General features: G+C 41.7%; 1 protein-coding gene and 1 long non-coding RNA gene across 2 annotated transcripts; one reads left to right on the forward strand and one right to left on the reverse strand.

Moving 5' to 3' along the window:
- The first annotated feature begins 7,901 nt into the window (after positions 1-7,901).
- On the forward strand, positions 7,902-47,519 carry DKK2 (dickkopf WNT signaling pathway inhibitor 2). The gene is made up of 4 exons (XM_062574903.1): positions 7,902-8,159; positions 42,609-42,759; positions 44,031-44,180; positions 44,730-47,519. The coding sequence occupies exons 1-4, from the start codon at positions 7,902-7,904 to the stop codon at positions 44,978-44,980; spliced, it is 810 nt and encodes a 269-aa protein (XP_062430887.1). The 3' UTR covers positions 44,981-47,519.
- Positions 28,143-59,729, reverse strand: LOC134140053 (uncharacterized). The gene is made up of 7 exons (XR_009958322.1): positions 59,649-59,729; positions 52,836-52,969; positions 52,377-52,512; positions 49,583-49,615; positions 47,418-47,441; positions 35,375-35,460; positions 28,143-28,193 (listed from the first exon to the last, which is right to left on the reverse strand). It is a non-coding gene; the product is annotated as an uncharacterized LOC134140053 (long non-coding RNA).
- Between the last annotated feature and the right edge of the window lie 12,360 nt (positions 59,730-72,089).

Here is a 72,089-nt window from a genome sequence, read left to right on the forward strand (position 1 = left end):
GAGCTGTCGAAGGCCGCGTGCTGCGCGCGCCCAGCGCAGCGGGCGCCCGCCTTCCCCGCGCGCTTTCGGAGGGCTGCCGGGGTTTCGCCGCATGGCCGATCCCGCCCCCCTCGCTCCGCGCCGCTGGCTCGCGCACGTCTCTTCGTGTCGGGGAGGTGAGAGAGTTTGGCCCGCGGTGTCCCAAGCCCGAGGTGCACCTCTTCCCTGAGCTTTGCTGAAATCTTTCTGGTTGGGTCGTCTTTCTCTCTGGCTGATGCTCAGACGCTGTTTTGCAAGCGTGGTCAGACTTGGTTCTGTTCTGCTCTTATTTCAGTGACGCGGTGAAGATGTGGTTGACAAAATAATGGAGTAACTTGATTTAAATTAACTGGATATTATATTTTGCCTTTGAAGTGAAGTTTTCAATGACTATTGTCTTGTGTGGGATAGGAGTGCTTCCCTTCGCTTCACCTTTCTTCTAAGAAACCTGTGATTTCCCACTCTGAAGGGTTAATAGTTGTCAGGCAGACCGATGCAAATCTTGAACTGTGAACAGCCAAGCCAATTGCCCACTGGGTCATTTATTGTGACACTATTCTGAACTATTTTAATCAAGAAAAAGAGTGTGTGTATGCAAAATAACAATAACAGTGCTCATCTTTTTGGAAAAATCAGGAGAAAAATCATAAATACGGACTCCAAAACCATTGCGTCGCATCACTTGCCGTCTTGCTCACGAACAGTGTGGTAGTAGGAGCTGGACCCCAGAAATCAAAGGATGTGATCTATGCTCTTTCCCTGTGCCCGGGGTTGCCCGCTGTGCGTCTGCGTCTCTCGAGGCTGCGGTTACGCTTCCTGCTCCGGCCGCAGCCGGGGCCGCGCTGGGCCGTGCAGCGACGGCACCGGCGGCCGTGCCGACGGCTTTGGGGAGAGGAGTTTGCCACGGGTTGTGGTGGTGACCCAGCAGGCGCCACGCGAGGCGCAGAGCGGGCTGGTTTGCCCTAATCGCCGGGCACGCCGGCGGCCCTGAGGAGCGACGGCGCGGCTAAGCGCTGCAGCCGGGAGAGCGCCGTCCCGCTGCGCCGTCTCTACGCCGAGCTTGCGGCGTTCGCTGCGGCAGAGGTGATGCAGTGCAAGCAGAGTAACTGGGGATGAGGGTAAGAAGATGGTAGCTGTACACCACTTTCCGAGTCTTTGCAGAAGGTGATCCCTAGGATTTTCAAATTCACAAGTTTTCTTGCCCACCTTTCTGTGTGATTTTGTGGTAGTGCAAAGGAGGAAAAGGGGAGTGGGCCAGCTCTCGTGGCTGCAAATCGTGCGTGGGGACACAAAATGCTCCGGCAGCACAGCCCGGACGCTAACAAGCAGTTCCCCTGATGTTCACGTAGGAATATTACGTGTGGAGAAGAGGCAGCCGAGAGAAAGACAGCAGAGACTTCTGAGGGGGCCGCACACTTGTTGTGCTTTCAGCTGTCGTCTGCCTCCCGCCTTCCCCCAGGCTCAGCGGGGGCAATTCCAGGGCGAGGGGCTCTCCTCGTCGCACCCGGGGACGGCTCGCGCCTGCCCTCGTGCTGCTGTGCAACGCCTCTTCCGGCTGATGGTCCTGACTGCGTTCTTCAATAAGAAATTAAATAAAGCACAGAGTAGGTCCCAAAGGCAGTGCTGAGGGAGATCTGGCCGTATCCAAGTTGTGAGAGTTGCTCTAAGGGGTGATGGAAATTCAGTGCAGCTGGTGAATTGAAAAAATAATAACAAAAGCCAATACACCTCTATGTTACAGAATATCTTTTGTACAAGTATCCCAAAATGCTTTATATACGATTAAAAACAGATCTAATTTGAAGAACAGGTAATTTTGTTTAAGGGAAACAAAAACATAGGACTGACTTTAGACTGAACTAAAGCTGGTATAAATCAAGGACAGTTCAATTGAAGTCAAGTGGCTTGCAATATAAATGCTGTAAAATACACAGGGTTATAATCTGACTTAATATTTTTCATTTATGGCTTGTCACTTTGGCCCTTTGGAGGAGGTCAGGTAAAGGATCTCCCCATTTTTATTGCGTTTCCTTTTTGTTCTTAAACTTACTATAATAATTTCTTGCATTCCTTTTATTGCAAGGTGGAACTATGATTTTTTTTTTTAATATTGATTTTTTTTCTAGATGGTGACTTTCCCAAATGTTCTATCTTTTTAAAAATTTCAGAGGCAAAAGAAAAAAGCAATGAGAGGGAAAAAAAAACAAAAGTTACTCTTGTTTTCGATGCTTTCCCTCTCGCCTCTAGCTCTCCCCTCCTCAGAAAAAAAATGAGAAAGTGGTTATAATGAATGTATTTGAACTTCCTGGCAAAAAAAATAAGGGATGGGGATTTTTATACAAAAAAAAAGAGAGAGAGAGAGAGAGAGAGAGAGAGAGAAAGCAGAAAAGTAAATAAAATATTGATACTTTTCAATTAAAAACATCAACACTTTTTTGCCTTTTTTAGTTTTGGCAAAAATAAGTAGTGAAATTGGAAAAATTTTACAAAAAGTTCTGTTTGCTTATGGATACTCAAGTTTTTCATTAAATTTAGAAGGAAATGTAATTAAAAGAAACGCCAAAGCATTTCTAAAACCAAAATATGTGCATGGAACATAACCTCCAATATAAAATTGGGTATGAATACCTGATCTAGAAGTAAGTGCAAGTTTTACTCTGAATTTTTCCTGCTTACATACAAGTAAGGATACAAGCAAGACAGAACGGATAACCCACTTTTCTGGTACAAAGCAAACTGATTTAGCCTCAGAGAGATATAAATGCACGTGTTCGTACTGAAATACATTTTAGTCGTTAACTGAGGATCCAGTGGTTGTGGCTCAGTGATGCAGTTGTCGATACAGCGCACGTGTGTCCTCCTGCCTCGCGGGGTGACTGCACGTGGGTTGTACCGGGCTGCTTGCTCTGAAACCTGGATTTGTTTGTGTTTGACAGACTTGATGGAGCTGACTGTTCGCTGAAGAGCTAAAAGGCAATTCATACCAGCCCCGTTAAGCTGCCTTAGCTTAATCAAATTTTTAAAAATATAATGTGGCAAATTTTTGCTAGCTTATCACAAAATCGGACAAGCAAAATGCCATCTTCCCTCCACTAAGACCAGTGTTTGAACTGTGAGTGGATCTGGACTATTGATTAAAATATATGGGAGGTCACGTTAATTCACATTTAAAACTGTCACCGTCTCCAAAATGCTTTATGCGGGGCAGAACGTTGTGGTCCGCGTCCAGCTGCGCTCTGAATCTGCTGACTGTTAACTTTGGTGACAGCAATAGCAAACCTCGCAAATTATAACTTTTTTGGATGTTATCCTCTTGTGCGCACTCAACAAATGTCTCCACTTACTTGTCTTCTCTTCACTGAGGACTATAAGACCATATATTGTGTTAGTATTTCACTACTACAGATAATCTCAAAGAAGAAGCAAAGAGAAAAACCACACCAAGAACAACACCTTGTTTTTCTTTTACACAGGAAGCAATAGAAATATATGAGGCAGTGATGCCTCCACTAAACTCAGTTTGAATAAGGGAGGATTATAAAGAGAAGAAAATAAACAGACGAGACACACAGACAGAATCCACAACAATAAAAAAATACAATATGATGATCTCATGCAAGTATCATTCAGCTCTACTTGAAATAAATAGATGTGTGGTGTTACAGAGAAGGCACATACCACCTCTAAAAGGACTGGGCTGTAAGTCAACTATGTTTAAATTACTTTTAAAAAATAACTAAATATAATTAAATTAATAACTGTAAACAGCAAGCCAAATTCCTTGATGTAAACAACAGAGTCCCCATAAAGTCATCCCCTCTATAAATCTGAAAAAAAACCTAAGGAGTAGCGCTCAAAGATTTTCAGATACTTAAGGACAGATGTCCAAACTCATTCTTGTAGTCAGATTCAGCTAAAAATGAAGTTAATCAGTTGGTTGGATTCACCTAAGTTTCAAGATACTAATCTAAAATTTGCTGGGAATGGAGCTGGGTGTCCACCCAAAGGGCAAGACCTCTTTGATAACTCACTTCTGTGGACCGCAGATAGCATGCAGCACCTCTGAGGAAACGCAAGTAGGTTTCGCTTCGCTATCCCTGACGGACCAGATCCTTCCTGTGGAAATAACAACCCACTTCGCTGCAAGGTAACGGCCGCGAGAGCAGCACCCTGCTCCAGGCTGGAGGACAGGTCAGAAGTGGATGGAGAAGACACTGAAGTCATGCTTTGGTGTTGGGGGGACTGAGGTGGAAGCTCTTCTTTTTTTCTAACCAAAGCACGCAGGTAACCACGAGATCTTGTGCTACTACAAAAAATGTTGTGTAGAGGATAGACAATACTGCTGAGAAACAAACTACTTGGTATTCTGTTCTTTCTACTTTTAACCAGCATTCAGCCCATCCCTTGAATACTCCAAACTGGGCAAATTTCGTCATGGATTTTCTGTGTTACTCATTGTAAAAACTCCTACGTGCTTTAAAGACAAAGTTATTTCACAAAACATACTTGAACAAAACAGTACTCAGGCAAAAATATCAAGAGGCACCCCTGTTTTTCAGATTTGTGATCATGCTGCTACAATCTAGATTTTCAGTGATGTGAATTTTTAAAATGTCTAAGTGCCAAGTGGGAGCTACCAAAGAAACCAGCTACCAAACGCCACGGGCACTAAGTGCATAGCGTGCATTAAATGCTTTTTAAAGGTCAACTCAGTATTTTACCCAAAGGCCACTATACTACTGAGGATCAGGCAGAGAGAAAGAGAAAGGTTAAAAAGTAACCACGGAGTTTGTGTCCCCAGTTTGGAAGGACTAAAGCTCACGTATTTTGTTAGGGGTCAGATAAACAACTTTGAGCAATATAGTCTTCTGCTCCAAACCACGTTTTGCAACTAGTGGTACAGAATAACAGAAAAAGCATTTCCCTGAAAACCACAGTAAGCAGCAAATGCCATGAAACACAAGAGATGATCACTGCAAATCTCTCATAAAGTAGTGCATCACTGAGACCGAACCTGTTCCTGACCGCAGCATACGTTACCACAAATCTTCCTCTGATCTGCAGCCAGCGAGAAACCGTCACTTCCAGCCCTTCCTAAGGGAGCCCGCAGCGTGCCAGGAGGTGACGAGGCAGCGCGCTCGAGGGGACACACGGTCACCCTGACCCTGGAGGCAGGTTATTTGGAGGTTCCCACGCTGAAACGGCTAATTCCTCCTGCAGGTTTCAAGGCAGCCCCAAAACTAGCTTTGCCTGACAACGCTCGATCTCATCGTGTCGGAGCTACCTTGGGAGCGAGGCTTGAATCCCGTCCTGCCCCGCTGAGCTAGGGGGGGTTTGCTCCTCTCTCCAGAAATCGTTTGGAAGTTAAGCTGCCTTAACTTTATCTTTATCCTCGGGAAGAAAACGGAGTTTGTTTTCATTTCGTACTCCCTGTGAAGCCGAGTAAGGGGAAAAGTGAAATTTTAATTCTGCATCTAATTTTCTGAACTCAAGTAAAATTGTTTTCAATTTTAAAACCATGACATGTGAGCTCATCTGAAGCTTGAGTCACAGTAGATGCCATGCTAGATCACTTTAAAATCCAGTCATGGAGTCTGATTTGTCTTTTTAGTTGTTACTTTAACTAAATAAATAAATAAAGATCTCCTAAGAAAAGAGATCATTAGATAAAAAAAAGATCCTAAAAAAAAAAAATTCTCCCTTGTGAGATGGGGTTAAGTGCCTACAGGCAGACCTCAGGTTTGAGCTGTGGAAAAAGATAAAAATTAATCTCTTTAGAAGATGCTTTTTTGTTGTTGTTGTTTCATAGGAATGCTGAAATAGGGCACGCTGCTAGCAAACATGTGATAGACGATATTTTAAAAATCTCTCCAGAGCCGCGCTGCAGAGAGCTGCTGCCCCTGCTCGCAGAGAGCCGGAGCGCTGGCGGCCGGCGACGCCGCAGCGCGGGTGCTCCGCACCTCCCCTCCGGTGTCTCTGCCGTAGCAATGTCCCGACGCAGCTACTAACTGAAAAGTAGGAAGGGAAATGACATTTAAATTACTATTATTATTGTTATTATTATTTTACCTACTCTGCCATTTACAGAGATGCAAGTGAGAAGGATTGATAGCTTTCAGGAGCAGCAGTCCATCAGGAGAGGGAAAAACAAGAAAACGCTCATTCCTGTCCCCAGGTACGTTCCTGCTCGTCTGTGAATGTTTGAGATAGCAGGAGAGCTGCTCCTCTCCTCTCCCTGTTTTTTCCCTCCTTTCACTTACCCAGGGGAAGGAGAAGGGTTGTAGCTGCTCCGCCACGGTACGCAGCTGCCCCAGGGTGCTCTCTTTCGCAGAGCAGAAAGCTGAGAGGTGGCTGCAGCCGAGTCCTGCCGGTTGCGCGCCCCGTCCCCGCTCCTCGACGCAGGGCGGTTCGGTGCGGTGGCCGCGACGCGGGTGCCCGCGGCGTGCGGGCGCAGCCGGTGGCGCCCGGGCGTACCGCCGCCGTGGGATGCGGTCTCGTGCCAAAGCCGTGGAGGAGACGGGTGCAAAATAAACCGCTGGGGCTGTTAGTGGCACCGAGACAAGCCACGTTTAGGAGCGCTGCGGCGCACCTTCAGCGGCTGCACCTCTTTACGCGTTTTGGAGTTCACAGGTTCGGGCATCAGACGCGGCAGGAGGTAGCGTGCCAGCCCCGTGCTTTCGCAGCATTGCGGGACCGGCGCGTTTTGTACGTCCCCGTATTTTGGGGAGCTGGCGCGCTTTGATACGCGCTTTGCTCAGGCAGCGGCGTCCGTGCCTGGGGAGGACGGCAGAGGGGCTGTGCGGGCCAGGAGCACGGCGCGCTGCGCCCCGCGGCCCGGCCTGCTCCCGCGCGCCCGGCGCCGTGCCGGGAGCACCGGGACAGGGGCGCCGGCGCCCGCCTCCCCGCCGAGGCGGGATGGGAGCAGCGCGGAGGGGCTGGAGGAGCGTGGCGCGCAGCGTGTCACTCCTCCGAGCTGGGGGCGGAGGGAGGGAAGGGAGACCCTCGGCCGGAGGCTATAAAATAAGAGGGGGCAGCGAGAGAGGGGAGCAGCGAGAGACTGCCGGAGCCCCCCGTGCGAGCGCGTGGGGCAGCACGGGAAGCCGCCCGGGGCTCTGCTGTCGCCCCCGAGCCTGGCCGGGGTGCCCGGCCCCAGGACATGGCCTGCCCCGCCGCCGGATGCCCCCCGCGGCCCCTCGCCCAGCACCGGCCACGCTGCAGGAGGAGGCGACGAGGGACGGGGCGCGCTGGCTCCCGCCGGCTGCAGAGGCTGAGGCAAAAGAAAGAAAAAGGAGGAGGAGAATAAAAAGTAAAGGGGGGGGGGAGAGGGAGAGAGAGAGAGAAAGAAAGCTAAGCCCAGCTTTTGCCGGTGCTGCTTGGATTGGATCTGGTTTGAGTTTCCTCTCTGCTGGCTTGTGCAGCGAGAGAGGAGGAGTGGGGGGCAGTAACTAACTCGCTCTTCCTCCGAAGCTTAAGCAAACGTGCTGGGTGACTGCGCTGGTGGGGAGCTGCCCTGGGTGCAGTTGCCTCATAGTTTATTGCTCTCAGTTACTAAAGAATTTCCTGGACTTCTCAAGAACCTGGAGAAAAAAGCCATCATTGCACAGACCTGATAGTTGCTCAGTGCCTATAGACTTGACACATTTTTTTTTTCCTAGGGGATTCTTTTTTTCTTCTTTTTTTTTTTTTTTTCCTCCCCTCCCCTCTGTCTCTCAGAACAGCAGTTCCTTGAGTGTGTGGCATTGAAACCTATTGCTTTATTAACAGCTCTGGGAGATCTTTTTAAAATCTTTTTTTTTGGCCTCTTTTTCTCATTACCTTAAAAAGAAAAGAAAAGAGAGAAAAGAAAAGAAAAAAAAGATAGAATCCTTTTGGGGGGAGGGGAGATGATCGTGCTGATGTGGAATAAGTGCTCCTGCTGTCTCCTCTTACTAGCCGCGGTCCTGATCGTGGAGAGCTCCCAGCTAGACAGCTCCAGCTCCAAGGTGAACTCCATCAAGTCCACCCTGATGGGGGAGGCTCCAACTCAGGCAACCAACAGATCTGCAGCCATCCACCAGGGACTAACGCTTGTTAGCAGTAAGAAGGGCAAAATGCTAGAACAGATGGGAAAACCTCCAAAGCACTATCACCGGCAAGGAGAGGTAGGACATCACTTAATTGCATGAGTCTCTGTCTGTCTGTTGCTAAACACAATTAATTGCTAGTCCTCTTCTCCTGTTCTTTTTTGAGTCTTATTAATTAAATTAATTTACTTCATCAGAGTTGTCTAGAACAATATCATTTTAAAACAGGTACTAAGAGCTGTGCAAGTGGAAGTAAGGAGGTTTTAAACCTTCTGTTTTTCTCTGTAGGATTAATAATTGATAAAAGAAATAGTAATCTAAAAGAAATGATCTTTAGCATTTCTCCTTGGAATCCTTCAAAGGACTGCTGGAAATAAAGGAAGAAATTGCTTGTTAACTCTTTCAGCACTAAGTCAATTAAATTTGAATAGGCAAGGAAAATTTGAGCCTAAAATGAAAACTGTGTTTCCAGTGGTAAAACAAGTTTGCTTTTAAAAATCGCACCTAGAAAGCTGATCTCTGATACCTTCTTCTGTGAAAGACTAATGGTGAGAATGAAAAGACATGCTGTCCCAGAGGTATGGTTTAGGACATTTTTATCTGATTAATATGACAGAAAACAAATTCCAGGCTTCTTGTCCAGTGTATGCTCTTGTGGTTCTGGAAGTTTTGCTTGGTTATGTCCAGTTGAGATAAGCAGAGAATGATAGTCTTTAATATGTGGGAAGAAAGTTGGAGTGGAAGTAAAAAAGATAAGGTTATAGAAACCTTATGAGAAAAAGACCGTAACTTACTTGTGAATTATGCTGCCTTCTTTCCCTTTTACTCTGCTTGGATTCTTGGGGGTCTGAAGAAAACGTTCTTTTTTCAACTATCTTTGTAGTAAAATATAAACCAGTATTTGAAGCCATCAGTCTTCTACTTCCCTATCAAGCCTCAACTTGGATGAGGTGAATGCTGTGCGTTATGGTGTTGAAAGAGGTGTATTCTGATATCTTCAGAAAATATGGATTTTATACTATGGGGCACCTCCAAATACAGCTGCTTTTCATAAACAACAGACAGTGTGGCAGCAAGGGAGCTGCTAACATTCAGCACTAAAATGGCAAAATAATTCTGAATGCCTGAAGGCATTGCCTAGATTTTCCTTAAAACAGCGAAGAAGCTGCAGATTTGAGCAATGCACTGAATTCACTAAAGGATTTCACATTAGCCTTCTGGTAATTGGATATTACCATTTGGTTTTGTGTGCATGCATAACAATAATGGTGGTAGTTTTGGTTTTTATGTGTGAAAACATTTGGTTTTAAACTCCTCTAAGCTTTCTTTCCCTAGCCACTCAATTGTTTTATAATTCATAGAAAATTTGGTCTCCCCTCCTTACCTCTGAGCAAAGTTTAGTAACAGATGCTGTGGCAAAGTTTCATATTTCTAAAGTATTGTGCTTCTTCCTAGTACACATTGTAGTGATTACTAGGCTAAATCACCGTGAGGAAATACAGGAGCATGGTAGGCTTTCTCAAACATTCTTTTTGGGTTTTCTTTTGTTTTCTGTATGTTCCCAAAAAGCCAGAGTGTAGTACCCGTTTTCCCATTTGTGTTATCTCAGTCTCATGAGTTTCAGCACAGGTCCTCGTGGGGTAGTGCGTTGCCCAGCCCCAGTCATGCTGTATAACATTTGTCCTGGGGGGAACTGTTGCCACCTTACCCTACGTCAACATCCGTGTCGCTTCAGCGTGTATTAAGTACATCGAGAATGAGCGATCATAATTCACCTAGTTCCTGGAAAGGAAGTTGTGCTGCCTGTGAGTTGCATGTGGAAGATTCGCCCCTTTCTTGCCGATCCGCGCTATGTGCAGTGAAGTTCTCAGTTACTGGTACAAAGGCGCAAGGTGTCTTCTGGTCAGAGATAACACTGCTAGCATCCGTATGGTGGAAGAACTGTCACAGGCTTTGAGATGCCCTACTTGTAGCGTGTTGTACAATTCCCCCCATGGGAGCCTCTTTTTGCCTCACCCCTCCTTCCTCAAGCAAAGACCCCCCAGGAGAATCAGTGACTTTTGCACCCGAGGAGCAAACCTCTCCTCCTGTCAGTGGCTCTCGGGGCTGATTTTGCCCTCCCTCGCTGCGACTCCATCCCTGCTTGTTGCTCAGCCTCATGCCAGTGTAGCCTGTGAAAATGTCTCGCATTTGCAACCAAGAATTGTGGCTGTTGATGTGACTGTCCCCTTGAACCAAGACAATTAACACAGAACTGCAGTAAAATGAAGAAAAAAATTTTACTCTTCTGATGATGCTTTATCTTTGGTAACAAGGTAACATCCTAGTTGAAGGGTTGGTAAGCTTCTCCATTTTTTATCAGTGAGGGTCACATCTCAACTAGTTAAGACATGGCGTTTTAAAAATTTTTTTAAAAAATTATGCTCTTATTAGATTAGCACTTGCTTGTTTAGGCTGTAGGACTTTGATCTGAAATCTTGTATGTCATTTGTTATAAGAATAGAGCTACCTACGTTTTTCTTTCTAAAACAATCTTCTGCCTTAGTGTGATTTATGTGTGAAAAATGGGAATACCTTTTGGTTTTTTTGTAATATTTAGTTTTTTAATTTTGTAATACTAAGTTTAGTGTCGTCTTTACAGATAGGAAATATTTTTATTAAGATCCGAGGACGTATAGCTTAAAGGGAAATTAATAGAATTTTGCTGCTATGACAGCTCTAAGATGTGCGTTCAATGCTCTGCTCATGTACGTGGTGTAAATCAGAGCACTCTCACCAAAACTGATGAAATGGCCATTAGCCGGCAATTTATTTACTTACTTTGTCTAATAGACTAACATGCTTTCAGAATGTTTCATCGATACATTAATATAACATTTTCAGTTGTGCAAATTATCAGGACTAGAAGCAAGTTGGAAATTTTCAATCAGCAATAAATCAACAGATAAAGTGGTTCATGGTTTATCTGAAGCGTTGATGTATTTCAGCTGGTAGTTATAGCGCTTCTGCCCAGAAGTGATAGATCCTGTACTCCTTTGTCAGGCAAAGTTCCAGTTCGGATTCATGAAAATATTCATACGAGCAAAGCAAGCTGATCCAGCTTGCTAGAGGGACAGCCAGGGTAAATGTGAGTTTGAGTAAGACTTATATTTTTATGTCTTTCAGAGGAATATTCTTTATTTTCTGTTCTTACTCCCTTTACTGCCTTGGATCAATGGAGAATGAGCAGCACTGATGTGCTAAATCAGTGAGATTCTAGCTGTGCTTTCATGGTCACTCCTGTTTTCCACTTCCCACAAACTCTTAATGTTTTGCCATTTTCACAAAGAATCATAAAGTGTCTGCAGCGTTTTCATAGAGGAAAATAATGTAGATCTACGGAGAGACGCGTTCCTCCCTTCATCTTTAAGGGGCTGATTCTGTAGCATCTACTTCACTTGCATCATCCCACAAAAGGAAATAGCAGGATCAGGCTTAATGATCATTTGTAGCTCAAGGCTTTCAGTGAGGTCATACATCTTCTGAGGTGAAAATTGCTCAAAAATAGGACCATACAGTGCATGTTAGCCCGTGAGTTGGTGCTATGGAGTAGCTGCTTTCGTTTTGGAGGAATGGCTTCAAGGAGCAGCTAATACCTCAGTACTCTAGCTTCTCTAGGATCTTGCTATGGGTTTATCAGCTCTCCAGATAAATGAAATATGGTGAATAGAATCGTAAATGAAAATAAATGAAAAATGCCAGATGAGCAACAACAGTGAATTTTCTGTGTGTTGCATACTTCTTCCACTGTGCGGGGACAAGCTCTCCTGTACTCTCTCTCACCTATAGGGATTCAACGGGAAAGGGAAAATCCCCCACACTGTAACTGCAATTGGCAGTCGTGGCCATCTGACAGCGTGCAGCACTGCTGACTCGCTTCACCACCTTTTTCATTTTGTTGCCTCTGGATTTTAGTCCTCCCTATTGCTGCAAGTATGCCCCCTTCCTCAGTGCCAAGGTCACCTCTCCCTCAATTGCCTTTAATGACCTGGTAGGTTGAGACCTACCAAAATTTATTTCCAGCCATCTCCCTTCTTTAATCCATGGGCCCTCTCCTCTTCTAGCCTTCCCAAATCCTGGATAAGCACCATTCTTTTGACTCTCTTCTCCCAGTGAGTCCTATTTCTCTTTCCTTTCACTGCTGAGTAGCTGACTGGGTCTGTGCTTCGCACTGGGACTGTCCCTCCCACCTCCCCCACAAGTGCCACGAGGAGATAGCCACAGCAAAGGGAAGAACTGGGGTGGCCAGAAGAGGGGGATCGGCAGGACTGCGTGCCTGAATAGCAGATAACGAGCTATGGGAAAGGAGAAGAGGAGTGAAGAGCTGGGAAAAATTACAGCACTGGAAAGTCATGCCAGGCAGATATCAGCTAAGCCTTAGTGTTTCAAATGCATTTGGTTTACTTTTAAAAATGCATTTTTTATTTCTATTGCACCTTGAGTAAGAAGGCTTAAGCCCATCGGAACCAAACTGAAAAAGCAGTTGGCACAGATCTCCTACCTATCAGTGCATGGACATGCATGTGTTTCTTGAACAGGACATAGCTATCCACAAGGACTTGCTAGAAAATGCTTGGATGATACTTTGCAGCAAATAAAACAGCATGATATGTAGTAATTGACTGCAGTGGCCTGAGAATGTTACAATAAAATGTTCCAAAGATACCAAAAATTTAACCACAATATCTCAAATAGCTAGCAACCAAGATGGTATAAATTATTTCTTCAAGAGATTAAAAATAATTTAATTATAATACCTAGAAACTATATCCAGCAACAGCATTTTAAAAAGAAGAAAAACAGAATTGCTAAATCTGCAGAGGTCACCAGAGAATGCGTTCTTTGCTCCTGTTGTTTGCTGTTAGGAATGTGGGAGACATGCTGGTTTACTGGCAGCAGTCTTGCTAAAAAGCTGAGTGGCCTGTCTCTGGTTGCAAAAATGGGGTGGAGAGTGTTATCACCTTCCTTGTGTTTTGCTTGGTGTCCCCTTCATAACTGTTGTTACTATTTGACTTGTATTATAGAGCAAAAGCTCCTCCTATAAAATGGCTTTACCACAATTATTTTCTATTAACATTGCAATAATACCTAGAAAATAACAAGGACTCTAGAGTGCTACTGGGAGTGCAGATGCTCAGGGACAGTTGTTTTCTGCCTGGGAAGTCTGACAGCGGCGTCTATGGAAAGCGCAAAAGATGGTGAAGCATGTTACTATTTTGCCCTCAAAAAAGGAGGTCTGATTAACACATTAAGTTTGGTTAATTGATGCTTTGCAGATGCAAGTATAGCACAGGTTTAATTTTGATTTTAATTAATCTCCAGATGTATCTTGCAAGCATTTAATATCTCACTGTTTTGTCAGTCAAGCCTCGGTCCTTTTAGAGTTGTACTTACAAATGCTCCACCCTGGAAATGTAGGACGAATTTAATCTTGTGAAGGAAGAGTCCCATAAAGCTTCTTGGGTTTTGTTTGTTTGTTTTTTTTCCGATGAGTTCCTTTGCTCTTTGGGTTTGGTGTATCTGGGCTTTTGTACAATATATCCAGACAAGTTTTTGTATGTACATAAAAATGATGATTTGGGTAATACCATAGGAGGAGAGACTTCCTCCTCCTGCTCAGGCTTGCTGCCGAAGCCCCTGCTGAGCTTGTGCTTCCCCTACACGTTTGCAGTGGTGGTGGCCATCCAGGAGCCATGGTGCGTTGGGCAAGACCTGGCATAGTCACCTCTGCTCGATGCTGCCCAGAGCTTCATCGCGGTAGCTGTGCTCTGGCCATAAGACACCTGTGGCATGAGGATGTGTAGGTGTGCGTGATGCTACGGGGAAAGGGGAAGAGCAACTGACTTTCTACTTTTGCTCCACCAGTAAAGGACCACGTGCATTTAGTTTTTTGTTTTATTTTGTTTAAGAACCCAGGACAATTCTTTGAAAATTCTCATTTTTCAGTACTATGTATGGTGCCATTAGGTTGAAACCAGCTTCTAAGAGCTTCACATCCATGGATGTGAAAGGCCTGCATAAAAGACAAGAAGCTCAAAAAGTTTTGCTTGCTTGTTTTTACATGAATTTTGGCTGCAAAAGTCTTATTTTCATTGGAGGACATGAATATTCATCTCTTCATTGCACAGCCTGTACTTGACCAAAAAAGATCTTGTGTGTCCCCCAACTGCCACTTTTCTTCAGTGTAACTTTTCTCTTTTTGACTGAAGTGTGCAGGTTTATTATTATGTAAAATCTCATGAAATCAAATCAATTTTCAAATTATAATGAAATATGGAAATAAGTGAATTTGCGGGGGTTTCAAATTTATTGCAAAAATCTCTGCTCCAGAATGAGCTATATAATGTTGTATTGCAGATGGAAGAAATATCTGTACATCATGCCTTAGAGGAAAAAAAAGAGTATGAATGACTACATGCAGTCATACCAAATGACCAAAGAGCAGCAGTTTTCAGATAAAATAATTGGTTTGTTTATCTTAGTTACAGTTTTCTTGGGATTGACCTTATCTCCAATTTATAAACTTGAGTCCACATAGAAACAGAACTATTGATACAGAAATGAGTGGATATAAACATGTAGTAGGAACACGGAGTTTACTCATTTAGCAACTATTTTATTCTTACTGCAAGTAAAGTCCAGAATGATGCTATAAAAAAAAAAAAAAAAAGAAAGAAAAAAGAAAGAAAAAGAAAGAAAAAAAAGTTGTTCATTCTTCCCCCTCAAAGTGCATAAGCACAAGGTTCAACTCCTTGGGACCTTCTTAAAGCTTAAGCTTTGATATGATTGAATTTTCATATGCACAGTAATGAATCTTGGAGACTTGCGTGCTGCACATATGTAGCCCAAACGGCCCTCTCGCAGCGTTTCCAGCAGCCAGCGAAGGTGGACTGCTCTGCACACGCTCGAGAATGAGGTGTTGCTTCGTTCTGCAAGCCCTCTGCTTCATTCCCTGTGCATCATGTAAGTGTGAACCACGCTTTTAAAAGTATACTCACCAGTCCAATGAATGAGAGGGCAGGGTTCACTTCTGTGCCTTTTGGCAGCTTGCAATGAATGAAGTAGAGACTTGCCGTCAGTGTGATCTCTTCCCTGCAGGTCTTAAATGTCTAAAGCGGAGATCATTTAAATGGAATTGCAAACCAAGTATGTTTACGTTGCAGCAGGAAACTTTTATGCATGGAATCTCATCTCTGAAAATAATGTATCTTATGGGGAAAAAACTCACTCGTTTATCTTCTTTTCAAGAGCAGGATAGTCTCCAGAATCATTTCTTTTACTAAGTACTCCTTCACAAAATGGGGTACCTGTCAGGACAGCCTGCAAAGATCCTAAAGCTAGGTAATTTGCTGTAAAGCAAGGTCTCTGTAAGGAGGCAGATGGGAAATCATATGTAAATAACACTAACAGAAATGCAAAATGGAAAACCTAATCCAATTTTACTTAACTTAGTTCAATATGTTTTCAAAAGCATCAGAACAAATTAGGCTGTATCAAAAAAAAAAAAAAAAAAAAAAAAAAAAAAAAAAAAAGCAGAGGCAATGACAGATGTAATATTTTCCAGAATACAGGTATGGTGCTTTGGGTGACCAGTGGCAAGTATTCCGGTCAACTTAGAAGGAGTCATAGAAATCTAAGTCCTGTCCTCATTTAAAGCAGAAGTCCTATCTCAGATAACTTGGACTATTTCTGAAGCTGCTACTACAAATAGGATTTGGGCTTCCAAATGCTGCAAGCTCTAATGAGAACTGTTTCTACCACCCTCTCTTGACTCCAGATGTACTGGCATGTCTCAAGGCTTTCTGTGAGCTGCTTACCAGGTCTGCATTGATATGGAGTATAATGCAAAGGGTGCTTTTTGCTTATATGGTCTCTATTGAAGGTGAGTTTTTACAGAGCATAGGTTTAAAAGGAGAAGAATTGTCCACTGCAATGTGCAGTGGCAAGCAAGGGATGGTGTTAGGAAGGTTGGGCTCAGGAGCCCTCTGGTCTCTCCACTGAGTCTTCAGCAGCAGCTGACTCAGAAATGGCTACACGAAGTTTCTGTTGGCCTGACCTGGCAGGGTATCACAGACTGGGCAGGACTTGCCATTTTCGTTGTTTCACCTCTTTTGTCTTGAGAACTAGAGAGGAAAGCCTGCTCCCGTCCTGTTTGTTGTCAGCTTGCGTGGGAGGTTCTCCTGTTTCCTGTCTTAAGAAAGGAAAGGTTTGACATGGAAGTGTCTCTCTGTTAGGGCCTTAGGTTACCCAAGACGCAGAGGCTGAGCTGTGAGCTTCCTACTTCTGCTCTTCGATAGGATGAGGAGCAGATGGAAAGTCTTTCTTCCCTTTTGTGTGTTGTCTCCCCTGTCATTCTTCAGGGGCAGGTGGAAGAGGAGACCACAAATGGAAGGTGCCTGGGACAACTCCAGTGTTTTCCAAGGGGGTAAGAAAGACTGCAGAAGTGTGAGAATTCGTTCTTTTCCAAAGATTTCTGCATGAGGGTGTAAACAGTTAAATAAAGGCTTTTGGTTTGTTCCTAATACTGAATGAAAACTTGGGTTTGAAGGTTTTCTTCTTCTTCACTAGAAGAAGTCAAACAAGAGAGAGAGTTCACATACCTATCTAATGGGTAGCCAAATGAGCAGACAAGCAAGTGAATTGCCATTTGGAGAGAAACCTCCAAAAATGGCTATTTCCTCTCTCAGTAGTAGACAGGACAGTGGTATTCCTTACTGAAGAAAGTGCTGCAAATTGTGATTAGGTAGCTGACATACTGCACTCACAAGGGGAGCAGGGAGCCTATGGTGAATAACATGAGGGGATAACAACAATAATGGCAGGAGGGAAGCTGGCCTCTCCTGTGTTTAGCTCAGAGAAAAAGGGGACCGTCTGGCAGGCTGGAGGTGGTGGTGCAGCTGTTGTGTTACCTAGTGATAAATTCATGAATGTTTAGAGGTAGACAGCCTGGCATCATTATTCTTCTCCTTGGGGGGGGGGGGGGGTCATTTTATTAATTCCCTGGGATGATGGAAGCCATCAAACAAATGTGAAGACATCCTGGACCCCTGATGTTTCATGTATTTAGCAGTCTGAAAGTTTTACCAGACTTGTCATTCTTAAATGTCAGTTCATCATCCACTCAGGTAGTAATAGCGATACCATATGACATATAAGCAATTGCATGCCGTAACTGGTGAGGTGAACATTATGGGATCAGCCAGTGAGACTGCAAATTGTTCTTCTAGACCCTCGGTTGCTGTACGTTAACAGCACCCAACAAAGCTTAATTTGCAATTGCATGTTACTCGTAAGAAAACAGTTCAACTAACTCCTATGGCAGGGAAAGACAGTGAGTGTCAGACACTACTGAGCAATGGGAAGTCACTACTGGAAGCAGCGGAAGGGCCAGGAAAACCAGGAGGTTGCTAGCCTTTCTCTGTACTCCCCATGGGGCACCTAGTGCTGATGCTCCCTCAGGTGTTGTCTTAGGGGCAGTGTGCTCTGAGGAGAAACATCTATCAAAAGCTTGGTTTAAACTTTGGTGGAAGAGCTAAACTGCTGAGCTAGATTGAATGTGTTTCTAATTGTTTGAATAAATACAGGGCTTTTAAAATGCTCTTCAGGAAATGCTTGCAAACTTCTGTGCTTGGTTTTGGTCCCTGTTGCTATCTTCAGGTACCCCTCACCTCCACCCTGTGCCAAGGAAATGGCTTTTTAACAAAAATCCTCTAAAAATTACTTTCCAAGGGGGTCCTTTGAAACAGCAGCTGCAACAGATCGCAAGTGAACTTCTGTCTCAATTGTTTTCTACTGCTAAAAGGATAAGTGACCGAGTAAAGACTTGTACTACGGTGTTATGACAATTCATTATTGTCATATAACTACAATAAATTGTAGTTTGTGGCATTGTCTAGCTGGATGGTAGAGCTTTCTGTGCAGAAGGAAATCTCTCTTAAGATTTTGTACCAGTGCTGAAAGACCAGGCAAACCTTACTGCCCCCAAACTACTCTGTGATATTGACTGAGGGCTTCTTTGGGGACCTGTTGATTTTGGTGGGACTGCCAGAGGAGCACAGTATAACCCAACAGCAGGAAGAAACAGTGCAATCTTTCCAGACAGGAAATCACTCCGGGGAAGTTTAATGTATGTCACTCCACTCCTTGCAGTAGAAACAAGTCTCCTGGGGGGCATTTTCTGAACAAGGGGAGGCACAAGGAAGGATGGAACAAAAGCCTGGGGTGATCCAGGATGCTGCCATGCACCTCTGAGCAAGATTTGCCATTTGGTAAGGAATCCCAGGTCGACTTTCCCTCCCCACAGCCTCTCAGCTCCCACTGTGGGGCCAGCACGAGGGATAAGGAAGGTATTGTCCCATCACTGTCCCTACAGAAGTGGCAATAATTGTAGAGGGAGCAGAAGGAGGAATGGGAAAGAGTATCTTTTGCTACATGGGGGAATATGAGCTTTGATTGTTGGCATTGCATGAATGTATAACACATGCTAGGTCGTGCAAAATTTTGTAAGGATGTCAGATATAGGAGCCTGGGCTTTCTCAGCCTTTATGTTTATTTGTCTATAAGCATATGAAAATCTTGGTCAAAGTATTACCTCAGCATAAGTAGTAGAGATAGGAATAGATCATAAATGAAAATATTACCATTTTTGTTAGTGCAAAAAAGCACAAGAGTGTTCTTTATCTTTGGATTTCACTCAGTGTAGGAGAAAAATCTGGTTAGAGTGGTGAAGGGGGAACAGTTCCCTGGCAGTTAGAAGAATGAATTTGAAAGTCAAAGTTTTAGGTGTCTTTCTCTATTTTTTTTTTTTTTCATTTGCCAAACTGGGAAGCATATATTTGCCCCTCTGCTTGCCAAGGATTTTGGATGGCTTCATTAATAAATAACTGCAAAATGTTTAAGAACCTGGGGAGAGATGTCCAGTCAGTAAATATTCATTTGAAATGCAAGCGGGGATTTCTCTTCTTGGTGCATTTTGATGTATTCAGGTTATGGAGAGTTCAAATATCAGAGTGCAAAATTAAGAGACACCCCACAATTTCTGGGCAGGTCGATGAGCATAGTGGCTTGGGTTTCCTCCTTCCCCAGATACGCTGATCCTCCTATCACAAGTATTGATCTTGGGCTTGAGTTTTTTGTTTATCCCAGTGGCAAGGATGATGCCTTTTCATAAACAGTGTCCTCCTAAGTTACCAGCGAAGGACAGCTGAGAGAGGCGATTACAGGCACACATGTGCATCGCAGGTGTGAAGGGAACTCAAACTGTTTATGAGCGCACAAAGCCCCACGAACAAAGAGGGCAGAAAAGAATGTTGTCATTTTAAGGAAAAATATGTTTTAAGGCCCTGTTAAAAATAAAGCCAGAAAGGAATAGCAAATGGGCTGCAGATTGTCTTGCGTAACAGGGATTAGCACTGTGCAAATCCTTCATCCTTCAGAAAGGACAGGTACCAGAGACAGTCAGGACTAGCCAAGATACCGCTGGACACTGGGGAATCCACTTTTGGGCTGATTTCTCATGAGTTACCTGTGAAATCCCCCTTCAATCGCAGCAAACAGAGGGAAGAGTAAAATAACACCATCTTGACTGATTTAAAGGTTTTAGATAAACAGAAATCAGTATTGCCTTGTACAAAGAAGTATGCGGTGCACTGTAGCCTAGTTCATGGTTAAAGAGTCAGAACTGATGGGTCAAGGGTGGGGAAAGTATGACAGAACAGGTTATGTTCCATAACAGCTACATGATGATTTTTTCATTTGTTCAGGAATAGCTTTTGGGTTCACTGAGGGGAATGTCCTTAATGGTGACAATTCAGCACCAGCTGAAGTGATGTAACTCGCTTCCCTCCAGCACTGTTTCCCAGCAGATGCACCAAAAAAATGTAGCCACAGATGCAAGCTCACACAGCCCAGAAACGCCTCACTTGGCTTTCTTGCTCTGCAAAAGGTGCTGTCTCATTGCCTGCCTTATCCAAGAAGGGAAATGCACTTCTGTGCAGAAAGCCATCTCAAAGGTTATGCCCCAATTACTTGTACAGATAGACGTAAAAAACCTTTGAAAAGTTTCTCCCAACTCTGCTGAGTGATTTCCATGGGAATTCAGTTCTACAGGCCTTTAGGGATCTGGGACATTGCCTTTTCCAAGCAGGAGGGAATTTCAGCTAAAAGGAAATGACTAGGCTGAGGCTCCGCTACTCTTGTCTTTCATTGCCTATGTAAAATAATCAGAAGTTGGTCATTGGAATAATTTGTTACTATTACATGAAAACTTAAATCGGAGTAATTTACGTTATTCCTCAATAACGATTTAATGATGTGAAAAATCTGTAACATATCTGCATTTATTGTACCATATACAGCTCATCTGGGCCTTTTGTACTGATTTCAATCTCCATCCAAAAAAACCCTTTTCTTAAAACAATGTAATTTTCTTCAGTATAAAACTAGACAAGGATGCGGAGCTGTTGCAAGCTGAGCTGTAATGTTTCTCTTTAATGAGCCTCTTCCTGACCCACCCTATGTAAAGCAGTTGACGCATCATGTGTTGTGCAGCTGGGGCGGCTACACTGGCACATGCATCCGACACATGAACGCATTGACTTCGGCCTTTTGGAAGCACTGGACCCATGCTGTTCTCCAGAGATGCGTCTAAGTCATTTCCCAGATACCATGGCTAGAGCAGTGGTCGGAGCAAAAGCCGAACTGGAATTCTCTAATTCAGGTTTAGCTGATTCTGTGAAAACAGATTGTGCAACAGAGACTGACACTCGGTTTCTGGATTTGATTTCCTTTCTTTCCCTGTTCAACCTCCAGTGCTCCTTCGGGCTGTTGGTCAGTATTCAGCTCCGAAGCTGCAGCGTTTCTGTTCGTTCGTTTAGCGCACAGGACTTCTGAGGTGCTCGAGTTTCACCCCGAGCTGAAGGGCAGAAGGGTTGTGTGAGGTACCAGCCGGAGGGGCTCGAAGGGCTCCCGGGGTGGCGCAGGGCTGCCCCTCCGTCGGCCTGACTCGTGCGGCCCACGGGATGTCGGTGGGACGCCCCATGGCTGTGGTAGCGCGGCACGGGGAGCTCTGCTGCTCCGGGTGCTGTCCCCTTTGCTGGAAGTCTTTGTGCTTGGATGCTGGGAAAACTTGGACTGTTAGTGAAATTTCATGCTGCTTTTACTTTTGATCTTCTTCTGTCCTAAATGACCCCACTGTCAGGAAACTAATTTAAATCATAGCTACTAGAAGACATTTTGTGAACATTTGCTTCTTCTAAAATTTATTTTCACAGCATGTTTCACCTGAATATTTTCCAGAACAAGAAACCTCAAACATTCAGCTGTCCTGATAACATGTGGTAGGCTGAAGTTTCCTTCTTCCTTCCAGTCCACCTCACACACACACACACACACACACAAAAATTCTTTAATATTCAGCTCTGATCATATTTATAAAGATAACATTCATGTGTCAAATCATTTATCTAACTACAGATCAAGATCAAACAACATTTGCCAGAGTTTCTGGCAAGCAATTAGCCACTGCCCTTCAAATACTTGGGTGAGTGAAGCAATAGCTCATGTAAAAAAAGCTTTAAAGAAACTAAATTTCATGGAGATGATGCATTTCAGGTCAATAACTAGTTAGAAGACAGGAAAAAATAAGCAGGAATAGATGGCCAGCTCCCCGACACTGGTGCTGCTCAATGTATTGGTAAGTTGTCTGGAAAATGGGGGATTAGTGAGGCACGTAAGTTTTTAATGAAACAGAGATACTCAGAACAGCAAGAACTAAATTGGGCTACAACGAGTTGCAGCAACTTTCAGTAGACTGAGCACATGGGAAGTAAACTCACAGGTAAAATTCTGTTTCTCTATGGATTAAGCAATGTATGTGACATAATGTACCATAGTTATGCACCTACTTCTAATTAGTACTTCTAATTCAGAGTCACTGTAGCTCTCAGTCAGTGTTGAAGCAGCAGCACAGAGGGGAAAAAGGCCAGGTAGAATATAAGGAACTGAGAACAAAACAGACCACTATTTTATATTGTATTGCTCCTTGCCACGTGATGCCGTGGGAGCCATATAGAAAACTGTCCAAATAGGGAAAAGGGCACAGGTGATAGATTGTACTAGCGGTTACTAAACATAATGCAAAAACTTCTGATGTCTCTAAGCTGCTGTTTGCTGAAGCTGGGAGAATGTATGGGGGGGGGAAATCAGTGTGTACTTGTCTGTTTATTTTTTTACTCCTCTGAGTATTTGCAACTGTGGAGAACTGCCTGGGCGCTCTGCTCTGATCCACTATAGCAACTTTTATGTTCTTATGTAATTTACCATAGTTTATTATTGGGTCGGTTGGGCCTATCGACAAACCAATACAGGCAGCTGGGAACAAAGTCTACAGTCAAACCAACCAAGAGTCTCCCGCTTTATTTTACGAAGCCATTTGACTAGAGATTCAAGGGAGCCTAAATAAAAGTCCCTGCAACATAAGCATTGGAAGATCTTTCCCCCAGTTGATGCTGACTTCACTGGCTCCAGCATCAGGCAAAAATGGGACGTTGCCCAGCCTGAAAATGTTGTGTTTTCAGAGAAGAAAGACCTAGATGAAATTAATGTGGAATGGTGTTAAATGTCATAAACTTTAATAGGAATTGCACTGGTTGAAAATAGTACTTTTTGAATAAATATTCCTCTAAACAGTAGTTCTTTTAAGCTCGCCTTGGAGATATTTGGTTTTAAAAGATCCAAACCTAACGTATTTTCCACTTTTGGAACTCTGTTTTTGACAGAATATTACAGTTCCAGTATTCCTGGAAAAATCAGAACTTAATGAGTGCATTAAGTTCTTAAGAAGAAACAGGAGAAAAAAAAAACCGTAATGGAAACTGCAAGATTTCACTGGACCTTGCTCCATTTTGTTTTATTTTTAATCTATCAATGAAAAAAATTGTAATATTCAGTTTTTACAAACTGTAAGCAGCAGCTTTCTCTTATTCACAATATATTGTAGATAGAAAAACTGTTTGCTTTGCGGACCTGCGTTTGCTCTTCTAGCAGCAGGTTACGCCTGCGTGCATCTCCCGTCCTCCTCAGCTTTCGTGCTGGCACGGTTGGTTCTAGCTCGTCTGTCTTTTCATGACACTGTATCATTCACTTTAGCAAATCTTAAGTGTAGAGAAATCCAAGTTCCCTGAAGTCTGAATTAGACTGGAATTCAACTCATCTGAGACCTCTGAAACTGGGGCAGCGATTCCCACTTCATTTAGATACTTAAGATCACAGATCACCTGGTGTTTGTATTTGCGAGACGGGCATGCTTGCTGACCGGGGGCTTCTCCTGCAGTAGGAATCAGTCACTTCAGAAGCACGTGGAGCCCCTATAGCAGACAAACATTTTCCACCAACATTTTGAAGTGAAATAGAAATATAAATAAATAACCTGAGGTTGAGAAAAGCCTATTTGCCAAACATTGGTAAAGTAATTCCACAGTAAAAAATAAACGTTCCGCAAATGATCTTTCATTTGAAAACTGGATCCAGATTTTACAAACGGAGAAGGGTGCGCTGCGGTGTCCAACGTAGGGCAGCGCAGTTTGTTTACAAACTGTGCTGCCGCAAGGTGATATCCAATGTTCTGCGCGTGCAGAAACGCAATTCAGCCAAAAAGTAAACAGCTTCTTTATCAGCAGGTTTTTCAAATCAGAGCACCGCGCACTCTCTCCTTCGTGTAATACGTATGTATTAATGTAGGGTCTCGGAGCCAGTTCAGAGCAATGCAGTTCAGGCCGGGTTTGCGTGGCAATGCACGGTTTTGAAACTGAAGGTTTCTTTGAAGGAAGATGGGGAAATCATTATGCACTGACTGCAACAAAAAATCAAGCACAAAATGAGATTTTCACTAAAAGCAAGTGTTCTGTTCCCTGCATATCTTTTGTCCTAGTGTAGCTGTTACTTTAAGTGCACCATTGCTGCCGAATAGTCTCCCTCCGTGAGGAAAACATTTGCGTCTGCCATGCAGCTGAACACGTTATTTATTATGCTTGATATTTTATTCTAGTCTAAGAGGAAAGAAAGAAGCGTACAGCATTCCCTTCCATTTCTAAAAACAAGTGTAATGGATATTTGTCCTATTAAAAAGCAATGGTATATCTCTGCTATCTCTTCAGGCGGCCACATATATTTGAAAGCTAAGTTTTTTTTTGTTTGTTTGTTTGCTTGTTTTTACTAAAAATAAACATCAATATAAACTATTTTAACTCAGAAAAACTCATTCTCCCTGAATTGCATTTATTTTATTTTGTTCCACCCGTGTAAGTTTCTGAATTCAAAGGAATAGCTAATTTATAGCATGTTTATTTAAAAAGCTAAACCTAGGTAAGACAATATTTGTAAATTTGTAGAATTTATTAAGAGCTAAACCCAATATCTTTGTGCTCTGGTCTAAGGTGAATTTATGTTGCAGTAGACTCTGTTGCTATCAGACTTAGCAAATGATCAGTCAGACTGTGGAAAATGATTTACAAAAAGTGACTAAAGTATTTTTAGCTGTAAAATTATTTAAGTATTATAACCAGGGAACAAATAATTCTAGTGATGGTACTATAGGGAGAATATCTATGGCTTTTCCACTGTAATAACTTGCCTTATTTTGCAACAGTATGACTTTTGGGTTTTGGGTTTTTTTTTTTAATATTTTATCTGACTTAAAATTACGATCATAGGTATGTGCACGTATACATATACTAATGCTATTGTGGTATGTGGATTAAACAGGATAGTTATAATTTAGTTTCTGATTGTTACCAATAGTCTCTGGTACTCTTTGGAACTTTGCTTTTGCAATTTCTATTGCCAGGAAAAAGGAGAAGTGTTCTAAAAGAATATATACCCAAGAAGTTTGATAAAGACATTAAATATTCAATTCTTGCTGGAAAAAAAGACTTCTAGAAATTAGGTTCCTTCCTACCTAAATTGTTCTATGATTCTAAATTTCATTATTAAATCTTATTCACTGATAAAAGCACAATAATTTTCTAAATATCTTTGGAAGATAAGTTTGAAATTTGGAATTAAAGTAAAATTATTCTGAATCAGGTTTCTTTTCAAATGGCATAATGTGCTTTTATGTGTATTGTTTCTCAATGAATAAAGTTGGTCAGTTCACACGTAGGACGATGATGAAGATTCTGTGTGCTGGAGAGGAATCCTATCCTGGGACCAAGCTGTGTGCTTTCTCTGGATCGCTCCTCGTCCCCAGAAAAAAAAAAAATCAGGGTTTGTCGTTTGGTCAACGATTTTGCTGGTGAGGTGCAAGTAGGAAGATATTTCAGTTACTTTAGATGTACTGAGGTAACAGGAGGCTTAAGTGGGGAAATAGTTACGCTATAAAGAAAATTCTGAATGCGGCCGATTCTAAATATAGTTAGGAGCTGACTAAGTCTGGATGGGACATTTTAACATAAGCACTTCAGCAGCCTGATTGCAGGTAGACAGACTACTTAGCACTAAGATTTTTTTGCAGCAGATAGCTAGTGCTTATTAGGTTAAAAAGAACTGTGACAACAGTTGCATTTTTCATCCCCGGGGCGGTGGGGGAAAGTTCAGAGAGAAAAACGTAGTTATATCATGATGCCTTTCAAAACCAAGAGGAAAAAAAATATTTGACTTCTTTTTTTTACCCTAATCCTTTTGTCTTTTGCTATCTGTTCCAGTTTTGTTGGCTGGGCTTTTCTTGCTTCTGTTCCTTCTGCAGTATCTTGAAAACTACGGGCACCTTTTAACTGTCTTCTGTTGCAGCCGCAGGGCTTCGAGTGCAGAGCCCCTTACAGGGAGAACTGGGCGTTCTCTCTGCAAGCAGACTTTGAGAAAAAAACAGAAGCAGTAAAAGGATTTCATGAGCACTGCTGAATCACAATATGATTTCTGCAGAACTGGAGCTCATCACGCTGGCTCCTACAGAGGCTATTTTAGAATAAAGCTAACGCAGATAGGAGCTGGCAATGGCTAAAGTACCTATATCCCAGTCCAAAGCCTGTTGAAGTCAGCCTAGCTTCAGCTGATTCCAACTTTCAGTGACCACTTTGATCAAGATTTCTCAAAAGAAATAACGATGGTAAGAAAATCGCTATACATATGTATTGCATAGCTATACAAAGAGTCTGGAATGCAAAGTACAGGCTAACTGCTTGGGTAACTTGACATATTCCTGTTGAAATCAATGGAACATTGCCAATTTCCACCAGCAGAAAATCTGGCCCTGCAAATGGCTTTATCTTAATTCCTATCATTCCTGAACTACAATGCCACATAACAAACCTGCGTTAACTGTTTCTCGTGTTAAGTATTTATCATGGCAAATCCAGTGTAGAATAACAATTAGAGATCTCAGCCAGATTTTAATGACCATTCCTGTAAAATTCTACGTTAGCTGAAATTGCCCTGCAAAGGTGTGTTGTTTTCCTCTTACTCCTCAGCTTTGGAGCCAAATTTTAAAACATGGCTGTAATGCTTGCTTGCTTGTCTACAGTGCATGAGACCACACTGGAAAATGCAGTCATTGCTTAAGTAGAACTCTTCCTAAACATCTTCCTGCTTGGGAAGATAAAGAAGGGGATTGATAAAATAAAGACATGTCCAGTTATCATGCAGTGTTGTGACCTGCAGGGTAAATCTATTTGTGCGATGTGACAAAAACTAAAACTAAATCAAGGAGATACTAATCTACATAGCTGTTTTCGTGGCACTGAGAAAAGGATAAATAAGTTTAAAGGAACTTTTTTTCAATATCCTTCTAGGAGAATCTAAATCACATATTTTCCAACAATGTGAATGCAGCAGCATTTGAACACTAAACCAGAGAGGTTTATCGTGCATATGGTACCTATTTGAATTTTTTAAATGTCTAATTTCTGCTGTGGAAATGGAGGCCAGCTTGAGTTATTTATTGTGGGATGCAGAAGGAAATCGTGACCCTTTACAGGGACACGTTAGAATCCCTGCGCCGCTCAGCCAGTTTTCTCCTGTCACACCTACTTAAATTTTCAAAAAGAAGCTTTAATGTATTGAGTGTGCTCTGGATCATACTAGTTCCTGAGCGCTTATGACAGCTTTCAGAGATTGCTGGTGGCTCCCAGTAGATTGTAATTCTAGAAACAGGAGCCTGATGCTAAGCATCACCACCTGTTCTCTATTATTTTCCTTCAGAAGAAAACAATGCAGGGATAAGATTACATACTAATGGAACCCATTTTCACTAAATAGGTACATTTGGTCACATGTAATTTGGTGGACCATAAAAGAAAAAAAGAAATGGTAAGCTGTTTTCAGAAGAGAGAAATAAATAAAATTTAAATGAAGAGTTTCCTAACTGTGTTAACTAAACCCAATTCTGATGTGGCAGGTATACAAATATGCACTATATAAGTACATAGAGATCCCTCGCTGGAATAGCAGTGTTTTAAATTTGATTTGTTGACATACACTAAAAGACTTTGGGCCTCATTCAGCTCTTTGTAAATCCACTACAGAGCTACATTTGAACCTTTCTGGTATTTTTGCTGGAAGTCCTATTTCTGCTTTGCTTAGAGAAGTGCAGGTCTCGTCTGTAACCAGTTTTGCTGCTTCCTCTCAGTAGAAATTGTAAGTATAACAATATTTGCAAATTATGTAGTTGTTTATTTTGCTGTTATTTGTCATACACCAGTTCTGTCCTGTATTATCCTTGCTCTATATTCATGTGCACATATCTAGATATGGGAAGAAATTTTAAAAATTTTATCATCAATAAATACATGCATAGATTTCAAAGTATACATGTGGAATAGACGGTACACTTTTTAAGCATGAAAGCACACATGCATCTTCTGCCATTGAAATGCCAGGCATGGTAACATTAATATAGAATCTGTGCATGGTAGTTTGATTCATACTAAGCAGTATTTTTTGGAACAAACTGTCCCTAGAAGCCAGCAGTCCTGTTTATGGATTTAGACCAGTCGCCAGTGAGGTACCAGAATGTGGTTTTTACCTTTTCTTGTTGTTGTCGTCGTCATCGTTGTTCCTTTTGCTGATATGTTATTCCCAGAGCTGTTAGAAAAAAGCGAATTTTTGAATATTTTTTTCTTTCTGCTTATGCTGCTTGTTGACTCTGCTTTGAGAGCCTTCATAGACTACATTCAGTAGTACAGTTTCTTGCAAACTCTGGGGTAAGGTTTTAACTTCCTTAACAAAGTTGTGGGGGGTTTTTTTGTTTGTTTGTTTTAATAATGCACTTTAGAATATGAATTCCTTGAGTCTTGAAGACGTTTCCTACATAACCTTGTTAAACTGCTCCTTTCCTCACCTCCTCGCCTCGAATTCAGCAGCTCTCTGAAAGAGAGCGCCGAGGGGCGCGCGGTTGCTGCGCCAGCCGTGCACGGCACCCAGCAGCAACCTGCGGAGGCGTCGCGTGGCGCCCTGGCTGCGCGGGCGAAAACCTGAGGGGCTTCGCTGCTCTGCAGCTAGCAGCCCGATGTTCACAGCACAGAGCTCCTGTGGTCCCTCCTTCAGGGCAAACCTACAGCCGATAAACCCATCAGGATCCGTGCACTGACCTTAAATGTACTTAGGTCATTTACTAGAACAGGTTTGGTGGCTGCACGGAGCAGCTGAAACGTAAGCGCTGGCGTAGCTGTAATTACAGAGCGAAGGCGGCTCAGGAGCAGTAAGTGATCTCAGTTATTCTCTCGGCGGTTTCGCTCTGTTGTGTCCTCTTCTGCAGTTGCTTCTGCACTGCAGACCTAACTCTGAAATGGAAACTGGTTTTGCTCCTCACACACAGAAAATGCAGATTTATGGAGTTTCGTACCGCTGCCTTTCCTGCAGGCAGTAATGGTTTTTACAATCTTTTTACGCTTGCAAATATGCCTAATGACTTTAAATGCTTATGAACTTGGTTAAACTACAGAAGCAGATTATTTGAGCTTTGGAAGAGTTTCATTTTGGATGCATAAGATGGACTTTTTCACACCATCACTTTTGTCTATGCAGAGATGAGTGGATGTGATGTCTCAGAAAAACTGACATACACTCTAGATTTTCCCTGCACAAAAGTGTCTAAGAATTTTTCAACAATTTCTGAGTTGCTGTGAAGTAACTTAAAAGTCAGTGCTTCAAACTAATTTGTAAGTTTACATTTCATAATATTTTTACGCTGAAATATATGAGCTGCTCTGCAAATACTTGTGTGATAAATCTCTAATGGGTAAATCCATTGTGAATCCGATGAAATCATGGTTTGCATGACACAGTAAGGCCTACTTGCAATAGGGAGAGATGGAAAGATCAGGTCTTTTCAGCCTTTTGATTTCCTAAGTAAATTAAAACCGTTGTTCTGATTTTGGCTGGGAAAGCCCCTTTGGTGGCCAGCCACGAAATTTCCATTAATTTGCATCAGGTTATCTTTTCTTTAGAGAAGAGATAACAGCAGTGCTGGACTGAACATCTAACAGAAAGCACTCTTGCAGAGCGGAACACGTACCCAACCAAGGAGCACTGCACAAATAACTCTGCTGTTACCCCTGCAGCCTGCTAATGAAAACAGTGACCTGGGAGGGTTACGAACAGAGCTCTGCTTAATGGATTCTCATTAAAACAACAGTTTGCAGCTTTTCTTTTGAACTTTTCAAAAGCCTTTCTTGAGTTACATCCGATAAGAACGATAAGGGTACTACTGCACGTCTCGCACAGTTATTTTCTATTCAGACATGTGTACACGTGTGTGTGTGTGTGTTTAAATGAAAGACAGGCCTAAGACCATATGTACATTGGGGACTTCAAGATAATTAACTGGATATTTTTGGTATATGGTAAACAACTGTGGTTTAGCCATAAGTAAAAAGAAGATGACACTGAAAAAAAAAAAAACACACAGGAAGATAGAAAGAAAACAGAATTTGGGTAACATAGATAGCAACACCCTTTGAAAAGAAACAGGAGAGAAGGGTGAAACACTGATTGTATTGAAGTCAGTGGTACATTTCCCTTTCGTCTGCCTCAGCGAGATCAGGATGGGTTTGTATACGAGGCACTAAGGTGCATCTGGTTGTTCTTACTTTGCTCCTAGCACTTGGTCTCTATTGTGCCATCACCCTGCAAACAAACAGCTGGTTATTCTGGGCGTTGCACATTGTAGCACTGCTAATAGTGACGATTACCAGTGCTTTCACTTGCTCTTTGCCAGGTTTTATAACCAGGACTTAAAAATACAGGAGAAAAACATAGAGGTGAATGACTATGAATGGGGGTGTGTGGGAAGACTTTGTTTTATTTTTTTTTTAAAAAAAAGGTCACTGCAAATCACTGCATTACTATGTGTTTCTTCCTGTATTTTTCCAGATCTTATGGTCAAGCATGCTAAATCTCATTAACACAAAATGAGGAAAAATGAGAAAAATATTTGGAGAGGGATATTCTGAGGCAGGATATTTATGCTCTCTGATATCCTAGAAAAATGCTGAAATAGCTGTGTAGCTGTATTTGTGTTTAGTTTATATATGATATGATTTGTGTTTATTTTATGTGGTGTTTAAGGAAACTATGGCTATGTGATTATGGTGAAGGAACATATGCATAGTATAAGAAATGTTTGTGAATCGTTAAATAGGCTGAGTTCACATATAAAAATACTATAAGCTCTATTTCCATGTGTAAGATTAGAAAGTAGGTCTACATTTTTTTCATACTTGGCTAATAAATGTGGTCACCTTGATTCATATTTGTATCCCTTTGTAAAGGGTGTAATTGTCAAAGGTACAGAGTCACATCTATTTAGCACATCTGAAAAGAAGGGTACAAGTTTTGAAGAGGAAAAGAATCATACAGTTAACTGGGCAGGGGCTGGAGAAAATTACTTGTGCTGTGGACTTTATGCCTTGGTATAGTCAAGCTATTTAATCTCTTCTTGGTGCTATCTGTGTTTAAAAGGGGGGGGGGGGGAGGGGGGGAAGGGAAAGAAAAAACCTTACCCCCAAAACATACAAAATCTTTTCTGCCCTTGTTCGGTCTTGCTTATGTAGGCTACATAGCATCTGAAGTAGTGATAAAACAGCATTGCAGGAAAATAGAGCACCTAGACACTGCCTCTGGGCATGGTTATAATGCAAATAATACCAACAAGAGGAGTTCAGATATGGGTTGAATGTTCTGCTTGCCTACTGAGGCATCTAAATGTGAAAAATACTTGTTAATGAAGCCTGCGGTACCCTGGAGAATCCAAGAAATGCAGAATAAGAGTTGTCAAGAAGGTGGTGCAATATTACCATGGTTCCTGTTTCTTTGGCTTTCCTAATGAGTATCAGATATACATGGAAGTTTTGTTAAAATAAAGTTGTGTGAACTAAAAACTAGTATCAGGTTGCTGCATCTGGCCTAGCTTCAGAAGTGGAAATATAGCAATGGGACAGACAAAAGGGCCACCCACTATAAAATGTGGGTGACCAGTATAAGGAGAAAACAAATCTTTAATGGATATTTATTCCAAAGGCTGTTACAAAGAAACTGTGCTCAGACTGATGTTGTGCCAAGCAGAAAGGATTAAACTTTTTAACGACTTATGTTGATTAACGTCCAAGACATCCAGGAACAAAGACTAGACTCCGTTACTCCACATAAAGAATATTATTTTTCAAACAAGAAAAGAGCGCTTGCAAGCACAAGTCCAGAATAGATCTTGAAATGTAGCAGGGAAGAGGATAAATACAAGTCTCAGCTGCAGAATCAGCTTATTGTAAGGATGGAGAACAGAGTTACAGCTAATTCCGTGTTAACTGCCAGAATCCTAGGTAATTGTATGCTGACAGCTACTAGAATAGGATAATGTTCTTTTTGGCTTCATCTGGAAACTGCATAGGGTTAGTCCTGTCTCTCTGGACATTTTTCTGTTTTTGTACTTTCATCAAGAGGTGACCGTCATGTGTTTTCTCTAGGTAGAGAACCTGGCTCTGGTTTAGTATTTATATATTTTTTCCTCTTTCTACTACTTCTCTGGCATGAAGGGAATTAAAAATTTTTGAGATCTGCTGTCCTGTCCCCCCTGTCAGTCTGGCCTGAGCATGGAAAAGGGCCTGTAAGAGCGAGAAGAGGGTGTAGCCGGAGCAGGAGGTCTGCTCTGGAATGAAAGACGGTCCCTCGGTGGCTATTGCGGACTGAAGCTAAGAGCAGTCCCTACTAACTCTGGGGCTGCAGGCTGAAATGTTGTCTGAAGCCACCCTCCTCTTGCCTCCTGGACTGCATGTGCTCAGCGCGCTCTTCTGAGAACTGGGGCCTGGGTTTGTTTGAATTAGTAGTGAAGTCATTACACTACGTAAATATGTTAGTGTTCATCTGGTTTTACTCATAAGTTATTCTTGCCTTGCTGTGTTGCTCATGTTTTCTTGTTTGTGCAAAATTAGCTAGGAACATTTTAAAAGAAAAAAGGGTAAACAGTGTTGCAACCTTGATTGCTAGGCTGTTTACCACAGGGTGAAGTTGGGTAGGCAGCTCCACTTAATCGTATAATAAAAGCATGATGTTTTTTTAATGACACAGTTAGGGTCCCTTCCCCAAAGGAAGCCTTCAAGTAAAGTGTGATAATTTTCCTTAACAGCCTAGTATTATAATTTTGCTTTTACTGTCACCGAGGAATCAGCTGAGCAGGAAGCGGTATGACTCTAACCACTCTGCAGAGGCTGCCTGTGCCCTCCAGGGGCTGTTTCCCGTGCCCTGCCCCCAGGACGGCATCTTTTGCAGGAGGTCCCACTAGATGAGCGCTGCGCCCTTCCCATACAAGCAGATCGCTCCGACAGTGAGTCAGGGTTACGTGCAGTGATTCTGTATCGCAGCTCTTCCCGTCGTTACGCAGATGAAAGCTCCACGCTGCGTTATCGAGCATTATTGATTTGTCTTGTTTTTCAGGCTCACTCATGCAGACCCAAATGTAAGAATTGAAGAAACTTCACCCTATTATTTTTCTTCTTCTTTTTTCTTTAAAACTGAGCATCTGTGGCTAGGTCTCTGACTTCTGGGGTTCACGTGACTGGAGAGTGAGCAAGCCTGTGCAAGTGCCAGCAGTGTTTGCATGCCCAGATACTAAAGCTAGACAGACTGATTACTGCCGTGTGATTTCAATTCTCCAAGGTGCTTTGGAGCTTGAGACCCAGGACTTGTCCCTCTTAACTGGACAGCAACATAACAACTGCGCATGTTAGGTCGCAGAGAGTGTCGTGTAGAGCAGGAGGTGACGGAGGGCAAGGTGTTTTGAATCGGAGATGACAGTGGTGTTTTCTGATGCCTGGAAAAGAACTGGGGAGCGAGAGATGCCTATTGACCAGGTGTTCTCACATAAATGACCATCAGGGAGATAAACCATGATGCTGACATTCAGTAACAACGTAAGACTGCAGTCAGCAGTCTGCTGAGGTAGAGAGCAGTTCATACCTCTCAGACATACTGTATCTGGCTGTCTGCAACTAACATTAATTCATGTTTTCAGGGCTATCCTTTAAAAAACAAGGGCCAGATAAACTGCATTTTGAAAAATGATTTCTTGTAGGCTGTGTATTCTGTAATGCAAAGGATATTCTGTGAGGAATAGCAAGGAGTCATTTCCAGGGTGAGGACTGCAAACGCTGCACAAATTCTTATAACCTGATAGCGTTCTCGGTGTGTGAAATCCAGGCGCCGTAGTACACAAAGGGAGTCTCTGCACTGACTTCAAGAGGGCAGGGTTTCACCCAGCTGGTTTGCTTTCCCTAGGTTTTGTGAAAGTTTGAGAGCAAAGGAGGATTGTTTCTTTGGTAGCTGTATTACAGAAGGTGAGGCTGTCATCTCATCTTTCTTTCTGAATGGATGCTTGCAGAGATCATTCCAAATAAAAGCTACGTATTGAAAAGGCATCGTGATTTGGGGATGTGCACACCCAGGTGCTAGAGCAGTGAGTGATTGCCAGTTCCCAGCAATGTTATTGAACGTCTAACCACAACGCGTGAGTATCTACCTGTGGTTTAATGTCTGGTGCTTTGTGTGCCGTAGGATCTGTTAGTTTTTTCCATCTGGATAATATTCTTAGATGAATTAAAAAAAAGACATACTTCTAGAATTAATAGATCCAGAGGGAAAACTGTTTTTGGCAATCCACTGTTCATCCATAGCAGTAAACATGCTAATCAAAAAGCCAGAAGGCTCTTACTCTGGAACAGATGACAAATAGCCAATTAGAGGCAAAACTAAAAAGCAAAACCTGATGGTTTTGCAAAGGGATGAGGAAAATACAGAGATAAAAGGACAAGAGCAGTCTGCTGAAAAGGCTGGACATAGAACAAAGTATGTGTTAACAAACCTTTATCCTTCAATTAGTCTTCAGTGACGCATTCGAAAATGACATAAAATCAAGACCTGAAGGCTTCCTGTCACATTGCTTTAGTACTACATTGCTGACTTCAAAGATAACCTAACATTGTTTTGACACTCTCTGTTGTAACGCTGCTGATGATAGATCAGCCGACAATGTGAATCATACATTATGGACAAAGCCTTGTAAAATCTGGGGTCAAAATGACTGTTCCCCAAACTTTTGAACCTTCTTTAATAATAACGTCTTTTTTAAGGTGTTCAGTTTTATGGAGAAGGAAGTAGTCTCCTTCAAAATCAAGGTTGGTGTTTGGAGTGCAGGAGGCTCATGGTCTCTCCAAGCATTGGATAGGAAGCACTGCTATGTAATCCCGTGGTCGTGATGTAAAGGGGCACCGATGTAAGCAGAACATGCGCAGTGCAGGAAGTGCTATGTTGGAAACGGCAGGATTCAGCAGAGTGATGCCAGTATGAATCTAAGGTTGATAATTTGCCATAAAGGTGTGATGTAAAAAAGGAAGACCTGTAGCTGTGCTGCCTGGAAGCTATGATACACATGCTATCACATCCTGGTGATGGTTTTATGCTCTTCCATGGTATAAGCAATACATGACCGCCTGTATTTTGGGTATAGTGTCCTGGCCTTTGAGTCATTTCGAAATATAACTCATTCTGGGCTTTATGTGGATGGGGAGGTAGAGAGAATTAATCTGAGTTAACCTCTAAAGTGCATTAATTTAGGTGTCTTATACTTGTGAGTGAACACTTCGTAACTGATATAAAATGCATTAAGGCTAAATTAATTAATATGTAATTGCATAGGAATGTAATTGATCCACTTTAAATGAATATTTCTGTAAATTTAGAGTAATTTAAGTTAGACTTGCAATCTTTCAGATTACCTTCTGCAAAGTGTCCTCTAGAAGCCAGGCTCTGTTCAAAAAACACTATTTACCTCCTTCCAATAGGACACAAAGTGGAGGTAGTTCTGTAAAAAAAAGAAGAAGAAGAAAAAAGTATTGAATTACAAGCTACTGAGTAAGAGAAGATACAGTTGTGCTAGAAACCTAAAGTACTAGTCAAAATCCACAGTGTGGCCAGGAGATCACACTGGGTCAGAGTATGAGTGAGTATTTGTAAGGGTAAAAAGCATTTGGAGGTCATCCCTTCACACTGGATGGGGCACTGACCACGCTGGCTAGCTCTGTGCGTAACCAATGCTGCTCTTGGGTTTGCTCTATGGCATTTGAGTCTTCTTCCTCCCTTGGACCCTGTGGAGGCTCTATGCATCCAGCAGCTCCTCCAGGCACGGCAGCCACGTGCTCCCTTCGAGTTGAAGGCACCCAGAGCCAAGGCCCCGTCATCTGGAGGATGGGAAGTTGTTTTTCGTGACATTTTTGTTAGGACAAGGAAAGCCTGAGTCAGTACCCGTGTGGTTCCTGCAGGCTGTCGGCTCAGAGAGACCTCAGTAAGATTTGTTTTTTGGTTGTTAAGATCTGAGTTTTCTTTGGCTCTAGCAAACCATGAAAGCGGGACTACTGCATGTTTTAAAAATGTTCTTCCCCTGGTGGTCTAGGAGTGGATTGAGTATTTCTTTCAAACATGAGTATTTATTGTCTTAATAATGCAGGCATCTGGGGCTGTTAGCCACACAGTTTGGAGGAATATTCTTTGGAGGTTACAATATACATATCCACAGTGTAGCGCTATGTGAATCTGTGGATCTGACCTCATGAACAGCAGTATTGTTTTAAGCTGAAGAGCTAAAAATAAGTTACTGCTAGAAGAAAGTACCTGTGCCTAATCTAGTGGCAGAAAATGATGCTTTTTTCATTGAGTCTTGCAGTGAAGTTGGTCAGAGATGTTGTATTATCTTTATAACGAGGAGGCTCAATAAGAAAAACTAAATTGTTAGGTTTGATATGGCAACTGAGTGGAGTAAATCTGCTTTGTTGTAACTACTGTGAGTTATGCTTTCAGGAACGGTCTGTGCCGCAGCAGTCGCTGAGAGTCGAGAGTTTCTGGTGAGATCAGGCTGAGACAGAATCCGTGTCTGGAGCTGTCTGGGAGCACAGCATGACTTCCTCAGTGGGATAAATTAACTAGGGCTTTCTGCTTGCGCACTGTGAGCGCCTTCGCGATCATCTATGCTTGTGTTGAGCTAAGAATAGAAAAAAGCAACATCAGCAGTGCTGTGGGAAAATTGTATTGCTCCAGATGGCTTCTGATAAGCTCTTTTCTCATTTGGGATTAAAAACAAAATAGTAGTAAATGATAGTCATTTCCCATTCACATCTTATTTTACGTGCTTACTTAACAGCTGAAATAAAGCTAGGCAAAGTTTGTCAGTTAGATATAGGTTTGTCTGAAAACATTTGGGAAACTTAAGAGAAATTCGCCTAAGCTTTAACTACCTTGCAGGAAAAAAGCAGTATCTTTTACAGAAACAGTAGGGGGGGGGTGCCCTTTTTTTCCTTTTTGTTTGCGCTTTTTTTTTTTTTTTTTTTTTTTTGTCTAATTCCTGTGGTACTGAATGAAGGGCTCTTATTTCCACTGTTGCAACAATCTGTGTCCTGCGAGGTCACATTAGGGCTTCTCACTGAGCTTCACAGACAGCATCTTCATTCTGTCTGTCCCCAAAGGAGGAAAGCAGGACAAATCCCATGTGTGATATAGTCATCTAGCTCTACAGGCCACACGTTGCATGCAACTGTCCCATCAATGCTGCTCTGCTAAAGACCAAAACAATTTTGAGGTTCCAGCTCAGAATCAGGCCCCACTGAGAAGTCAAACAACGACTTCCATTCTTTGTAACTATTCTTGACATCAGGCTATTTGGTTAAAGCATATGTTTGCATTTCCTAATTTGTTGGTATGCTTTTACTTTGGCTTAACTAATTCTTCAGAGAGAGAGAGAGAAAAGCAAAAACAGAGCTGGCACCCCGTGGCTATTTCATATGTTTGCTCTACAGGAACTAAGTCCTTGCTCAGAACGACAGCTCTCTCCTGTCCACGGCAGGACGGGAAGTAGAAGCTCTCACCATGGTCAAGGCAGTTGGTTGCTTCATTTGGCCTGGCAGCTGTGAACTGTTAAGCATCCTGCACAGTCCTACAACTAAAGGCTAGTAAGTTCTGCTATTCATCTCGTCCGTGGAGGGTGGCAACTCTGTCCTCCCTCCTACGGTTAGGTTGGAGTACTGGCTGTAAAGGGGTCAGTTTCCACCTCCTTTACAGCCATTATTTTTAAATACATAAATGTAGAATTAATTGAAATAGGGAAAGTAACTTTTTTCCTTAAGTAACAAACAAGTAATTGCAGTATCAACTCATTTGTTATAAGTTGTCTCGCAGGTATAATCTGGATATAGGTGACATAAAAGTGAAGTCCTCTGACAGCAGAAAAAATCTGTTCTGTTAGATGTGATAGTATAACCTAGACCACTAGGTTATGGGTACTGGTATTTCCGTAGGCTGTTAATAATTAAGGATTCAGCATGTACAAGCTTGTGTGTGAGTAGTTGCCTAGATTTGATTATTTGATTTCTTATACAGCAGGAAGTATGACTTTTCCTGGGATCATGTCCTTTTTTTTTTTTTTTTCCCCTCTCACTTGTCTCACCTTTGCAACAACTACTATCACTTTGTCAGCTGAGAGAGAGATGAAAGATTGACCTAGTAGCTCTCTAGTGCTCCTGCTTTCAGCTATATGGCAGACCAAGGTTTTGTCCTGTTCTTCAGCTCAGTCCCCAGTAACCGTGAGATCAGACAATCTGCAGGTGGTTCCCTCTGTTGAGGGTGGGACGACTGTTTCATCTGATCCCAAGAACGGTTGCTTTGCATTTATATCATGAACTGTGGAGAGAAGGTGAGCTATAGCCTCAAAGAGCTCCACATCCCCTTATTATCAATATTCAGTATAAACTGGCTCTGAGCAGGAGAGCTACACAACGAAACCAGTAATGATACTTGCATAGTTAGTTCAGCTTCCCAGTTAGGAATTAAGCTGAAGCCAATTCACAGATTGGATAAATATGCTGCTCAATAGCCCTCCGTTTCTCTGGTCTTTTTACCTCTGATAACGGGCTTTTAGGTAAGAGTGCTTACTCACAGGCTGTGAGACAACCCTAACTGCCCACTCCTAATCAAGTCTGAGATAAGAATCAAATGAAGATTTTCTTCATCTTGGCCACTTGTTCCTACTACCTAGCTATGAGTTATTTAGGGGAATATGTGTACTTTCTTCCTCTCTTGTGTTTTTTTTTTTTTTTGTTTGTTTGTTTGTTTTTTGTAGTTTCAGTTTGCAATAAGAAATGTGTTTGTAAGCTAGAGAGCAGTGAAACAGTTCACTTAGTAAGTAAGTGCAGCCCTGATGGCACTTGGGTCACTTTTTGCTGTTGCCATCCTTCTTCTGGAGCACTGGAGACTAGGATATAAGCTGAAGAGACTGTTGGTGCCCAGTAGTTACAGGAACTAGTGCAAGGCAGCCCCAGGCAGCTGCTTCATCTCCTGCAGTTCTGTGCAAAGTATAATAATTCTGGGAGGCCTCTGCGTGAGGGTATCCCTTATCCTCAGCTTTTGTAGGGCCATAGATTAATCTTTTATGTAAAGAGAGAGAGTCCTAACGGAGAACGTAAAACCAGCAATTCCTCTGAACAAATGGTTGGGATGCGAGGGAAGAGGCAGGAGAAGTAGCTGCTCTTAGCTGAGGGCGAGGAACAGACCAGCGCTCGCTTCCTAGCGTGCTTCCAAAGGTCACTGCACCGAGCTAAATGGCCAGCCCGGCACTCTGGCAAACCCGCCAGAGAGAGGCCTCTTCTAGGGGCAAAAGCAAGGAGGGGAGGGCACACCAGATCAGCCTGGGGCTCCGCTAGCACTGATGCTGCTCTGTGTCCCACCGTGACGGCTTAGGTGCAGGCGACTGTAACAAAGACCATCGGAGCAAATGAACTGGTGCCTCAGACCGCGTGTGCTGGATGAGTGCTCGCACAGCTTAGCTAAAAATGCCCGTTGCTCCTCCTGCTTTTCCCTGGCAGAGTTAGCTAGTACGGTGTGGAACAGCTCTATGGTGTATGTAGGAAACGTTCTCTGCAGTTCTCTAAATGTGAAGACTGTGTTTTAGGTGCTCCGTGGTGCAGGAGGTTCCAAACACCTTAAGTCATGCATAGGCAATCGCTAGAAAACACAGTCTAGCCTTACTAACTATGTGGATATTGTACATTATTATACATGTCTTCTTTTTTTCTGTATTTTAAAATATGTATATATGGTTTGGTTCAGCTACTGCTGACATCAGGACATTACGTACTCATTTTTCTCCCTTCTGTTAGTTGAAGCTAGGTACATGCTAACCTTTTTTTTTTTTTTTTTCCCCTTCTGTTTTAATACTGAATAGTGTGCAGAGATAAAATTAATTTGTTGGAGGCAGGAGTTGTTCCAATGAATATCTTGTGATTTGGAGACAGATAGAAGGATACACACACATTTTTGCTTCAAACTACCTGTAACTGATAACTGGGGGATCAGGTAGATGGTGGTTTTAGAAGAAAGATCAAGGCAACTGATGGCATCAGGTATTCACAAGAGGCTTTTCATGTAACTGGCTGGCACCTGTGGTCTTTTGGGGTTTCAGATTGACTTGCCAGTTCTTGTCTGAGCAAGACAAACTGGTTCGTGGATGTACCACAGTCATTTGTCTGAGGTAGCTGAATGTTTTGGCTTTTTTTGCATTTCAAAAGCGTAATCTCTGTTTGGGATGGGGCTCTAGAGTAGGAACATAGGCTGAGTTATGTTGCTTCCCTTGGTTATTTTTAATGTCAAAAAGTCTTTTCACCATTTGTAAAGACAGGTGAGAGCTGCCAAATAGCTGGCGAATAGATGTATATCTTTTAAATATCACTCAGCCTAAAAAACAAAAATAAATGGACACAACATATGATATGCAAGAGTATTCATTCGCACCATTCAGGATCAGAGAACTCTTTTTTTTTTTTTTTTTTTTAAGGAAAAAAAGGCTATTTGCAAAACTGGAAGAAAACTGCAAGTAGGCTTCTTCTGATGAGTTGCAGGTATATACTACATTGGAAAAAAGATGTGGTTGAGAAGGTCTTGATGATAGACAAGGGCCTAAAATTCCTTCAGCTCCAGGTTTTAGCTAGTTCATCTGATTTTTATTTGCATTTCTCCTTCCTAGCAGTGTTAGAATTTTCCAAACTCAGCATAAATATGTACAGGTCTATTTAAAGTCCTTTTCTCTGTTGTAAGGTACCTAGCTGAGTGAGGTCCCATTTAAGTCAGGGAAAACTTACCCTTTATAATTGTATCATATTTTGTAACTTGGTATTTTATTTCCTGCTGTAAAGAATGAGTGAAAGCAGTGATGAGGTTGAGGGAGAGCAGCTTATCTAGTTCTGATGTGCCAGAATATACTTATTCCTTAAGAGTACCACACAGGTGAGTGTTTGCATTTTCCTCTAATTACTGCTCCTACGTAAAAGATCTGGCTCCCTTTCACGATTGAGAATGAAGTTGAGATAAAATGTTTATGTTTAAGAAAGAAAGCTCTTTACATGTATCAAGTTTCTCCAGACAGCTGCACTAGGGAATCATTCTTCAAAGACACTTACTCAGAAGTAACTGAGCAGCAGCACTGTGGACCTACCCAGCCAGTACCTTTCCTACTTTAAACTGACCTTTGACAAAGTAAAAAGTTGATGAAATTGTGTGGAAAATAGCATGGTTCTAGAGCCACTAAAGGCAGTAGAGAAACTTGCTTGTTTTTATTAGCAGCTCTCTTGCTTCTTCTGCAATTCTCAACAGAATGGCAGAAAAACAAGTTCTTCGTCTAAAACAACATTTTCCACAACAACTTCTCAACTGTGTTTCCTTTCTGAGAACAACATAATCAAGGCTTGATTTGAAGATATTAAAATAGCAATCATTCTAAATTGAAAATCAGTCCATTGAGCTTTTTGTCTGTGGTAAGCAAATAATTGTAAAAATTGCTTTGAAAACAGCAAAAGCAATGCTTCGATTCATTAAAATTGCTGGATATAATTAGTTGAGAAAGTGTAAACATCATTTTCCAGAAAGTGCTCCAAATTTTCATCTTTTTATCTAAACAAATTCCTCAAGTATAATTTTGATGAATGGAAAAAATCTATGATGAATTTAATAGGCACTAAAATTAGATGCAGACAGGGAACATAGCTCTAACTGTGTGAAAGTCAGCAAAAGGATCCTGGAATGTGGTGGTGTCATTATGTTGCTTCAAACTATCATGTCTTTTTGTATTTAAAAATGAACTCCTCTTTCTCTCTCCTTAGAGGGGAGAGTAAAGTGTTTTCACTCAATGCCTCCCCCCCCCCTTTTTTTTCTTTCTTTTTTTTTTTTTTTTAAGTTGGTTTTCCTGTAAGGTCATGCTGAGTTTAATTACTACAGGAGAACTGTACATGTGTCTCTTTGCTTGCAGGGAGCTAAATATGCTGTAAGTGAGGTGAAGGTTATTCAAGGGAAATGCTGATCAGTGATGTTTGTTTGCTTTCAAAGAGTCCAACTGGTGTGGGCCAGAAGGGAGTGGTGTAATTGCAAAGGAGCTTGTTACAGTAAGGTATAAATAAATGTTCACTATATGACCAGAACTTGCTATCCATCAATATGTTAGACAACTCTCAAAGAAAAATGCCTGCCTGAAGTTTGGACCCAAATTTAAATACTACCTACTGCAGCGTGTGTTCAGGACTTTTATGGACTGAAACTTTCTGCCTCCATTTCTTCTTCACTTCATACTTTCAAGCTCTTGTCTGTGAACCAGAGGCCTGTGTATCTTGGAGCCCCCCAAAATACAAGTTCTCTTGAGCCAAAATATGTTTAAGGCAAAGAAAGAGCTGGTTGTAGCCGTCTCCCTGATTCTTTAGGCTGATACAGCACTGCCAGCAACTTGAGCCAAGGGGCTGCTCTATGGCATCAGAAGTGGCTCCAGTTACCGACCTGTCAGCTCTGAAGCGCTGTGAGACACCTTTACCTGTGTCCCCTGGCCTCAGGGAATGGTATCTCAGCTGTAGGTTTTCTTTGTTTGGTTTCTTGGAAGTATGTGCACAAAGGCATGCTTCACTGTAACCCTCTCCTTTCACCCGCTAGGCCTATCCTTGCACCAACGACAAAGAGTGTGAAGTTGGGCGATACTGTCACAGTCCTCATCAAGCAGCATCTGCGTGCATGATATGCAGGAGGAAGAAGAAGCGGTGCCACAGAGATGGCATGTGCTGCCCTGGGAGTCGCTGCAACAACGGTACACCAGCCTTTTCATGTTTTCCCTCCATAAAATGAGCAATTTAATAATATCTACTTTTCACTAGATATGCGGCAATATACAGCATATATGTATAGCTACGCAGTAGTTCTATTTCTCTGTGTGTTCTTAGCAAAAGTATTTCTTTCTGGGTGACCGTACTTCCTTTTCTAAACCAAGAGAAAAACTGTTCAAATACTGAAAACAATATTAGCTATATGTGTCACCTGGCCTTGCACTTTTCCTTGGATTAGAAAAGATTCTGGATAATCTTATACTCCTAGAAGAAGATAAAGCCTGGTTTTCAAAACTGCATAGGAAACCAGTGTAATCTGTGACTCCATTTTAGATCGGATGTACCTATGTAGGTGAAAATAGGGAGCTGTATGCTGACCTAGCCAAACAGAAATACAAACCATTTGATAGTAAAATAGACTGAATGGATTCATGGTTGTATTAACACAGGATTGGAGGGTACCATGCTTGGCATGGGATAGCAGGGGAGGAAAGGTGAGGAGAGAAAAGAGGGGAAAAGGAAAGAAAGAGCTGCAACAGTGCCACAGAAGTCAAAATCTGAAAGCCATGCCAGGCAAAAGGCTGTTGAATCTCCTTTGTTCCTCCCTCCCTCTCCCTTTTCTCCCTAAAGTAATCCCGTGCCTGAAGACATTAAGTTATGGTTTAAACTACTCCAGTATCTTGCACTGTAGGGAGTGTTTTCTTATGCATCTTTAACACATTTCCCCACTTCATTTTTTTAATAGTGTTACCGTCTAAGGCACATGTATCACCTTCTTCTTCCTCTTCTGCTGGGACTGGGATGCATCTGATGGTCCTTAACTGAAATCACAGTATCTTTTCAAGCACTAGATTAAGTATTGTTTGATCTGTGGATAGACTGCAGAGAACCCAGAAGAAGCAAAAGAGACTTAATGAATCCTTGAACTACTAAAATCACTCCTTGATGGTTTATAACGTTACTGTTGGTATTCTCATGTAAAGAAGTCTCATGTGGAGACTGGAGTGAAACATCTCAGAGGCAGTCTCCAGCTGCTTAGACCACAACGGCAGCACGACAGGGCATCTGAGCAGAAGTGCAGTTATAGTGCAGTTAGGTGTCTGGGATCAGCAACTGAGCTGTAATTAGAAATGAGACGTCCTGAGGGCTGATTCCAGCACCCTCACACTTTCACGGTCCCCATCCTCATCTGACTGCGTCTTTCAGCTGCTTTTCCTCTTGTTCAAATCTATGACTGACTGATTCTTCCTTGCAGGTATTTGCATACCGGTAACTGAAAGCATCCTTACGCCTCACATCCCTGCTCTAGAAGGGCCACGCAACAAGAAGAATGGTCATTACAGCAGCAAGGATTTGGGATGGCAAAATTTAGGGAGGCCACAGTCCAAGCTGCCGCACATAAAAGGTAAGATCGCATTTGCAGTATAGTGCTTTGTTCCTTCATATTATGAAGCTGAAATACAGCAACGCAAACCAGAAATACAGTTAAATAATAAATTCAAGGGAACTTAGAGAGGTTGTGAATGGCTGGACTCATGAATCTGTCTTGAGAATTCAGAGCATGCCTCAAAACTGGTGTAACATCTGCCAACAACTCCTCTGCTTGAACTAGTGTTTGCTCGCTTTTCTGTATCAGAATTGGAATGAAAATTTAGTTTTCAGTTGTGCAAAATTACACCCATCTTCCTCTTGTAGCAATCATGTAGTTAAGCACTTGTCATTTTACATACAAACCTGTAATTGAAATGCTCCTTATCAAGTCTTATGACAGGTCTTATAAATTACCCTCTTGAACCTTCCTAAATTCATCTCTTCCATTGAGTTTACATCCTTAAAATAGCTACAGATGGGTACGTCATCTCCCTTTTTTCTGAGCTTCATTTGCATCTCTTTGCACTGAATCTGTGCTTTCACTCTTACTCATGAACTAAAATAGTTTGGTTGCTCTTTTTAGGACATGAAGGAGACCCCTGCCTACGGTCATCAGATTGTATTGAGGGACACTGCTGTGCTCGCCATTTCTGGACCAAAATTTGCAAGCCTGTATTGCATCAGGGAGAGGTATGCACCAAACAGCGCAAGAAAGGCTCCCATGGACTGGAGATTTTCCAACGATGTGACTGTGCTAAAGGGCTGTCTTGCAAAGTATGGAAGGATGCAACCTCCTCTTCTAAATCAAGACTTCACGTGTGTCAAAAAATCTGAATGAGGATTGGGAAGATGTTATTAAGCGACTGTGGTTTTATGTGTTTAAGGCATTACAGCATGGTGGGAAACGAGGACTGCAAATTAAAACAATGCTAAAGTAACAATTAGGTAGGAGTAGAAGTCACAACAAATGCATTTCCTTTTGAGCCTGTGGTAAACACAAGTGCAGCTGAAGTTTTCCCATTATGTAGCTCTTCTGTAAATAATGTCAGCAGTTTGTGGGAAATGCTAGTATGCAAACAGGTACCATGGAAATTGGTGCCACTCACCTTGCCATATTGTCCCATGATGTTTCAGGGGTTTAGCGTTAGGGCTACAGTGGGTTTCCAGCATGGTAATGACTGCACAATAAATTGTATACATTGCTATGTTGTACTCCCAAATGAAACAGTGCTTGCCAGGAAGACTTGTCTGTCAACACATTATTGGTTACTAAAATATTACACGTTTCAGGTGTGAGAGATGGAAATAAAGCTACTGTGAATGTCCACACACCCTTGTTATTCAGGGCTGACGCTTCAGTAAGAGAACATTCCTGCAGGACAAGAGTGCTAAATTTTGCAGGCCCTCATGGAAGAGGTGAAAAGTTGCCATCTCCTGATTTCAAGAGAGCAGTTTCTCTAATCAATCAGAAGCATTTAAACAGGGTTTTGTCTCCTATATATATATGGGTAAACTGAAATGCTTTATGTAGTTCAATGTCATAGTATGACACTTACTTAATCGCTTGTATTTGTCTTGGTTTACTGCTAGCATACATTGGCTTGAACAGATGAAGCAAATACATGCATGCTGAATCCAGAATTATATACAGGCTCATTAGTCCTAAATATACTTTCTTTGTCAAAACATACTTGCATTATAGATATTTCCAAAAGAGAGAGTGGAGTGCTGAAGAAGTACTTGAAGAGCTATAAAGTGGTACCACCGTTGCTCTTATAACAGGTGATGTAGGCACCCGTTGGGGGGCTTAGACTGTATTGCTACGAACGCAAAAGTTTTACCTTCTAATAGTAGCCATGGGCTAGCATTCGTTGACAGTGCTAAATATGATTGCACTTCACAGAAGCATAAATGGATTTGTCCTGTACAGGAAGCAAAGAAAGAGGCGTTGGCTCTTGTGAGCACCACCTCTCCTGCAGAAATGTGTGCAAGAAGGTGGTGCAACCACAAACAACGTGGTGTAAACATCCTGTGATGTCGCAGTGTACCAGCCTCCCGCATGTATTCAGCCTGAACTTGATCTCTTCTCAGACTGGGCAATTCTGCCAGGAATTATGGAGTTACAGTGACTGCGAAACAGCTAACGAATCTACATCATTCATGTACTGATTTAAGAAAAAAAAAAGAAAAAAGAGAAAAAGGGACAGTTTCCATCCTTTGACTTCTCACACAGGTCTTTCTTTTATAATTTTTTTCACTTTACATATTTGCAAATATTCCTTTGTATAGACATTGGTAAAAAGATTGATATTTCTTTAAAGAAGTCTGATTCTATAGCTGGCCTCCTGCTAAGCTGTAATTACCCATTTATAATTACCCATTTTCATATTTTGTAATACAAGAGACTTTTCTGTTTAATCAGTTCTGAGTAAGCTGAGTACAGCCGTATGTAGTTTAAAGGCCATATCACTCATACCTAAGACACCTTTTCCTACTGATAATACATGTCTCCCATCAACCATATGGTTGTTTAAAACCGTAAGTTATATATACCAGCTGACTCAGATTTCCTAAGTACAATGCAGACCTGAGCTATACTGGCTTTACCTTTTGTGAGTGTCTAAACAAGAGAAATTCATAAGCTTTTTTTCCCTGTTGGAGTTAGTTTTTACTGTTTTAAAGGGACTGCTCAGACAGGGTCCTGTGTTCCTTCTTTAATGGTCTCAGTCAGACCTTAATCTCACAGTCCTATCAGTGCAACTCTGGTTATTTCTGAGGAGCTTTTCCTGCTTAACTCGAGCAAGAATAAGGCTCAGAAATGGCATAACTGAAGATTCTTAAATAATAATAATTAAAAAAAAAAAGCACACACAGGAGTCAATTCTGCAAGTGCTATTACTTACATTGACAGAGCACGTACTCAGCAGAGGAGCCTTCATCGTGACTCTGTGTGCAAGTAAATGATACCCAGCGTGAGCAGGCTGGGGAGGGGAAGGGGAGACAGAAATGGGCTCTCTGCAATTTTTATCTCTTCCTAGCCTCAACCTACCTGCCTCTTCCTCTCACAGAGCTTAGTTATTTGGGATAATTTATTTACAGGAAATGTTTAACAAGATGTATTTTCTTATAGAGATGTTATTTCTTACAAAAAGCTTTGTAGCAGAATATATTTGCAGCCTGTTGACTTTAATGTAGAAAAATGTATAATAAGATTAACTATATTAAATGTCCTTTCCTATTCCTCCTTAAATATTTTACCCATATTTCTTACCTGCTACTTAGAAGTAAGTTTTTCCTGGAAGGATATGCACATATATGGAAAGAAAAAAAAATACTTTAGCTGTACAAGAAAAAGCATATGATCCTACTTACTTACTTATGTTTCAAAGAACTCTGTAAGCTGAGTTTTAGTAAAATCTCAAAATCTCAATGTGTCATTTCTACAAAGGTGACTTAAGTAAGTGGCAACTTACTTATGCATCTCTATGCATCTCTTGGGGGAATTTACATCTAAGCTTTCACAAGTAAGTAAGTAAGTTTTGAAAATAATGCATCTGGATGCTTAATGTTCAATCCAGAAACTTACTTACTTAAGAAAGGAATTTGGACACATTCCCTGGATACTGATATACAACACTGGGCAAAGATGATATTTAAATTGCATGGCATTTTGTTATATGTTGCAGCATACAAATGCATTGTTACAAGACACAAAACTAGCGATTCTGAAGTGGCAGATTACTTCCTACAAAGTTCAGCTCTGAATCCATATGACACAACTAAACTATGGCCACTAAAAAGTGCTAATAAAAACAGCCAAGTTCTGATCCCAATAAAACCCATGAAGATCTCAACGAATATTGCAAAACAGTATCTGTGGTTACTGAGCGATGGTCTCAGTGTGTTTGTTGCTTCTCTCTGGGAAGCCTTTGCTCAACCAGATGCACAGTTGGAGAAGGGAACGGTCCCCCCCTTAGCACAAGCATTTGTACAAAATGAAAAGGTTTTGCTACTGTTATTTACAGCATCTGGTGTGTAGTCTTTTGAAAACTAAACTATAACACTTTTACATGATACAGTAATAAATTTGCAAGTGCTTCAGCTCTCAATGACTTCAGCAGGGCTTAAGCCTGCCAAAGTCTTCAGAGATTTAATCCAGGAGAAAAAAACCTATACACACAGACAACTCTTTACGCACCACAAATACCAAGCAACGTAGCTGAATTGAATAGCATGCAAGCAGTTCACAAGGCTGAATTCTGATTGTATAGACACCATCCAGTTAATATATTGAAGAAATATACATTAGTTTGTGAATATCTGAAGGTAAAGAACAGCTAAGTTTGGAGATAACTGCTTTTACTCACTGTTTCATTCATCAAAGGAATAAGTGATTTTTGGCTCAGGACATTTCAGAAATTTGCTGTCATTGCAGAAGTACTAAAGAGACGATTGCTAAGCAATTAAAATACTCTTGCTATTAACCTACAATAGCCTCCAGCAATGCAACACCTCTTTGGAAATACTTATCACCTTTCACAAAAGTAGTAGCTTTCTACTCCATAACAGCATATATTTGATTTACAGTATATATGGATATATATCTATTACTCTACTATTTCCTTTGTCCTATTTGTTTGCTATCTTTCTACAGTATTTATGATTTTAAACATTTTTAATGAGAGCAATTAAAATAGATCCGTGCCCTTACTTGTGCAACTATACTTCCAACAACCTACACCCCGTACCAGACTCCTAAAACCCAGTTCACTGGAATCCTGACTATCATCTACTGCATTTTCTGTCTTTCCTGCTCTTTGTCTCAATGCAAAAACTATGACCCTTCTTGAGCAGAAACCCGGGGGGGGGGGGGGGGGGTGAGAAGAGGTGTCCCTAACCTGTTCCTTGTCACCAACAGATCAGCTCTCTTTACTTTAGCTTTACAGGCCTGTATCCTTACCTCCAATTGAAAAGTTACATTTATCAAAGCAAATCTGTGTGTGTTCTTCATCAAGTTTTCTTCCCTTTTAGGTAAGCCATTTTAAAAATGAATTTTTCAAAATAATAAGATATGCACAAGGTGAAAGGCAGCAGAAACTTGTGCAGCAAATACTCTTAAGCCGGCTCTCTGGGCTAGATGACTACATGGCTTTCAGGAGTCTTGAAAACTAGCCTCTAACCTCCAAAGAGAATTATCTGATCTCTAAGAGAATTATGTAGAAGAAAAGATTGCGTTAAAAAATAAAAATCCTAGCCAAGTGTTGTGAAAATAACTGTCCACAATGAAAAAGAAACCACCTCACCAGTAGTCCCATGAAAAGTGAATACAGTTATTCTTGCTTTGGACACGGTTTCACTCCACACAGAGCCTTCATTAATAAAACTATTTTAATTTGTTTCTAAATCATACTAATAAAAAAAGTTACAGTTTCTTACCTGGTTCATCAGTCTGACATCTTCTTCCAGAATCTGCAGTAGACAAAAGACCAGAGTTAGTCTGGCAGTCTGTGTGCCCTCATTTAAGTCATTAGATGTCACTTACTTAACGTAAAACTGAGTTAACAGAAACCTTCTGCTCAGGTACCTTACTGCCTAACAGCAGGTTTAACAGGCCGACAGAGCCTTCGCTCGCTCCTACCTTGTGGTCAGTGGTTCTGCCTCCAGCCTCAGTGTGACTGTTGCTGAAATGGGGCAAACGCCTGCTGTGGCCCTTCTGCTGCGGAGCTGCTTAAGTGCAGGCGTTAAGCAGCAAGCAGAGAAAAAGAAGCTTGAAACAGGGGAGAGGGGAAAGGGTGGGGGGGGAAATGCTCTACTGCAAAACTTATCTACAAAGGACCGAGATGGTGGTGTGAAACCCCGCGGTCTTTTCTTGCCATACCGCACCTGACCGCCGAGCCCGAGCCAGGGAGCCCGCGGTCGTGCCATTCCCAACCATCGCGCTCACCCGAAAGGGGGAGGCCGGGCCGCCCGCGGCCGGCCACGCAAAAACCGAAGAGCGGTGTAAAGCCTACGGCCCGACAACCGCGCGCACCTTACAGCGCGCTCTCGCTGGGCGTGTGTGCGCACACACATCAGTACGGCTCTCTGCATGCCCCAAGCTCAGGGTGCCCGGAGCTATCACCGACCCCCCCAGAAGCGCCGCTCAGCCAACAGCGCCAGAGCGAGCAGTCGCCCAGGACTAAGCGTCCTCCTGGGAGATGGCGGCGAAGGGCAGAAGCGAAGCAGCCGGGGTGGCTGGTGCAGCGCTCCAGCTGGCCCCAGGGCCAGCATTCTGATCGCCACCGATCTGACTGACCACGATGGATACACAGCATGGGATGCAGCACTGCAAACTTACTTATTTTGGCAGCTCCCTGTTTTTTTTGGAACTGCTTGTGGTTATAGCATAAGTGTCAATTGCTTATTTACAAAGGTCTGTTGCCAAAAAACTCTGTTTTTTTTTTTACAGCCCTGGCTTGCAAGTTGATTTAGAGGTGGCTTCCTGAAGCAGAGGAAATAATCGTTTCAAGGAAATCAATATTTTAAAAAGCATAGACATTTTTTCCTTTTTTTTTTTTTTTCCCCCAGGAAAAAAGCTATTTAAAAATAGAGTAGGAAGGAACACATAAATAACACAAAAAGACTTTCTGACACAAATCTTAGTCTTTGCATCCTTGGCAGAGCTCATACTGTAATTCTCCACTGCTCTTACCAAAGTTGGTCAAACAGTAGTCAGCAAATCAGGAAAGCAAACCTGTCTGATTGCACATGCATTCCTGTTTTCTATTCCTTATAAACTGCTCCTGTTCTGAGAATACGTGTTATTATTTATGCAAACTATTGAGTGAATATTGATAAGAGATTTTTAAACAACAGCTAGTTTGTGAACCTTTTTTTTTTTTAAATCAACTATTGATCGTCCAATAATTCAATATAGTTGTAAGCCTAGAGCTCACAAATACTGTTTTTTTTCCTTAATGGAAAGTAAAATATACATATGTATACCTATATATCAAATAATGAATAATGTGGTTCTAGAAGCAACTTGCCAAGTATTTTGGATTGCACCATGTTAATGAATCCAATAACTGCACAAAGCTTTACAAAAATCCCCCTCGGAATGATCTGGTGACCCCTCTCTGTCCCACTCTGTGAGCAGTTACGGTTGTTTATAGCAATGACTCCTCAGAACTATGGATGGTAAAAAAAAGTCTGCGTGTACGTGCTCTTAAAGATCGTCTGGTCTATGGAGATGTGTTCAGAAGAGGGTGATACTGCCTTTCTCAGCGCAGCACACTGTTAAGTGTCAGTATCACGTTAAATTTGAAGCACTGTTGGATTAAGCTATTAAAATTTTAGAACTGCTTGGAAGCCAGTGCTGTTTATCCTTCTAAGCAGTGCGGAGATCAGTGTTTATATGAGCAATAGTCTGCAAGTCAAAAATGATCTCCATTAGACATATGTCAGGATAACTATAAATAACTATTAAATGTTTTTAACTATTAAATGTTTTTAGCATAAAATTGTGAAGACTAAACTGTGCCCTATCCCACCTATTTCCACAGTGCATATATGCAGAAAATTTAAGGCCTTCCCTCTGCTACCACAGAGCCCAGTAGGACCTCAGTGTACCACAACCGATGGATTTGTCAGATTATTTTTCTTTTTTCTGCACCTCTGGACTTTCAGTTCTAGCATAGTCAGACGTGGAAATGCCAAATACAGTCCTCATAGCATTTCCAGCCTGACAATGAGCAGAATCTTAGATCAGTAATTCCCATTACAGAGACTGTTTTCAAGAAATCCATAACTCAAAAGCTATACTCAAAGGTTCAGTCACTTCAGAGCAGAATCCAGAATTCTCCGTTTATCCAAATACCAGTCTTCAAACATTTTGAGATTCACTTACCAAAGCCTCTTGTAGAAAAGTATCATTAAATGACTGCAATTATGTATCACATTACACAATGCACAGAGCTGTGCAACTTCAAAAAGCAGAAAAAAAAAATCACAGAAAATTTCCCTCTGAAGTTTAATGCTAATTATTTCTTAAAAATAAGTAGCTCGAAATGCACAGTTCCCACCACAGGACCATAAATCTGAGCTTGTGGTCATACAGCTTCTGTACTGAGGGTCATTATCACCATTGGTGAACCACTTTGAATAAGCAAACAGGAAGCTGCTCACGTGAAAAAATCCTGTTTTGCATGCAAACATTCATAAAACATGAATTATTTAAATCGCTCCTTACCTTTAAGGACTGTCATCTTCTCTTGTGTTCTCTTCCTCTCTCTGAGCAAAGAGGTTCTCTTACACTTGACCAATCCCATATTTACTGTGATCCTCAGCTGGAAAATGCGAGAGTTGTCACAGTAATTTTACATGTCCTAGAAACAACACAGGAACATGTTTTTCATCCAGCTGTTCAAATCTAACATAGATTAGCTACCAAGTCACTTTTTTTGCCCTCCCTCCCATTTTTAGTAATTCATCCTGCTAGAATTTTCAAATCTTTCAGGAATTTTAATCAAAGTAATTGCAGAAAATGTAGTAGAAAGCAGTACTGGTTAGTTGTTTCTATTACCCATTGATCACTGACAAATTAAGTAGCCCAACTGTCACGGGAATGTGCGATGAATTTTGGAATAGGTTGAGATAAATGTTAAAATTCCTGTTCGGTTCAATACAGTCTGAATATTTCGTAAAATACCTGTCTGAAATGCAAACACTTTGGATACATGGAGCCTGATTTACTGAAGATCCAACAGACAGAAGGTCCTATAGAAGTCAGCGGGAGCAGCTGAGGCACAGACCTCCTGTAACACTGCCGAACGTCCTCCTCTCCTAAAATATAAAAGCGAAACTAGAAAACACTACAGAGTTGGGAAGAATTCAGAGATCAAAAGAAAGAATACAATAGAAGTGGAAAACAGCAGCAGGAAAAAAGATTCATGGTGAAGACATTTGGGCTTGGGGAGGATGTCCCCTAGCTGTTTTAGAAAGAAAATTATTGTGAAGATGATGATGAAGTGCTGTAAAATAATGAGAGGCTGAGAAAAGGTAACCTAATAGAAGAACTTAAGAGATATTCATGTCGTGACAAAACATTAGGTCATCAGGTTACTCCTGTGTGTGGTACGCTGCTATATTTCACCCAGTTATGCATTTTAAAAAGTAATAAACATTTTACTAAAGCACACCTTGTGCATGAGCTCAAATAATATTTTCCTCAAAGTCATCTCAATTTGAAGTCACCCAGAGAAGACGGAGGAGATGCCGTATTCTTCATTTAAATACATCTGGCTTTTCCCATTGATTTTTATCTGGATTTTTCTCTGCCAGATGTAAGAGATATCTAGTACCCACTATTTTCTCCTCGTCAAGGTATTTTACATTGTAAACCACTCACTTTTCAATCTTCTCAACAGTGTTTGTGCCACGGTATTTTTTGCTGAAAGCACATATTAGCATTAAAGAATAGCTGAAGAGAGGTGGCAGAAGCTTTTTGACAGCTGTACTGAGGATATTTGAGGCTTTGGGCCTCTAGGGAAATCAGTGAGATGGTTTGGGGTTTTGGGACATGCATGTTAAATGCTAAAGTGATTAACAGTTAAAAACTCATATCAACATTGCTGACATTTAAATTAGCATTTCTGGAGACACTCAGATAAACACTGTAGTTTAGACTTATCAGAGAGAACCTGTGCAAAAGATTTTTTAATTTTTTTTCTTTCACTGTTTCCATTTGGCAATAGAAGATATTTTTGATTGTCAAATTGTATGTTTTGTCACCTTTAGATAAAAATATATTTTCTACTAAAAATGTTAATTCTCTGTGCTGCGTCTTCTTTATCTTCCCCCCTCAAAAAACAAACAAACATACAACTTGCAACCTCAACATTTATAGAAGCAACTTTGGCAATGGGAAATGGAGTGTAACTCGTCTTCTTGTATCTGGTACAAGAAGCAGAAAATACATTCCCTCTTGAAATAGCAGTTTTGGGTATCTCTAGGAATCTGAATCTTTACTACATTTTAAAAGATGTTATTTTTAATGCTTCACAAATGCAGAGGTACTTGATGAGGGATTTAGTTAAAGAGGAGACCTGGCCCAGGATTCCTTTCAGCTAATTTGAGCTATCTGAAAGTTAGACGTCTTGACAAAATTAGTCATCTAGACAAGATATTTTGAGAAAATAATTCTCTGAGGCCTCCTGACTTTCTGCTTGGCATTGGCACAGCTCTGAGCACAACGGCAACCTAATTCACAGCCAGAGCTCTATTATCTTTACTGTTTTTACTACCATACATAACTGGAAACACAAGCATCAGACAGGATCATTCTGCTAACGTTAATTCTTAAAACAAAATGAGAACACAGCTCCACCCTGCCTCACACTATAACAGCTTCAACTCGTGGTCCATGAAACCCCCGTGCTTGGAGAGCTCTGCTCAGCGGTTGGCAAAAGTGAAAAAGCCCAAGCCTGTTGTCAGCAAGCTGAAATTTGTAACAGAAGGGTCAGCAGTTTCCCAGCAAAATTTTTTAGGAGTTTGCAAATCAAGAAGAGGCTAAGAAAATATTGTGCTAAAGCAAAAGTGAAAAATCTCATATTCTTTGTAAAAGTGAGCCTGTTACAGGCTCTGGAAAGTTTTTCCTTCTTGTCAGTGAGAATATGAATCAAGCTGTGAGTATCCTCGTAGGAAAGCACCCCACAAATGCAAGCAAGCTGATGACAGGCCTTCAGCATCTTCCCCCACAAAGGTAGACCTGCTATTTCTGTGGCTGTATGTTCCCACCCATAACAATAATACTTCAAAGTGCATCTTGCCATCACACTTGACATCGTACTTACTGCAGAAATTCTTATTATCTGCTGTTCCCACCCCATGAAAAACTGGTGATTTCAGTATACTGGGATTACAAGCCATTCCTAAAGCGATGCAGTAATTTAAATTCCATTTCCTAGATAGACAAGGCAAACAAGCAGTAGATGGAGCTTCCAGTCAGCTTTTTTTTTCTTTCTTTCTTTCTTTTTTTTTTTTTGTTAAATAAATGATGCGTGACAGTCATATGCTGGAATCATTTTACAATCTCATTTTTTAATCCATTGCCTGGAAAATGCAGCAACCCCAGCCCGGGCCTGTGGAAGGGAGACCCGCAGGGCTGTGAATTAAAAACAGCCTGCGAGAAGGGAGTGAGGACAGGTGCAGGCTTTGGCCAGCTAAGAAGGTGGAGGAGTTGATTGGGGAAAGGGTCTAGACAGCCCCATTAATTAGGAAGTGGGAAAGAATAGGGCATTTTGTCAAGCTAGTTTAAAAATCCCTGAACTTTCACCTGAAGCACCCTGGTCCGAGGCCAGCCGCGAACAAGCGGCCTCCAGCTCGTTCTGATGATGTGATGGTAAAACGCTCTGCGCGCACGGTGGTTGGTGGTCTTGGATCTACTCCCAGAGAAGTAGCGTTCCCAGCACAGATCAACTCTGGTCCAACTGGCAATCCTCGTTTTGTTCTAACGAGGCCCAAGGTGGAAAAGAGCTGGAGAGGCGGGTTCTTCCCCTCCTCCGGACAGGTAGGCTCTCCAAGGAGCTGGTCGCGCACCGGCGTGCCGCCTTGCCCCCCGACCACAGCCTGCTGCCCAAGCTGCGTTGCGCCCAGCGAGGTGGCACAGCTCACCGAGGGCAAGGCGCGCACCGAGCTGCCGCCCTGCGCAGCGAAGCGGCCTTGCGCGCCGACGCTTACCGAAACCCCCGTTCGGTGCTCCGGAGCGCAACGTGTCCCGCTTGGAAAAGCAGAGCGATTTCAGTAACAGCCAAAGCAACGCCGCCCACAAAGAGATGTGATGAATATGCTGAGACATTTGGTCCAGCAGACCCGTTGCCTTCTCCTGAGGGATAAGGAGCGAACGCTTGCAACGTTTAGCAGAAACCACGCACGTGTCTCACCAGTCAGAGGCAACTGCAACCACGTCAAATGCAGAGGGGTCTCAGTTCTGGGCACACAGGTCGTTACTAACCTGCACCGTGACAGCTATTAATCCATGCCATGACACCTATTTGGTGCCCTTCAAGCCAGGCTGACCTGTATGGTTATTAAGAGCCACAAGAAACAGAAATTGATACAAGTACGTTTTGTAATATGGGAACTCATTAAATTATAATAAATACACTGAGGTCTCAAAGAAGCCAATACTTGCCACCCATAAATTCAGTGAATTTGATACTGCTTTGGAGCATAAACTGGGAAATCAGACAGACACATCTTTTGCACATGACCATTTAGCTTTTGGTCTGTAGAAACAGCAGCTCTCCTCTCTCCCTCCTAATGGCACCACTTGCTCTGGTGCTACTGAACACCAGCCCGCTACAAATAGTGAAGTCTCGCAGAATTACCACTTCATTTCTTTCCTTTACAGGGCAAGATTTCTGCTTAGGATAAGCTTTTTGGATCTTTCTACTTGAATTTGCTTTATTCTTAGTTTTTGGCAAGTTACTTTGCCTCAGAACAGCTTTTCTCTTGGTGTTTGGTTGATTTTCAGGTGGAAAGGGAGGGGAGGTTTAGCTTCGTGACCTGTGAACTCATGGTGGAAGGACCTTTCAGGTATTTCCTCAAGTAAGTCAGACTGCATCTGCCTTCAGGCTGTTGTCCTTTCCTCGTATCTGCTGACAGAGGCCAGAGCTCTGAGACAAACATAGGACCAAGCCATGCTTGGGCAGTAACAGGAGACTAAACTCTTGTATATTATCCTTTACGTACTCTTGAGTTTACAGAACTTTCCATTTTTAGGTCTCCTAAGCAGATCCCTCTATCAGAGGACTGTGAGGTCAGGGATTCGCCATGGCGTTTATTTGGAAGTGTCCCTTACTGCCCGCAGCCATGCCATATGGCTATTACTTTCACCCTTCTTCAGAATAATCCTAAAAATACTAGACACATACAGATGGGCACATATAGTTCATTTCATTTCCTGAGGCAATTTTCCTACCTCTTGGGATAAGAATATCATGTAGAATTGACTTTTGGTTGTTTTTCAATCAGCCATACCATCATTTATATTATCCTATACCACTCTTCCCACCGAATAAAAACAAGAAATCACTTTCCTTTTCTATTCACTTCCATTAAAAACCATTATTCTCTCATTATTTCCTTCTCCAAGGAGAGGTCTTAAGGACCATGTTCCTAAATCATTAATACAACTTTCAACAGATTTGAATGTTGTCAAAGATTGACATCATCTTCCTAACACAAAAGTACAGTAATACTTGTGAGAGTGTCACCTGTTAGAACATACGACACTGTCTTTTTCAAATTTATCTATCCTAGGAAAATCAAAAAAAAGTTTCAAAAATCTGTAATGACACAAAGTGTGAAACATTATTTTGGAATCGGTTCTGGCTGCTGAAGGGAGTGAAGGGAATGATGGCCACTTTAATATATTTTTAAAATTCTGGAATACGCTAGACAACATGGAGGATTTCTACAGTATTTAGAAGTTTTCAGGAAAGGCATGTTCTTTGCTAGAACCTAAGAATACAGATATAAGAATCTAATAATATCTGTATTTTGCTCTTACTAAAAAAATTTTAAACATTTAAGTGAATCAGAAGTTGCATATGAAATATCAAGGACTAGACTTCTCTACTTTTTCCGATAAAGTAAACTGATCTTGAATCTGAATGAGATCACATTAAGATGACTGTAACAATCTGTTTGAAATTACAATTCTAGAAAAATAAACTTCCCTGTCTTCTTTTCTACACAATAAGTGTTTGGCAGAGACAAAACACTTCAGCTGGGGATATGCATGCAGAAGTGCTTAGTCCTGAAACGTCCGGGACTTTTGATCTGCCGTTTGACTGAAACGTCCGAGGACGCATCAGATGTGAGCGTTCCAGGGGAGCTGACCTCTTAGCTTTTTGTTCTCCCTTGTCCTTTTCGTTAAACTTTTCAACAGTTTTCGTTAAATAAATTCTTCTTGTGACTGTTGTAGCAGTTACGCTGCTGTTGTGACATTCGTACCTGTTGTGTCATTAACAGACGTACAGTCCACTTCCTTTCTGGATGCTCATAGATCCTCCATGCCGTGCTACACCATTTCTCAAGAGCAAGGCACTTCCACCTGCTTAAGAGCAAGGTGCTCGAGCTATCAGAACAGCTCCTCCAGGGCTGCCGGCCTGGCGAACGGCAGCGTAAGTGGCGCAGATGCAGCCAGCCCTTTCCCTGCCCGCGCACGCCAGAGCCGGGCGACCCGCTGCCGAGGCAATGCGGGACCCCGCAGAGGATTTCTTCTCTGGCTTTGGCCCCACAAGCTCTGGAAAAGAAACTGCAAGGAGGCAACAGCCAGACACTGAAGCCAGCAGAGCAGCTGTACAAAAAACTAAAACAGGGACTGCCGATACCAAAAAGATTTTTCTCGATTCTGACTCGACTTCAGCTGCCCTTGACAATTGGCTGCTTGATCCAAGCTTGTTCCAGTCTCATCTCAAAGTCCCTTCACCTCTGCTCTACTCCACATCTGCCCTTCTTATCTTCTTCTCCTCGCCTGCTCTGCTTCCCACAAACCTCCTCTTTTCCTTCTTTCTAATCCCCGCAGTAATATTCCCCTGCCAAAAATGTAGAATTAACATGTCATTTATCATCACAACATTGATTGCTATGTTCTACCCCGTCCCCTTTCCTTTCCATTTTGTCTATTTATATAATCTCTCTTCAAGGCGGGGAAATTGTCTCTTACTGTATCATTTGTACACTGTCGAGGATATTGGGCCTGGCTCTGGTTGGTGTCTCATAAATAATGCCAACAGCAAAATCTCTGCAAGAAGAAAAGCAGGGAAACTTCCTCTCTAAGGGCATTTGACAGTGAGGAGATATTTTCTCAAGCTGAATTCTAACAGAAAGTACCATGGCGTCAACAAGTAGAAACACTGTTATCAGGCATTTGACTTAAATGGGACAGATGTCTACACTAGCACAGTCTTCATTCACGGCCTAATCAGCTGCTTCTACTTCTAAAGTTTCTCTTTACTACTTGGGAAGTACAGCTACAATAATTACTTTCTTATAACCTGAGAAAACAGAAGACAACACAGATTTCCATTTGTCCCAAACTTCAATGCTCAGAAGCATTTAAAACGAATAATTACACCAAGATACAGATAATCCTTGTAACATAATTATAGCAACCCAGCAGATGATCTCAGTTGTGCCAGGGATGCACTCATCCACATATACTTCTACTATAGAAACTTTAAAATAACCTATTTTTTAGAGCTATGTGGGGTAAAGTCAAAGATAATTAGAATGCTACAGAGCTTTTGTCCCCTCCCCCCCCCAGCAGAGTTTGACAGATTGTTGGATAGATCTTTGCTTTATGTTCAGTTGCTTATAAGTTAAAAAAGAAAGATACATGATGAAAATTTAGAAAGTTTTGAGAAGAGCACAACATTTTGGAAGCCTGGGAAACTTCCTTCGATAAAGACACAAAATAAACTCCCAACAGTGTTTGCCAGTTTTTTGTTCTTACCCATTAGGTTTCTGAAAACGCACTTATGGCTTTCCAGGGCTTCCATTTGCACCGGCCATCATTCTTCTGCACGTTCCCCTGCAGCAACGACCAAGGAGCCTGTAACAGCAAGTCTCAGCGCAGATCCATTACTCAGCCACCGTGCTGTCCCTAAGTCATTACTAAAACATGCAGCAGAACCCTCTCCTGCCAGTCCCTTCAATCTGCTTTCCCAGTCTTCTAGTGTCTTGATTTATCCTTCCTTGGACTGTCTCTTCTACCCTCACATGGACACAGTCCCTTTGTTATTACCTGCAATAGCCACAAGCCCTGTGGGTTTTATGCTCTTGGCCTGGTTTCAAGTTTCAGCGCTTCCCTTGCTTTTCGCCCTGTGTGCGCTAATCAGGGGTTCCCTAGCAGGGTCCTGGCTCTAGACACCAGGTTAACTTCTGTCCTCAGCATTTCAAAATTATTAGTCAGGGCCTGGATCGTGGCCATCAAAATATGAGTATTACAAGGCACACAGTTACATCCATACTTTCTTCACCCCCTACATCTGGAAGACAAATAATGAGTCCCCCAGTGTATTGTTTATCCTCATCCCATATTAATTTTAGTTATAATGCTAAACTAATAGCTGCTTCCTGGCTTTTAGCTGGAGCACACTCAGGTACTAGAAAACATGTGGGCTATACCCTGGAAAGGGCAGATGGTAGAGCTGTGCCTTCAGCACCTCACCGTATTCTGAACTTTCTTTCCAATTAACAAGCTTGTTATCATTCTAGTGAGTTACCTGTGACAGTCTGTATTACCTGCAAGAGAAATACTTGATCCAGGCCAACTTATTGTCACTGCAAGCTTCCATTAGTAAAACCCCATTAAACCCCCAGGTGATCATGCCTTTAGGTGCAGTACCATAAATACATGTCTACACTGTTAAGTAGCCCAACTGTTAAACTCATCTGCAAGTACTGTGCCTTCAGCTCATCACTGTTCATTCATTCAGGCCCTTCTCTTCTTCATTTTAGATAGTCTCAGACTTCTTCTCCCTTGAGTGAGATAATACTTAGTTTACTAACTCGCAGTTTGTGGGAAGGACAGAAGACAACACGAGCTTGGAAAGGAGAGAGAGAGTCAGGAAAAACTCCAAGATTATGGCTCTCCTGTCAGTCTTCATGCTTGAGATATTGGGGTCAGTTAAGCAGAAGTTCATCTGCTTAACTTCTCTCTCAGCAGCAGATCCTTCCTCAAGTGGCTTTTATATTCATTGATCATCTGCTCTTGCAGCTTTGCTTTTATACATGCAAAGCATATTGTTTTCCTTCATTTTATCTTCTTCTCTTTCCTTATCACCAATAAAATTTATTACAAATCCACTTTTTTTCCTCTGTGTTGTGCTCACGTTTAGATTCAAACCATATAAATTTTAACAGATGTCCAGTACAGTTCTCAGCTCTCTTTCATTCATATCTGTTTACCTAGCAAAGCCGTCCACCTTTTCTATCATTAAAACAAAACCTAGTCCTCAACAAGTGCTAGCAAGACTTAAGTCTGCAAATTGGTGATATTTTGTCAGTAAGCCTCATCTATATCTAACCACATTCTGGTACACATTAACAGTGATGTTCATCCCCCCAAATTTGTGAACATGTGCAAATGGAACTACATACTTTTCTAATAACAGGAAGAGAGAAGACTAATGTACACACTGAAAATACTTGTTTGCATGATCAACAGTGATGAAAAAGTTCATGCATCTTCTGCCACATGGTACAAACAAATGCCTCCTTTTTTGCCCTGTAATAAAGGACCAGGCACTAAAACAAATGGTTTGAGGAAAAACCAGCAGTGGAATAACACAGCAGTGGCAAAGAAGAGATTTCACAGAGCAGATAACAGTAATTTGAAGACATGAGAAAAGAAGATAACACAGAAGTAAAGAAATCCTACCAGAAAATACTTCTTCAGGGCAAAACGGGTGAGTTTACACTAGCGTTCACACACAGGTATATTGCATAGTCTGGATCAGGGGTGTTCTTTTCAAGCACTTTCTATGCTTTGGTTCGCATCCAAGAACAACCTTGGAGGGTACAAACTGGATTTCTCTTGGATGAAACTAAGCTGTTGCACGTACTCCAAATGCTAATGGGCACATTCAGTCTACAGGACCACTAGAGCTTATCCAGAGTAACTGATCTCCCCCTGAAATATGGCCATCTGATCCTCAGTCCTGTTCTGTTCTGCCGGTCCACTCCTACTAGATGGATGTGCTACCTGGCAGTGTAGAAACCTTGCAAGCAATGAAGGCAGCTGCTCAGTTCAAATGAGTTACTCAAGAGACATTTGCCATTTTCATTAATTCAAAGGCATATATGTACCCACAAAGAATGTACATCTTTTCATGAGGCAAATTTCCAGAGCAGTAACTCAGAACTATGCACCACACTTTGCTTATCCATTAAAAATAGATCTTTTTTGTTTTGTTTTGTGCTTAGACTGTTTTCAGTGTTTAAGCGTTTACTTTTGAAAATTAGAAAAAAAGCAAAATATTATAGAGGGTGAAATCCTAACCCTATTGAAGTCAGCAGGAGTTTTGCCACTGACTTTAATGGGGTCAGAACTTCACACAGACTGTTTATACTAAATGACTTTGAAATAAAGGCACAAAGATTTTATGAATTATATTATATAATGCTTAATTAAAACAAGGAGAATTCAATTCTGTGACAGAAAGGAGTTTTTTAGGTCTTCTAATCCCTCACTTGTTTCTATATTTTCTTTAGTATATATTTAATATATATACAATGCTTTTGTCCATTTATATGGAAGAATCAATAAATCCTCCTTCCTGCGAGGTAGTTTACCAAGATGCCCCCCCTTTTTTTTTAAGCTATACTTCTGAATTCTAGCTAACACTGTTGCATGCCAGAGAGATCTGTAGGCTATAGGCATATCATCCTGTCATCATCACTGAATCCATAAGTATTTTCATCTCAACTCATTATTAGGGACTAAATTTCTTCTTCTTTCTTCTCTCACCTTTTGGCTCTTCATTCTTGAGCTTGTTTTGGTTTGTCAATAATTTTTTGCCAGTGAAATGTCTAGAAAAGAACACAAAGCAGAAGGAGAGCTGTCATACAAAGGATTAGGCCTTACCATATCAAACATTAGTTTTGACTCCATCTATCACTATTATATAAGTGATAGATCATAAAAATCTTCGGATCCTGATTTATGCCAATACATCACAGGAATAATTTCCTTTGACTGCAATGGCAATCAATCCCATCTGAGAAGGTATTTCTACAGAAGATACATTTGTTTTCGATTCTTCACTGGTAGCTGCTCATTAAAAATCAACAGAACAAGAAAGAACAAGTGTAGGGAAATGTAACTATACCTGTTTCACAAAGATGCAAGATAAAAATTTGTGTGTCAAGACACTGAAATCAAAGTTACAGTCACATCTCATACACTAGATAGATATGCAGGAAAACAAAGAGATAGGAGCATAATAGCTTAGATGAAAACAGATTTAATGGAAGAACTTGGCACAGAAGAAATGCAAACCTCTCTTCTAAGAGAGATTTGACTGACACAAAGCATCCTCGGTGCTTGAGAAACTGAAAGCGGTAGGAAGCGCATGGGATGGCACACTGAAGTTGCTAAGCTATGAAAGAGAGAAAGCAAATCAGACAGCAGCTACTGAGGGACGTTAGGAGAGAAAAGTGAGTGAATATTTTCTAGCGCCGCAAGCCCCCTGAAGTCAACAGGATATTCGATTCATCTCTGTGGAACTGAAGCATTCATTAAAGCCCCATAATTCACACACCACGGACACAGTCCATTAGGTCAAGGCAAATTTTGTCCTTAGCTTCAAGGCTGCCAGGATTTCCTCTTATGTGCATGCATTATAAGCCCAACAATAAATTTAGGCTTAGTGGTAAACTGATCAGTCCACACTACGAATCATCATCCAGAATCAAACCTGATACTGAGCTACAGTGATTTACGACATGTGTAAATCCACCAGTTTCAGACACAAGCCGTCAGTCTGGAAACAGCAGAAAAATTCATGCTTCCTCTAAAGCATCTAAACGCAGTGCTTACATTAGGAAGCTGGGCTCCTGACAGAGCCGGGAGGAAGCTAAGTCCTCAGTTCAGATGGTCTGAATCATCCCCTGGACGGTCCCCCAGCTCTGCAGGAAGCACCGGCACCGAGGCTTGACGGCCCCTCGCTGGGTCCTCGCAGCGCTCCTTAAATAACAGGGGAGCTACACGTCCTTGGATTTTACTGAACGCCGCCTCTTTTTTCCCTGAAGATTACTTTCTCACTCTCACACCATAAAATTAAAACATATTATTGAACAAATCTGCATAAATTGCCTTAATATTGAAGAGAACCGAAGTCAGCTCTCAATTAGAAGGTTTGAGCGTTATGTAGTTTGCACGCTGAACAGAGAACAACTCTGGCGCAAGCGTTTCGTTGGATTTCATCCCCTGAGGAGCAGATTCACTCTCTCGATTCCCCCCAAACGGATGTAGTAATGAAATAAACTATCCCAGGCCAGAAAATGCAGATGTGCTGTTCTGCGTGCTATTGACACCCAACGCCGCGTCCACCGAGGACGGAGCCAGAAACGTCCACCACACCCACGTCGTCTCTGAAGAATTAGACAACTGTGCCCTTCTTCCACCAAATAAAACATACAAGAGTTATAGGTTTTACCAACTGCTTTCTCCATTTTATCTTCTTTCTTCCACATCAGCCAGCTTACCTGCATCAAATCCCCCTGAATATTGTTTCTACTGAGAAATATTTCCTCTCAGAGACACCTAACATTTTTTTTTCCAAGTGTTATACTTGGGTCACCTTCTTTTTACACTTTGTTCATCTTACAGTAGGCAAAAAAATGACAACAGTTGTGGGGAAAGGAATGCTAAAAACATAAGGGAAGTGACTTTCAGAAATAAAAAGAAACCATTTCTTGAAGTACAAGTCCACCCACTCCTCTCTGCTGCCTCTGTCTCACACACATGCGCTGCACTTTGGGTAAACTGCAAAGCTTTGCACAGAATAAAGAGCAGTTATTCTTACTGACAGTACTATATGGAGCCAGTAACTGGGAGTAACTGGGGTCAAGTCCTTTGGGGAAAAGGCCGGCAGGATTCCAGAGTATTTCTTCTTTCAGCACTAAGCAATCTACAGAGAGTCAAAATTTATCATTGCACTGGACTAATGTTTGAATCTACCAACTTTTTTCTTTTTCTTTTTTTTTTTTAAGGAGCTCTGGTCCATATAAAAATGTAGGCTAAAATGTTCCTACGTGCTGAAATGCCTGGCTTTTGTTTTTGCTCATATGAGAAGTAACATGGGTGCGTGTGTATGGACACATGAGCAAGTGTGCAGAAGGGACAAATCTACGTTCTAACCACATAAAATAGAGCATAAACTTGATTTTACCTAACAGATATGTTTATGCATTTGACACTCACATTCAGTATTATAAAACCAATCTCTGTAAGTTGCTTTACACAAGAAAGATATTTCTCATTCCCCCATAACGTTCTGTGAAAACGAAATTTCATGGAGACGGGGAAAAAAAAATATCAAAGCTCTGTCTGAAACTGCGCATGTGGTCTAAAAGCTAGAATTTACACAGGAGGCTTCATTGATAACGAAGTAACACAGCAATAAAGTCAGCCGGTTGCTTTCTTTTTCGCGAGAGAGCGGCAGAAGGGACAGCAGCTGACCACTTGCTCGGACGCCCAGAAACCGGCTTCCACAGCGCCACCCGCGCAAGCCCGCGGCGCGAGGCCGCCCGCTCCCCCAGGGGCGGCTGCCCCTCGCGTCTGCTCTGACGCCTCTTTTCTTTTTCTCCTCCCGATGACAGGACGTTCCTTCAGGACCGAGCTGTTGCAAAGAGGGGAGCTCGCAGGCAGCTAACACCTCCCTCCCCGTTTCCAAAGCCAAGGCGAGAGCCACGAGCTCTCCGGCGCGCGCTCTCTACCAGGGGCCGTGCTCGGCTGCTCTGCGCTCGGCACCAGTCCAGCAAAGCACTTTCGCGTGTAGTTAACGTTAAGCACATAAGCAGTCCCCTTCATCGCAGCGGGACTTCTCACAGGTTTGATGTTAAGCAAGGGCAAAAGTGACTTGCTGGATCAGTGCCACAGACTGAAAAGCCCTTACAGCAGAGACTGATTATTTTTGCGCACGGAGTGCTTAGCCCATTTTGGGTGAATGGATGCTTAAACCAAATGATAATAATCACAGCAGCCTCTGCTATTTCAGGTACGGTAGAAGATTTTTGTCGGACAGAAGAGAAAATGATTATCCATCCAAACTGGAATGACAGTCGCTATCAGGTGTTGTTTCTGTGTTTCCCAGGACAACGAAAATAACATTATTGTGTTTCCACAGCAACACAAATGTATTATGTCTTGATGCAAAATACATTCACAGCATGCAAAAAAAAAAGCTTTATATACAGTAGAAATATAGATGAAAGTTCCCTATCCAGCTCAAGCATGTTTTTTTTTTCCTCCCAGGAACCTGCATAATATAAAATCAACCTATAATTTATACCTGTCTGTCTCTGCACAGCACTCTGTCACAGATTTACTTCATTTCAGTGCAGCAACCCACAATTTCTTGGAATATGAATGTAGGTTTGCACTACATGATTAATCAAGGTATCAACCAGAAACTGCCTCCTTCCTTTGCTTGCACATGTGGCTTGGAAATGCTTTTCTGCCCTGCTCATTACTTGTTACTTGATAAATGTGTAGTACTACAGAATGGACAAGAGATTAAGCTTGAAATTGGAGGCGTACTGTTGCTCCCCTTCTAGGATCAAGGAGCCTGCAAGGAATTTGTTTAGAGAAGACATCACTGAATCCATTTCAGGAAAAAAAAAGAAAGAAAAAAGAAAAAAAAGAAAAAAAAAACAAAAAAAGGTCAAATGAAAGCAGTATATGTTCGAGTTTCTAAAAATGAGGTTTTTTCTAATTGCTCCACTTGTCTTCCTCTGTAAGGTACTTCCAGCACATAGCTGCCAATAAGATGTTCTCTCCAGTTTGGGACAACATATTTTTGATTTCCTCTTAAAGTTGCACTAACTTCCAGTAGTGTATTTCAACCAGATCCTGCCTGACAGCCCTGCTGCACAGTCCAATGTCACCTGCAGCATTGCAGACCAGGTATCTGAGAAGTGCTGCTGGCTCAAATGCTACCTCCACTACAAACAGTTGCATGAGAATAAAAGCACAAATGCAGAGTAACAGCATTTCTTCTCCCGAGCATGATTTTAAAAAGTTCCTGTTTTTACAGTCTGCTCTGTTTTCTGGTTTTGGTGCAAGCGTAAAGATACTTCCACTTCATTCAAAAACACTGAAAAGGGGAAATCAATTATTTTTATAAACTACTTTGACTAAAAGACAAACGATTCCCTAACTCCCGTTGTGAACAAATGTGTTAACAAACCAGCACACTATCACAGCAGAAAGACTTCTGTGTGTTCCTGATGCCAGAAACGATTTTGTCCTTATCCACGTCCAAAAGCGCACGCGTGCCATAAGCTGCGCGCGCATTGCGCTCTCCGGTCTGCTACCTGGCACACTCACAGCGAAGAGCGAGACAGTGCCACGGCAGTACGCGTACAGCAAACGCACGTTATCTGCGTCCTACTTAGCGGATACGTGTGTGGGACAGAGCTGTCGTCTGCCTGGGCTTCCCTGCCCAGACGGAGGACTTGTTTGTCCGGGACTCGCAGCTGTCCGGCAAGCCGGTCCGAACTACTTGGCTGTCGGACTCAGGAGTCCTAGAGAAATGCTCCCTGCTCTCGTGCCGGTGAACACTGCGGCTCACGTGCAGGTATCCTGCAACGCGCGGGGAGTCCGGCACACGCCAGGCGTGCTAAGCTTCCCCGGTACGCAAAAATCAACGACACAGAGCATGCAATAGATTCAAGCCCTCGCTGGATCTGCCGGGCTCACGAGCATCGCCTGGTGGAGCCGATTACACGTGCAAAGGCTGTGTCACGCACACGCAAGGTGTTTGGTGTGTATCGGATACCAGAAGCGTGCCGTGCAGCTCCTGCGTATTGCATGCATGCACGTTTCTGCTCAGGAAGTCCCTGACAGAAATACAGAATCTTTACGCAACACAGAGGAAACAACACAACCAAAACGGTCAATTAAGTTAATCCCTGGCAAAGGTGCCAGTAACTGAAAGGGCCGGAGCTGGAAGAACTGATTTTCCCACAACAATATTGAGCTGGAAGATGACTCCTGGAATTAGGCCTGCCATCATTACTGCAAAATCTGTGAAGAGCAGGAGGAACTGTGTTTAGTGCTACCGGTCCAGAGCGACGGGCAGGCAGGCGAACAGAATTCCTCCTCGCTCTCACGAAGCCGCGGCCAGCGTCTCGCTGGTAGGGCTCGGCCCCTCACAGCTGTGTTCTGCAGTTAGCCATAGAAAGTCAGTTCCAGGTTACAGCAAAACTGAAGCAGAACTGGTGGGACGCTGTAGCAAAGGTTGTCTGGCTGACCTGTTTGTGGAATATAATTATTTCATTTTTGATGAGAAAGGAGAGATCAGGGCCACAGATAATAGCTTGCACTTGTAAATGCTTGTATCTTAAAAACTGCAGAATTTAGCTGGGGAAAAATACATCTACTAGAATGAACACTGACAAGTAAAATATTTAATCCCCAAAGTTTTATTTCCCCCAAACATAAAATAATATTACTTTGAATGGTCCATAAATAACATTAATGGAGAGATTTTGAATGGGAAATCTCTAATGATATATGAGAGAGGACTTAAATAGGTTTAACTGGGTTCTTTCTCAAACTTGGCAACTGTTTTATATATACATATATATTTTTTTAAGCAATATTATAATCTGTTATCTGTTTGGACCAAATCCTAAACAAAGCTTTTTGTTCCACATTTGCAAGCGCCTCCAAAGCAGAAGCAACCACAGGAAAAATATTTGTTATTGCACTACCAAGATGAGAGAAAAGAGATGATTTCAGCTCTCCGTGCTGCGATGAGAGCTGACTGTGTAGGCCAACGGGCGATTAGACTAAGCCTCGTTTGTGCTTTAGCATAATGTATGTAAAAGAAGGCTTCATAACAAAGTGCTGTCTGCAGACCTGCCGTCGGCGCCTACGACCTGAAGTCAAATGGATTAAATGCTGTGTTTCTCTTTTAATATTCTAATATAGTGCTAGTTGAAAAAAAGTTTGGGATAGGTAAGTGTTACCGATCCTATTTTGCAAGTTAAATCAGAGAAGCAGAAAGATGAACAAGTTATTTGTCCAAATCAGTACAGGAATGCTTTTTCCCCAGCTAAGGCCTTTCTAGTCCTCAGCTTTATGCCTTAAACTGATGGAAGCTGACAATATTCCCTCAACATGATAATTTCAGGCTAAATAAAACTTCCATCAGTTATGAGCCACCATCAGAGTTCAAAAAGTTATAAATAGAGATTCTATTCAGGATTAGAAATAAAATTGTTGGTGGGATGGAGAATGAGAATGAGCCACTGTGCTAAAATGTGTGAAACAGATTTACTTGATAAAGACCTTAGCGATTCGCTTCCGTACTAAAACTGTGCATTAATCTAGCGTCCTCTATTCTGCGTGCTGAACAAATTTGAACCCAGCAGCTGTTAACTTTAGTGAAATGCTGATACATGTATGCCACAGCATTTATTTTATTTAAAATATGAAATTGTATGCAACATGCCATTTAGACAAACAATTCAGACAAAATACATGCAGTATAAATAACAAAAAGTCTAAATCTTTCCAGTAAATATTTAAGTGCATATGAGAAGAGGATTGTTCAATAGCATAATTATGAGAGGGAAATCATTGTTTTGATTATATATAACTAAAAATATTAAAAGGAGATTATCCAAATTGTTTAGATTTGCATTTAGAATGAATTTACTCAACTAAAATGTCTTATGCATGACTGTACTGTAATTAAGCCAAATATTAAGATTAAGCCTTATTTCAGCACTACCAAGAAACTGTATTAAAGCAAATGCAATTACTAGTCTGCTATAAAAGTACTGAATTATCTAGATTTTAGAAGAAATACTTGCTAAATCTTTAAACAGTGTGAATCCAAATTTAGAAGTAATCAACAAGCAGCAAGCCCTCTGCCCTCCCTATCATCAGCTTACACTTCCAGAGTTGATTTTCTTTACATGCAACTTTAAAAAGCAAGAATAAAACTCTGTATAAAAATAATCCTTACACTTTGCGTTAGTAGTTAATGTACTTTGTAGTCTTTGATTTTTAATTTGCTAAGGATTGCAGACCTGAAACTTTTATATTTGAACTGACGGGCTCTTACAAAATAAATGTAAAATGTGTTCTTGTGTGAATTTGCAAACAGAAAATCTTGACATTCATGACAATTAGCATCTTCAATGACTGAGCTGAAAGTACTCAGTTATTTTTATAAAGTGCCTAAGTAAAAGCAAGTATTCTAATGTGGTAAGCAACTGTAACAAACTTACAGAAACCACATAGGTAAACTAGTTAAAATCTTTTCCTACAGCACTCACATTTTCAGTACGATATTGAAATAAAGGATTTTGGAGCAATATTTCTGATTGCTCAAAATTATACTCAACTGAAGCACAGGGGCTTAGTGCAACTAAGTATGGGCATTACATTAAGTGCGTAATTATTTCTTTCGGAATACAAAGGACGAGGTACATATTCAGAAGTTAACTGCCTGTTTCGCACAATAAGGAAAACATGTAATTTCTATGCAAATCAAACTCCTGGGTAAGGTATTCTGGAACAAGTACCCACTGTAGTCGGCTCTAATTGAATCAGTTTATAACTGTACTTTTCGTCTATACACATTCTCTCTTTCCCAATCAATAGCACACACACTTCTTTTTCCAGTTCAATATAATTATTCAACTACAGAACATGTACAAGATAGATAAGCTAAATTCTGTCACCAACGAAATCAATGGGAATTTTGCCATTAAAGCTAGGGGAGACGGAATTTTATTCAGTGGATCTATTTTTCCAGATGCTTACAGGTCTAAAAACATAAGAATTATTCTGCTGAACAGCGTTACATTGGTAGACAACCAGCATGAAAGAAGAATTCAAAGCCACCACCCGAACAGACTTTTTGCAAGCAGACTATTACTGTTTTAGACCTTGCTCATGTTGTGAAATGAAATTTGCACAGCTCACTGTTCTCTAACAGCCACTATAAAACACTTTCACCATCACATATTTTTTTTCTCTTTAGGTTTATCTGTAGCATGAAAGAAAGCAAAAAGTACTGGGCATTAATTACAACTGCTAGATAACAGATGACTTTATAATTTAATATTCCTAGAAAATCTTCACTATACAAGACTAACAATTGCTGAGCTTCATATAATAGAGACATTAATTACTAAAAATTTACTAAAAAGAATTTTAACACCGCTCCCCAAGCCAAAGAAATCTCTGAGAAGCTGAATTAGAAGTATTGGAACTAACTGTACTACAGTACTTACATTAAAAAGAAAGAATTTCTAGTAAGTTTTAAATATTCTTATCACTTCTTAATCCACTTTTTGCTTTTTCACTTTAGTTCAATTTTCACAATATTTTGTGCTTTCCACACTTTGAACAAAGTTCTTCTGTTGGCCTTGCCGTGTGTAATCATTGCTTTGGTTTCAGTTAAGGAACAGAATTCATTTTTTTCAGAAAATAAATGTCTTTTAAACCAAAATGCAGGCACAAGTCCCTTCCTCCCCAAAACCTTTAACTGCAAAGCCGCCGAGATAAACTGATTTAGAGGGGGAGTTACGTAGGGTATTGTTGAATACAGTATTTGAGAGAGGTTTAAAGAGGCTAAGACGGCACGGTTTTGGGCAGGCTCTGCGGAAGGCCAGGAGAAGGAGACCGTGCACGCGTGCAGAAAGGCGGCCAGGCGCACGACGCGGAGGGCAGCCACACAGCTAAGCAAAGCAGTTTCCCCTTGCGTTTCCCCCTCGTTCAGGGAAACTAAGTATCCCGTATTTGTTTTAAACCATCGGTATTGCCTCAAAAATTCAACTCCTACGAGGATTTTCTCTCCTATCTAGGACAGCTTCTAAATTCTCCCATTTTTTTTAATAACATCAAAGACACAGTTTCTAAAACTAACATGTTCTAATACATTTGCTTGTGCTCTGACATTTTCATATTCAGACCCTCCTAAGAAAAAATCTCATTGCTGAATGGGCTATTCCAGAGACTGACCTCCGTTCCAGCTAAGTACAATAAACGTCGAAAACTCTTTGCTTATTTTTGTTTCCATTCAGTGGAAATACTTAAAGAAAAATAAATTATGAAAAATTTGCTTCATACAAATGCTGTCATTCAGGTCTTTTGACCCAGACAATTTTTGGCAGCTTTGGCCACACTCAGTTTTTACCCCACAAG

Source organism: Rhea pennata, chromosome 4 (assembly GCF_028389875.1).
Source record: "Rhea pennata isolate bPtePen1 chromosome 4, bPtePen1.pri, whole genome shotgun sequence".
Classification (NCBI taxonomy): domain Eukaryota; kingdom Metazoa; phylum Chordata; class Aves; order Rheiformes; family Rheidae; genus Rhea; species Rhea pennata.

Coding starts and splice junctions, on each gene's coding strand:
- DKK2 (XM_062574903.1), top strand. CDS start 7,902: ATGATCGTGCTGATGTGGAATAAGTGCTCCTGCTGTCTCCTCTTACTA. Junction 8,160..42,608: donor ACTATCACCGGCAAGGAGAG/GTAGGACATCAC, acceptor TTCACCCGCTAG/GCCTATCCTTGCACCAACGA. Junction 44,181..44,729: donor CAAGCTGCCGCACATAAAAG/GTAAGATCGCAT, acceptor TGCTCTTTTTAG/GACATGAAGGAGACCCCTGC.